We start from the raw sequence: 60,948 nt of genomic DNA, 5'->3' as shown, positions 1-60,948 counted from the left end.
ATGGGTTGCCCTCAGCACACCAGCAGGGACAGAAAGAAAGTTGTGCTGTCCTTGCCCATTCGTGTCCTGGACAAAATGCAGGTCTGGATGTGGCTTGTAGACTCTTACTAGATGTTGAGCAGAAACGGATGGTAGAGACATGCTGGCAGCAAGGAGAGAATGAAGAGAAACCAGAAAGAGTTCAAAAGGTGTGTTCCACGGCAAAGTGAGGTTTTGTGATTGGAGTAGCGAGGGTTAGAACCTAGCTAGGTCTTGGAAGCCCTGGCTAGCCTCTCCTACTGGGCCCCAATAAGCTATTCCAATGATTACGAGTGGACAGCAGAGTAATATCTATTGGGTATAGCCACATCGGGAAGATGACTAAATAAAGAGGTGCATGACACCTCCACCCTAAGTCCATCATCCTGTCACGGGTTTAAGTTCAGGTATGGCAAGATGTCTTGGTCAAGGTGTGGTACCCCAGTCATTCAGCCATCGTTACCCAGGTTTCTTCCCCATGGCGAGCTGACAAAAACTTACTGTGATTGCCACGCAGTTGCAACCCTTAACTTCTCGAAGTGGGGGAATTCCAATTCCTTGGGGCCTCATTGTTGCAATAATCCATTAACCAAAGAGAGAGTGTAAGCGTTTCTTTAAAATGTCTTCTTCCTGCCAGATCTCTGGCTCAGGGTGCTTAACTCAGCTAAAATGCCGCGGGAACGCTGTGCTCTCTTCAGTAGCCCAGTATAGGGCTCTCAGGGAAATCCCACACAGAGCCACTGGCCTCTCTCAGTTCTGGGTTTCCTGACCTGCTGCTTCTGCCAAGTTCTGGTGCCAAGCTTAGCTCCTGCTACAGACCCCATGGGCGGTGCCAGCCGCTCGGGGCGGTGCTGGCGACCGGGAAGTTCATGCTCTAGGTTGGGGACATCCCCTTCCCTCACTTCCAGGTCCTCGCCTACCGGGCCCAGACAGGCAGAGGGCGCAGACGAGGAGGCTGGTGGTCTTCCAGGTAGGTCGGTCGCTTCGCTACCGGGTGTCTGCACCCCTTCGCGGGCAGGCAGGACCAGAGGCGACGGGTACCCCGCGGCGCGGGCACCGGGTTCTCACAGTGGATGCACCTGCGCCCCCAGCTAGGCGGTTCAGCTTTGGAGACAGATGAATCTAGCTGTGGTACCTGCGGGAAGAGGGACACCTAGAGAGGGGAGGAGCGCGATAGAGGTGCTGAGACTGCCAAGCCTGGAGTCCCTGGCAGTGTGAAGGCGTCCTGTCAGTCTCGCTGACTACTGGCCCCGGAGTCGCCGAACTCTGGGACTCTCATGGTGACCGTGGCGCTGTTTCCAGCATCGCTCCAGTCCAGCCCTCTCTTGACCGCTGGCTCCGAACCTGGTGCAGAGTCGGTAAAGACATCATTTGTAGGGGTGTGTGTCTGCAATCACTGTTTCTGACTAGCAAGCAGTGAAGGTTGTACTGCAAACTGCGACTAGAAGTGGAAGATATGTCGCGCAAGGTGGCGCAGACTATTCCTTCCTAACTGGGATTTTTGCTTCTGCGTGTGGGTGCTTCCCTTCTCTGTGTTTCTTTATCTCCAGAACATCGGAGTTGCGTCTCTGGTCAGAAAACAACTAACTGAAACCGCACACAAACAGAGTGTGTGGAGTTCTTTCTGAGGGTCTGCTTATGGCTTCTTTAATTCCAAAAACGAGAGTCTTGTGTTTACATCTTAGACTCCAGGAAAAGGCTATTCTGTTTTCAAAAAAGCAGAAATTGCTTCGGGTGTAAAAAACATCAGCTTGCTGGGATGATTCTGATTGACAAAATGTCTTGCCTAAACGAAGAACAAACGGTGGGTGGAGCGGCTTGGCTTAGATATAGAGACCCTCTTCCTCCCACAAAGGGAAATAGCGAACATCGTGACTGTAGGAGATGTCTTATTTCACCATATTCCAAGTTTCTTGCTGTTCCAAGAACAGAATAGAATACTTACGACTTAAACTTACAATTTTTACCAAAATTGCCAGATGTTGGCAGTATGCTTTGGAAGTTTCTAAGCTCTATCAGTTCATCTTTTTTCACTTCTACATTTATAAGCAAGTTAACATTTAACTGGATAAATGCCCAATGAGATCACATAAAAATGGGGAAAAATACAAAAACTGCATAATGCAACAATCAGAAACCTCAAAATATTAATTATACTGAATAACAGAGACTTTATTTAAATGATCAGGTTAATGGTGTCAGAAAAGACTTAACATCTACAACCTAGAAATTACCTGCCGGTTTATTTTTTTTGAGATGGTCTGATGCATTATGGGTTGGCCTTGAACTCACCCTGTGACAGTGGATGACTTGAACTGCTGCTGCTCCCTCCTGCCTCCACCTCAGGAATGCCGGAATCCCTGTATTCATTACTGTGCTCCACTTACTCAGTGCTAGGAATCAAGCAAAGGCGTCTATGTATACTAGCAAAGTGCTCTACTGATGGGCCTGTCACTTGCTGATTCCAAAAGATAGTTTTTTGGTTTTTCCCTTTTTTCTTCAGACAAGGTTTTTCTAGCTTTGGAGCCTGTCCTAGAACGCACTCTGAAGACCAGGTTGGCCTCGAACTCACAGAGATCTGCCTGGCTCTGACTCCCCACTGCTGGGATTAAAGGTATCACACCGCTCTGTGAGATTCATTTCTCTCTTTCTTTTCTGAGACAGGAAGCTGTCCTGGAACTAGCTCTTGTAGACCAGGCTGGTCTTAAACTCACAAAGATACTCCTGCTTCTGCCTCCCGAGTGCTGGGATTGAAGGTGTGTGCCACTACTGCCTGGCTGAGATACATTTCTTAAGGGCACTAAAAAAATCGAAAGGGAAAATGCAAAGGGGCGGGAGTGATGGATTGTCGGTAAGGTGCACTTGCTGCACTTCCAGATGACCTGGGTTCAGTTCCCAGCATCCACATGGTTGTAGGGAATCTGATCCTTCTTTTGGCTTCCTAGGTGCACATGTATACATTCAGGAAAAACACTCATACATATACAATAAAGAGGCGCTTGCTTCTTGCCACCAGACCTGAGGACCTGAGTTCAATCTCCAGAATCCACATGGTAGAAACAAAGAACAGCTTCCCTCATATTGTTCTCTGTTGTGGCACATGTACCTCCCCCTGCCTCCAAATAAATAAGTGCAGAAAGTATTTTGGAAAGTTGTAGTGTTGCTTAACTGAGCAAATATGACAATAGCACATGGATGCCATGGTATAGAGCCCAGAAAGTGAATTGGGAGAAAAGTGTTGGATTCTCCCATGAAAGCATAGTGGTGGAGTGAAACAAATTACCATATTTCATTCACATTCATCTAAGTAACCCATGTGGGTTTGGACACAGCTTCCTGGACTTTACTCTGCAGAAAGAGAAGGTTTTGAGGGTCTGATTACCTCTCATCTCAGCAAGCCATTCATTCCCTCCGCCCAGGGCTCCAAGCCATCTCCCCGTCTGCTGGTAGTAGGAGCAAGGCATGAAATTATTCTTTTGGTCAGAGAATGGGCTGTTTCCCTCATTTGGTTTATATGCTCAGTGAGAGAGGTGGTTTAGTCCAGTGGGATCATGAGCCATGGGAGCAACGAATCAAGGAAGAGATAAGAAACCAAGAACCCATATGGCCATGTCCAGTTCATTTCTTTACCTATTTGCTTATTCGTTCCTCCATGTATTCATTTGTTTATTGTTCAATCCATGTTTACTGAGTACTGTTTTTTTCCCCCTCAGATGATTGTGTTTTTAAGTTTCTTCACTGGCAGAAAAATATTTGCCAGTGCTATTGTATATATCAGGAAATTAATTTTTAATACTCATTCATGGATTGTATTTATTTACCTCTAACTTATTGCTTATGCATATGCATTTGCAAGGGGGGATGCACATAAGAGTGAGAATCATGACATGCTGGCAGGCATACCCAGTCACATGAGCTTCATTCATTTTTAAGGTCAAATCGTGGAGGATGTTACATGCTCTGTGGACCTTCTGGATCTTGGTGGCCATGACAGTTCTCTCCAGGGAGGGCTGTTCTACTCAGGCATCTCTGTCATGTGATGCTGCTGGTGTGTGTGATGGCCGCTCCAGGTCTTTCACCTCCATTCCCTCAGGACTCACAGCATCCATGAAGAGCCTTGACCTGTCTAACAACAGGATCACCTCCATTGGCCATGGTGACCTGCAAGGGTGTGTGAACCTCCGAGCCCTGATATTGCAGTCCAATGGGATCAATACCATAGAAGACGGCGCCTTTTCTTCCCTGAGCAACCTTGAACATTTAGATTTATCTGATAATCACTTATTCAACTTATCCTCCTCCTGGTTTAGGCCTCTTTCCTCTTTGAAATACCTAAACTTGCTGGGAAATCCTTATAGGATACTGGGGGAAACACCACTGTTTCTCAACCTCACAAATTTACAAACCCTTAGGGTAGGAAATGTTGCCACCCTCAGTGAGATCCGGAGAACAGATTTCGCTAGCCTGACTTCTCTTGATGAACTTGAAATCAAAGCACTAAGTCTCCAGAATTATGAGCCCCAAAGTCTGCAGTCTATTCAAAACATCCATCACCTGACCTTTCACCTGAGCCAGTCTGCTTTCCTGCTGGGGATTTTTGAAGATATTCTGAGTTCTGTGGGATATTTAGAACTGAGAGATGCTAACTTGGACAGGTTCCGCTTTTCAGATCTGTCCACGGATGAAATGAATTCACCGATGAAAAAGCTGGCATTCCGAAATGCAGATCTCACTGACGAAAGTTTTAATGAACTTCTGAAGCTGCTGCGTTATACTCCAGAACTGTCGGAGGTGGAATTTGATGACTGCACCCTCAATGGAGTGGGCGATTTTTACCCATCTGAGTCAGACGTAGTGAGAGATCTAGGCAAAGTAGAAACGCTAATAATACGGAGGTTGCACATCCCCAAATTCTACTCATTTTATGATCTGAGTACCGTATATCTCCTCCTGGAGAAAGTTAAGAGAATCACAGTAGTGAACAGTAAGGTCTTTCTGGTCCCTTGTCTGTTTTCACAGCATTTAAAATCGTTAGAATTCTTGGACCTCAGCGAAAATTTGATGGTTGAAGAATATTTGAAAAATTCAGCCTGTGAGGACGGCTGGCCTTCCCTACAAACTTTAATTTTGAGGCAGAATCATTTGAAATCAATAGAAAGAACTGGAAAGATTTTACTGACTCTGAAAAACCTGACTGCCCTTGACATCAGCAGAAACAGCTTTCAATCTATGCCTGACACTTGCCAGTGGCCAGAAAAGATGCGTTTCCTGAACTTGTCCAGTACAGGGATACAGGCAGTAAAAACATGCATCCCTCGGACGCTGGAGGTGTTGGATGTTAGTAACAACAACCTCAATTCGTTTTCCTTGTTTTTGCCTCGTCTCCAAGAGCTCTATATTTCCAGGAACAAGCTCCACACTCTCCCGGATGCCTCCTTGTTTCCCGTGTTACTGGTCATGAAGATCAGAGAGAATGCCATAAATACTTTCTCTAAAGACCAACTTGGTTCTTTCCCCAAACTGGCGAGTCTGGAAGCAGGTGGCAACCACTTTATCTGCTCATGTGAACTCTTGTCCTTCACACTGGAGCAGCCAGCACTGGTCCAGGTCCTGGATGACTGGCCAGACAACTACCTGTGTGACTCTCCACCCCGCCTGCGCGGCCAGAGGGTTCAGGACGCCAGGCCCTCAGTCTTGGAGTGCCACCAGGCTCTGCTAGTGTCTGGTGTCTGCTGTGCCCTAGTCCTGGTGCTCCTGCTCATAGGCGGCCTGTGCCACCATTTCCACGGGCTATGGTACCTGAGAATGATGTGGGCGTGGCTCCAGACCAAGAGGAAGCCCAAGAAAGCTCCGTGCAGGGACATTTGCTATGATGCCTTTGTCTCCTACAGCGAGCAGGATTCCTACTGGGTGGAGAACCTCATGGTCCAACAGCTGGAGAATTCGGACCCGCCCTTCAAGCTATGTCTCCACAAGCGGGACTTTGTTCCTGGCAAGTGGATCATTGACAACATCATCGACTCTATTGAGAAGAGCCACAAAACCGTATTTGTGCTTTCTGAGAACTTTGTGCGGAGCGAGTGGTGCAAGTATGAACTGGACTTCTCCCACTTCAGGCTCTTTGATGAGAACAATGATGCCAGCATCCTGGTTTTACTGGAGCCCATTGAGAAGAAAGCCATCCCCCAGCGCTTCTGCAAGCTTCGCAAGATAATGAACACCAAGACCTACCTGGAGTGGCCCTTGGATGAAGCCCAGCAGGAAGTGTTTTGGGTAAATCTGAGAACTGCAATAAAGTCCTAGTTTCTCCACCCAGTTCCAGTCATGTGCTAACCATGGGTCTTTATGACACGAACTGTAACAAAGTTTATTCTGACTTAATTATTTAAGTACCATAGAATTGTACCCTTGAAGATTTAAGTGTAAATAGTAATTGTGAGCTTTATCTTGAATGCTGTTATATAAATATTTTGTATTAGAAGAATGGTTTTTCTGTTTTTCTTTATTGTATAGATAGCCAAGGTCTCTCTCCAGTATTGATATTTGAATAACCTGACCACTTAGCACATCCGGAAATGGCACATGTATACTGGAGACTTAATACTTGTATAGAGTCAGTGTGCTTGCTGCACAGAAGCAAATGGGTTGGCTATAGAGTATCTACTCACCTGTCATCCCTCTGTGTAACATCTCAAGGGCAAGGAATCATAATATCTGGGGCATCTAGGCAAATTTGTTGCTATTACTAGAGAGAGGGTTGTGTCCCCCTTATCAGATCTCTAGTATAAATGGCACAGGCTGCATTTTCATGTAAACTGAATTTGTTTTGCTGAAATTTGATAGGCTTACTCTAGACATAATTCTTTGAAATAATGTATGTAACACAAGATACAGTAAGTCTTGTTTTGCCATGAGAACAGAACTAGTGGGTATAAATAAAATATTGATTTGGAAGGATCCAAAGAAAGTTTGTTTTGGTGCAGAACTCCATCAGATTTCAGCTGCTCATCCCTAGTGTCTGTGTACTCTCAGACAATCTGTTGCTTTTTCTTCTGTGAAAAATCTAGTTCCTAATTCTATAAAGCTTTCCTTTTTCTGTCTAAAAAAAAACATGTGAACATAATATTTTAAAAATAATTATATACAAAGAGGTTTCTTATGACTCAAAATAACTCCACATGCAGTAATCTGAAGACAGAGACCCCTGCCTCCAACCTTTATAAGTAAGATTTGATAGTTCATCAAAGTTCAGTGGAATATTCTTTGCTATGTGTTCTTCATCTGATTCTCAGCAACTTTTGTCTTGTGCTGGTAACCATGTGCAAAAAGGAGTGAACTTCCTTTGACCCATGTTAAATTCTTGGCCAGAGCTAAGAGTATGTAATTAATTGAGTTTTGGACTCGGAGACACTTGGATGATTACAAATATGCAATCTTGGGCAAGTCACTTGACCTAACCCAAAATATTTTTCTGTCCTTAAAATGGGCAGTATGATCTGTACATGCTGGATTATTGAGGGTTTAAGATACAGCAATATTAGAAAACCATATTCCCTGGTTGCTGTCACTGCTGGAAGGATTATGGGGACAAAGGTATCTGCTCTGCTTAATGGGACCTATGCATACCTGTGCAGCTAGAGGGATGTCTGCTGTGGATATTTGCTACTGATTCTAGTATTTTATAGGAAATCGTTCACTTCTGTATATTACTACTCATAGGTAGATATGTTCCTATCATGTACATTAGCAGAAAGATTAGTGACTTTGTTGTTCATAGAAAAATGTCCTCAAGGAAAAAGTTCATTCGTATATAATGAACTTTATTGTGGGAACTCATACAATGTTTGCTTTCACAAACTCCCAGGAAAGTCCTGGAAAGAAAGTCTAGGCCAGCCTGTGAACTAAATGAACAACTCAGAAGAAGGAGCCTCTGAAGAGGAGATGCCACAAAAATCCAACACAGTAATGAACTTGCTTTTTACTTTCCCAATTCCTACAGTGATCACCTTGTTACTGGGAGAACCAGAAAGACCAAACATAGACTTAATCTATGTTTTTAGTCAGAACTATTGTGGACTTGATCCTTCACAGATTTTTTTTTTCCAAGAATTTAAACAGCAATAGAAATAATTTCACAGTTTGATAGATTTAAACTTACCTTTCATCTTTATTACTCATATAGCTGAAATTTACTTTCAGTAAAGTAGCAGGAAGCAAAATTCACACACACACACACACACACACTCAGGTGGCCTTCCATAAACCAGTGGCAGACATTGAGAAAGAAATCAGGGATATAATCCCATTGTCAGTAGTTTAAAGAAAATGCCTTGGGGTAAAATTAACTAATGAACTGAAAGACCTCTACAATAAAAACTTTAAAACACTGAAGAAAGAAATTGAAGACACTAAAAGAAGGAAAGATATGCTATGTTTACAGATCCAAAGAATTTCTATTGTGTAAATGGCCTATCAAAAGTGGTCCACAGATTCAGTGTGATGCCAATGAAAGTTAATATACCATTCTTCACAAAAAAAAAAAAAAAATAGAAAAAAAATCTTAAAATTCATATAGAACCACAAAAGACCCCAGATGACCAAAGCAATCCTAAGTAAAAGGAATACTGATAGAAGTATCACCACACCTGAACCACAGTAATAAAAGAGTAAGATACTAGCATCAAAATAGACATATGAATTAATTGACTCAAGTAGAGGTCCCAGGTGTAATATAGACTGAAGATAAAACTAAACCTTCAGCAAATGATGCTAGGAAAACTGGGTTATCTACACATAGAAGAATACAGCTGCACTCTATGATATCTGCAAAGATATCAGCTACAAATGGATCAAGGACCCTAATATAAGAAACTCTGAACCCGATAGAGGATAAGGTACCAGGAAGTAGGTTCTTTGTAAAGGTAGTTCTACTATGCAGTTTGTAGGTCTTTGAAACTGGTTTGTGGGAGGAACACTGAAGAATTTGGAACTGTAGGTGTGACAAGTCCTTGACCGTTATACTCAGAGATTACTGACCATTCCATTAGGAGTCTGGAAGACCAGAATGGCAACGGAAATGCAGACAGTAAAGAGCAGCTTGTGAAGTTTCATGAGAAAAAGGAGGTGCCACCCAATGTTACAATCTAGCAAAGTCTATAGTCTGCCTCTGTCATAGAAGTTTGAATGGCTGACTTCAGAAGTAATGGTTTAATTTATTTGGTGGAGGAAATATCAAGACGGTATAACCTGTAGTCTGGGAAATGGTTAGCAAGAAAGAGAAAGAAAGAGCAGACCAGATCTGAAAACTGTAATGTGGCAAGGAAAATAATGGGAACATGTTTCAAGGTTCGAACAAGGCAAGTGTATAGGAAAAAATGATATCTGTTAAAGAGAAGAGGAAAACATACACTTTCAATCGGTTGAATAAGAAATGTAACTTAAGGGCAAGATCCCATCTATTGAAGGCTCCATGATGTAAAAAAGAAGGACTTGCACAGAGAAGAGTTTCATATGGAGAACTACTGAGAAACAGCTGCCCAAGGAGGGTCAGCTATGAAGGCTGCTCTAGTCATAGTCCAAGGGAGCTTGGATACTTGCTAAGCTGGCAGTAGAACTTGTATGCTTGGCTTATAGGCAGGAAGAATACAAGAATCATTGGTGATAAATCTTTCACCAAGTTTCTAGAAACAAAAACAAACAAAAAAAAAAAAAAAAAAAAAAAAGCAAAACAAAACACAAAAACAGAGGAGGTGTAGATGGGTTGGATTCCCTGCAAGGAAGTCCTGAGAGGCCTTTGTGTGACGCACTGAGGGTGATGTGTAAATTGCAGTAAAACCTAAGATTTATGACAGTCAACAAGTGGAGCTAGCCCCAGAAGCTGCAAGGGCCAGGGGTATAGGGGCAGTGCTGGGAGGCCCTGCTGGTCAGATGTTGCAGTCTACCATGGCCTGGCGACTCTCTCTGAGCTCAGCAACATGGAGTGCTCCCTCCCCACCCACCACCCCATCCCTCCCAGGCAGAAGGTTCCCTGTTCTCTGCCTGATCTTATTTGGAGACTGTCTCCAGTACAACTCTTGATGAAGTTCCCTGCAGACACTTTCCCCCTGCTGCCCATATGGTATTTAGACATTGTGCTAGGAGCTTTGTGATAGGACTGTGCTTACACAGATGATAACTAAGACTTGTACTAGGAGGCTTTTGTTTAATGAAAATTGGGTGATTCCCCAGCTACCATCCCCAATCTTATATATTCCGAAAGCCGAGGTGTCTCACTGAAGCAGGCTCCTGGAAGGCTATTCCTGTTGTGTTTATGGGCTGTCCAAGGCTCTCTGTTGTCCCTTCTGCCCCTTTGTCCTCATGGACTGGTGGCCAGTGGACTGAGAGGGAAAAGGGGACAGCACTGGGTAGGGCTGCCAAGCTTGTAAGTGCTCAGATGATGCTACAATGTGCCTCAGACGCCACAAAGGTACATGGTTTGTTGCTGGCCCTGATAGGATTTGATTGTGTTACTATTCCCATGCTTCCTATTTGGGAATGGGAATGTGTATGCTATTGCATATTAGAAATATGTAACCTGTGTTTACACTTTCAGAAGCTCATAATCATAAGTTTGCCTTGAATCTATGGAGAGACTTTTGTGAGGTGGTAGAACCCTTAGGAAATGGGTAGGACCTAGTGGAAGGAAGCTAATTCATATCGGGTATGCCTCTTTCTTTTTGCTTACTGGCCACCATGGAGCAAGCCACTTCCTTCCTATGCACTGCCTGCCATGGTTGACAACTTTCCAACAGACTTCACAACAACAGGGTCAACTGACCAGGAACTAAAACCTTTAAAACTGTGAACCAAAAGAATGTGGTTATCTCAATTGCTCATTACACTAACAGAAAGCTAATATACTGATTATATGACATATCTTAAATGTGTGGGTCACTTTGGATTCCATTCAAATAAACATTTCTTTATCTACTCAGAGTTCCATTCCAGAGCATTAGTGAAGCTGCTTTTTATGTAACTGTCCACAAAAGCCAAGTGACATATTCATATCAGAGATCAATGAGATAAAACTGACTTTCAGTGCTTGTCCAAAATGTGAAAGAGATACAGGCCTAAGAACCTTGTTTTACAACACAGGCCATTGCCTTTGTTCTTGGTTGCCCCCCATAACTTTACAGTAAAATCCTGTGGCTTGAAGACACTATATTCTTGAGTCATAGGACACAGAGAAGTCAAGCTAGTACTGACCTTGAAGCTTGCTTTTCACTGGATAGTTTTCACAGTACCAGAAGGTGCTGTGTATGTTATTGTATGAGAAAAGTTATCAACAGTCTTGCACAGCTAGGAACCTTATGATCTCAGTAACAACCTGACTGACAAGATGCACCAATTGGTGACTGAGTGGCATTAATCTTTTTGGAATGCCTGTCTGATTGTATTTAAGGCCTGTTCCACATGAGTAACCACCCCTTAGTGTTATCTAGGCCAAGATCCTGCGGCTGGGTAGAGAAGAACCAATGACTAACTATTATTGAACTAACTGGACATGGTATTAAACTGCACCCTATACTTAACTTTATGCCTATAGATTACTGCAACTCTCAATCTTTGTCAGAGAATCTTCTTTTTGTAGTAGATAGTGGTTAATACAAAGACAACTGGCCAAAGTACCAGGAAGTGCTCATATGTCAACTGGAACATCTGTATTACACCCCTTCTCCTCAAGGCTCAGGGGTCATCATGAAAGAGGGAGCAGGCATATTGGAAGAGCCAGAGGTGATAAGAGGACTGATACAAAAAAGAGTTCTTTTTGGTCATGCCAGTATGGTGGATACATGAGCTCATAATGGCTATGGCTACAAACACAAGACCTGTACATGATCGAGCCAGCTGAAATTCTAGCATGGATGGAGAATGCACCACTGAGTCTCACCCTTAGGTCCATTTGCTTTGGATTCAGTCCCTGATAGGTTGCCCATTTCTATGAGAAGGCTCCACACCCATGCACATACTGACAGCACCAAGTGGACTCAGCAGGTTAGAAGGAAAAAAGAGTACATGAACTTGGAAGGGAAAGGTGGTGAGAGGAATAGGAGGGGAGAGAGTGGGGAGAAGATTTGATTGAAACACATGTGTGCAAAAAAAAAAAAAAAAGGAAGAAAGAAAGAAAGAAAGAAAGAAAAGAAACACATGTGTGCTCTCCCAGCTGAAGCTTAGTTGAGGGGTTTGTCCTCTGTAGAGTCAGGCAGAAGAGGTACCCATCAATATCACTTGTAAATATAATAAACAGTGTCCCAAAGGGGCACTTCCTCTTGTAAATTCTATGTGCCCTATTTAAAGAGTTTTGCATAGAGGGTTCCATGAGGTGTGTGGTCCCAGCTGCAAGAAAAGACTGAGGCAAGGAGGAACACTTGAGCCTGGGAGTTTGGAGCTAGTCTGGGTAACATATTGAGAGCCTGCTTCTTGAATAATAAAAAAGAATTATCTAAATAAAGCATTTCCAAACACTTGCAGCATTATGGCTATTACTGTTTATATTACACTCATTTTCTGAAAACAAACTGAAATCACTCATGGTTAAGTCCAAACAGTGATAAAGGCAAGGCTACACACTGAACAAAGGACAGGAGATAGCCATCTATGGAGTCAAAGAACACAGGAGGTGCTTGATGTGAGCAAAACCTGAGCTCTGGACGCCCTTGCAGTGGACACACCATAGAGTATTCAGTACAGCACGAAGAGTGGCATTGGTGTATTCCATAGGACATCTTTTGTTTTTTCTAGTGTCACTAATAAATTTGTGCCAAGAGAGTTTAATTGATGGCCAGTGTCACTGAAAGCAATATTACAAAGGCCAGCATTTTCACACAAGCTTTTCCTTATATAAATCTCAATAAGAGTATATGTTGCAACCAGTGGTTTTTGTTCTTTCTGTACAACATAAGGACAGAGATCCCTCTTGTTATTTAAAGTATTATTTAACTTGGTAACTTGTTTTCTAACAGATGGACTTAACCACAGTTTTGTAAGTTTTTAACTGAAAGTTGTTGAACAAGTCATCTCACATTAGAAGGGGACTTCAGGAACAGTAGATAAGGAAGGAGAGGGTACATCATGCATACAGCACACTTCCAGACTTAGCTGGGCCAAGCCTGTTGGCTGAGCTGGTGTTCTCACCCACAGCCTGGCCCTGAGATCCAAAGACCCACTCTTCTGATGTCCTAGTTGGAAGACTCCTTGTCTGTAGGAGACAGAGATGAGAAAATTGTTAATAGCCACCACAAAGCCACATGCTTTGGGCTGGAGAGAAAGGAAGCTGCTTCCTTAGTACTGTGAAGTTATTGACTGGCCACAAGCACAGAAGGACAGCCCCCAGGAGAAGGTGTACAACGGGCTGCTGCTACCTTCTCAGTGTCCTGCTTAAGAGGCAATATGCCCAAGTCCCTTTAATCCTTAGAAGAAACATGGTCTTGGGACAGAGACCCAAGGACTAAGTCTTTCTAGTTATTTCTGGTTGAGGGCTGTTACCCTCTTGAGATCTTAATGGGACTCGTGCTTATTCTGTTGGGCATCCTGGTGTCTATAAAAGTCTTAGTTGCTGGGCCTGGAGAGATGGCTCAGTGGTAAAGAACTCTGGGTCTTTCCAAGGGTCCCACTTTGTTTCCCAGCACCTACATGACTATTATAACCATGTGTAACTCCAATTCCAAGGTATTCAATGCCCCTTTCTGGCCCATAGACAAACATGAACAAAAAAAAATGCTAAAGCACATATTTTTTTTGAAAGTCCTACTTGCTGCCATGAACTTTCTGGGCCTGTGGATCTTTGGTTCATTTCAATATCATTATGCTTGGAATTTAGTCTAAAAGGAGATAAGGCATAATAAGAAATTTTAAAAAGCTAAGGTGAAAGACAAGAAGAAATCTAGTCATTTCTGGGAAAAGTAAAAATTTGTTCTGCCTCCAAACTGCTAGTTCACAGTCTGAACTTTTACAGTTCCATAATTTTAAAATTTACATACGATTTTAATTTATCTATGATTTACTCACAAACCCATATACCTCAACTACTTATCCACCCATCCATTCATCATCTCCAGTATTCTTCCTCATATTGTGCCCACTTTTTGAACTACACAACACATTCCCAGTAAATCTCTTTTTTTTATGCATATAGAGTATTTTTTATTTAATTTTATATAACAAAGTCCAATTAAATGAAAACAAACATTTATACACAATATTTGGGAATTTGGGCGTCGTTCTTTCCAAACTACTTCCTGCTGGTAAGGGGCGCTGTCTTGGGGGATTCGAAGAAGATTCAGATATCCTAGCTGTAGTCTGTAGGGCTGTTTTGTCCAGCTGTTTGGAATGTAGGATCAGCTTGTACTCTGTTTCAGGCGGTCTGGTGTGATCAAACCACATTAGTCTGGAAGGAATCCACATCTTTTCATTTTCTGTGGAAACAAAAATAGAAATACTTTTCCCCAGTAACTTGTTCTTCAACTTAAATTTTGGAGTCAAAGCGTTTTTTTTTGTTTTTTTTTTTTTTTTTTTTATTATTTTACATGTCGATCCCAGTTCCCTCTCCCTCCCTCCCTCCCTCCCCCCCAAGCCCTCCCTCCCTCTTTCCCTCCCTTTTGCCCTCTCTACCCTCTCCCATGCACTCTAAACACCCTCCCCTCCCAACCCCCCACCACAATACAATATGTAGGGGAATGCCATCCAGTTGGGGTCATGTAGATCTGACAGGTCCTGTGAAGTAGGGACTAGGGCTTCTCTCCTATCTCTAGAATAAGGCAGTTATCCCTCCATGGGGGATATGTTTGCAAAGTCCTTTTGTGCACCAGGGATACATCCTGGCTCCACTGTCTGAGGTCTCTTAGACTGCTCAGACCTTCTGGCTGAGACCCATATTCAGGGGGTCCTAGTCAGACCCCTGTTGGCTTCCCAGCTATCAGTCTAGTGGCCCTTAGCTCCTCCTTGTTCAGGTAAGCTGTCTCTATGTACTTCTACCGCATGGTCTTGTCCTCTCCATCTGCTTCTGGGTTCTAGTTTGACTCAGTGTTTATGTATGGGTGTTTGCTCCTGTTTTCAATAGGCATTAGTTGAGGACTCCATGGAGAAGTTAGTTGTTGATCTCACTCTCCGGGAAGGGCATTTATGATAGCCTTTCCACGGAAGCTGAGATTGTTAGTTGGGAGCAGTCTTGTAGTTCCCTCGACCTTTCTTTGTGTTCAACTTTATCTTCAAACCAATATTGGCTCCCTCTTTTATGTTCTCTCTCTCTGTCTCTGTCTCTCTCTCTCTCTTCCTATTTTCCATTCCTAACCAGGCTCAATCCTCCTGGTCGCACATGCCTTTCTCTCCTCCCTCTCATTTTCTCCTACTTCTCTCTCCATTAGCTGTCCTCCCCCACTATACCTGAGGTCTGGGGGACTTGTCCCTTCCCAGTTCTGTGAGGGACTTTATATGAATCTCTTAGAATACAACTTGTATCCTAGTTCCTCTGGTGATGTGAATTATAGGCTGGTGATCATTTGATCTAGGTCTAAAATCCATATATGAGTGAGTACATACTGTGTTCCTCTTTTTGGGACTGGGTTACCTCATTCAGGATGGTTTCTTCAAGTGCCATCCACTTGCCTGCGAATTTCAAGATACCATTATTTTTTTCTGCAGAGTAGTATTCCATTGTGTAGATGTGCCACATCTTCATTAACCATTCTTCAATTGAAGGGCATCTAGGTTGCTTCCAGGTTCTTGCTATTACAAATAGTGCTGCTATGAACATAGTTGAACAGATGTCTTTGTTGCATTGATGTGAATCCTTTGGGTATATGCCTAAGAGGGGGATTGCCGGGTCCTGTGGTAAACTAATTCCCATTTTCCTGAGGAACCGCCATACTGATCTCCAAAGTGGCTGTATGAGTTTGCACTCCCACCAGCAGTGGAGGAGTGTTCCACTTTCTCCACATCCTCTCCAACATAAGTCATCACTGGTGTTTCTAATTTTAGCCATTCTGGCAGGGGTAAGATGGTATCTCAAAGTTGTTTTGATTTGCATTTCCCTGATAGCTAAGGATGTGGAGCATTTTCTTAAGTGTCTTTCAGCATTTTTGATTTCCTCCATTGAGAATTCTTTCTTCAGTTCTGTACCCCATTTTTTAATAGGGTTATTTGGTGTTTTGTTGACTAGTTTCTTGAGTTCTTTGTATATTTTGGAGATCAGCCCTTTGTCGGATATAGGATTAGTGAAAATCTTTTCCCAGTCAGTGGGCTGCCGTTTGGTCTTGTCAACTGTGTCCTTTGCCTTACAGAAGCTTCTAAGTTTGAAGAGGTCCCATTTATTAATTGTTTCTTTCAGTGTCTGTGCCCCTGGAGTTATGTTCAAGAAGCGGTCTCCTATACCAATTTGTTCAAGGGTACCTCCTACTTTCTCTTCTAAGAGGTTCAATGTGGCTGGATTGATGTTGAGGTCTTTGATCCATTTGGACTTGAGTTTTGTGCATGGCGACAGACATGGGTCTATCTGCAGTCTTCTACACACCCTCATCAAATTGTGCCAGCACCATTTGTTGAAGATGCTGTCTTTGCCCCATTGTATAATTTTAGCTGTTTTGTCGAAAATCAGGTGTTCATAGGTGCGTGGATTAATATCAGGATTTTCAATTCGATTCCATTGGTCTACCTGTCTATTTTTATGCCAATACCAGGCTGTTTTCAGAACTATAGCTCTGTAGTAGAGCTTAAAGTCAGGAATGGTGATGCCTCCTGATGTTCTTTTATTGTATAGGGTTGTTTTGGCTATCCTGGGTCTTTTGTTTTTCCATATAAAGTTGATTATTATCCTTTCAAGGTCGGTGAAGAATTGTGGTGGGATTTTAATGGGGATTGCATTGAATCTGTAGATTGCTTTTGGTAAGATTGCCATTTTTACTATGTTTATCCTACCTATCCAAGAGCATGGGAGGTCTTTCCATTTTCTGGTATCTTCTTTAATTTCTTTCTTTAGAGTCACAAAGTTCTTATTATATAGATCTTTTACTTGTTTGGTAAGCGTTACACCAAGATACTTTATGTTGCTTGTGGCTATTGTAAAGGGTGATGTTTCTCTGATTTCTTTCTCTGCCTCTTTGTCGTCTGAAAAAAATAGGGCTACTGATTTTTTTGAGTTTATCTTGTATCCTGCTAGTTTGCTGAAGGTGTTTATCAGCTGTAGGAGTTCCCTGGTAGAGTTTATTGGGTCGCTTATGTAAACTATCATATCATCTGCAAATAGAGACAGTTTGACTTCTTCCTTTCCAATTTGGATGCCCTTGATCTCCTTTTGTTGTCTTATAGCATTAGCTAGAACTTCTAGTACGATATTGAAGAGATATGGAGAGAGAGGACAGCCTTGTCTTGTTCCTGATTTTAGAGGAATTGGCTTAAGTTTCTCTCCATTCAGTTTGATGTTGGCAGTTGGTTTGCTGTATATTGCTCTTATTATGTTTAGGTATGTTCCTGTTATCCCTGACCTCTCTAATACCTTTATCATGAAAGGGTGTTGAATTTTATCGAAGGCTTTTTCTGCATCTAGGGAGATAATCATATGGTTTTTCTTTTTCAGTTTGTTTATATGGTGGATCACGTTGATAGATTTTCGTATGTTAAACCATCCCTGCAATCCAGGTATGAAGCCTACTTGATCATGGTGGATGATTTCTCTGATGTATTTTTGAATTTGGTTTGCCATTATTTTATTGAGTATTTTTGCATCGATGTTCATCAGGGATATTGGTCTGTAGTTTTCTTTTTTAGTGTGTCTTTGTGAGGTTTGGGTACCAAAGTTATTGTGGCCTCATAAAAAGAGATTGGCAATAAACCTTCTGTTTCTATCTTGTGGAACAGTTTGAGGAGTAGTGGTATTAGTTCTTCCTTGAATGTCTGGTAGAATTCTGCACTGAATCCATCTGGCCCTGGACTTTTTTTCGTTGGAAGGCTTTCGATGACTGCTTCTATTTCATTTCGGGTTATAGGTCTATTTAAGTTGTTTGTCTGTTCTTGATTTAATTTTGGTAAGTGATAGTTATCCAGAAACTTGTCCATTTCCTTTGAATTTTCAATTTTTGTGGAATACAGATTTTCGAAGTATGACCTGAAAATTGTCTGGATTTCCTCTGTGTCTGTTCTTATGTTCCCCATTTCGTTTCTGATTTTGTTAATTTGCATGTTCTGTCTCTGCTTTTTCGTTAATTTGGACAAAGGTTTATCAATCTTGTTGATTTTCTCAAAAAACCAACTCTTTGTTGCATTGATTTTTTGTATTGTTTTCCTGGTTTCTATTTTGTTGATTTCAGCCCTCAAGTTGATTATTTCCTGGCGTCTGCTCCTGCGGGGTGAATTCGCTTCTCTCTGTTCTAAGGTTTTCAGTTGCGCTGTTAATTCATTTATGTGACTATCCTCTGTTTTCTTCATATGGGCACTTAGTGCAATGAACTTCCCTCGTAGCACTGCTTTCAAGGTGTCCCATAAGTTCGGGTATGTTGTATCCTCATTCTCGTTGAATATTAGAAAGTCTTTAATTTCTTTCTTTATTTCTTCTTTGATCCAGGAGTGGTGCAATTGCACATTGTTAAGTTTCCATGAGTTTGCAGGTTTTCTGCTATTTGTATTGTTGTTGAATTCCAATTTTAAAGCATGGTGGTCCGATAAGATACAGGGGACTATTTCTATTCTCTTGTATCTGTTGAGGTTTGTTATGTCTCCTAGTATGTGGTCGATTTTAGAGAAGGTTCCATGTGGAGCAGAGAAGAAGGTATATTCTTTTGTCTTTGGATGGAATGTTCTATAGATGTCTGTTAGCCCCAGTTGAGACATAACTTCTGTTAATTCTTTTGTTTCTTTGTTGAGTTTCTGATTTGTGGTTCTGTCTAGTGTTGAGAGTGGTGTATTGAAGTCTCCCACTATAAGTGTGTGAGGTTTTATATGAGCTTTGATTTTTAGTAGTGTTTCTTTTACGAATGTGGGTGGCTTTGTATTAGGGGCATAGATGTTCAGAATTGAGACTTTGTGTTGATGGATTTCTCCTGAGATGAATATGAAATGACCGTCTTCATCTCTTTTGACTAGTTTTGGTTTGAAGTCTAGCTTGTTAGATATTAGGATAGCTACGCCTGCTTGCTTCTTATTTCCATTTGATTGGAAAATCTTTTCCCAACCCTTTACCCTGAGGTAATGTCTATCTTTGGAGCTAAGATGTGTTTCTTGTATGCAGCAGAAGGATGGATTCTGTCTTCGTATCCATTCTGTTAATCTGTGTCTTTTTATAGGTGAGTTAAGACCATTAATGTTGAGGGTGAGTAAGGACCATTGATTGTTGATGGTTGTTTGATTTAGGTTTGTTGTTGGCAGTGGTATTGTGAATATATTTGTTCTGCTTCACCCTAGGTTTCTGGTGTAGTTGGATTATCTGTTGCCTACATTTTTGTGGGCGTAGTTACCTTCCTTGGGTTGGAATTTTCCTTCCAATGCTTTCTGTAGGGCTGGATTTGTAGATACATATTGGGAAAATCTGGTTTTGTCATTGAATATCTTGTTCTCTCCATCTATATTGACTGAGAGTTTTGCTGGATATAGTAGCCTAGGCTGGCATCCGTGTTCTCTTAATACTTTTAGAACATCTATCCAGGACCTTCTGGCCTTGAGGGTTTCCATGGAGAAGTCAGGTGTAATTTTGATAGGTCTGCCTTTATATGTTACCTGTCCTTTTTCCTTCGCTGCTCTTAATATTTTTTCTTTATTCTGTATGCTAGGTGTTTTGATTATTATATGTCGAGGGGTCTTTTTTCTTTGGTCCAGCCTATTTGGGGTTCGGTATGCTTCTTGTACTTTCATGGGCATGTCCTTCTTCAGATTTGGAAAGTTTTCCTCGATGATTTTGTTGAATATGTTTTCAGCACCTTTGAGCTGGGCTTCCTCACCTTCCTCTATGCCTATTATTCTTAGGTTTGGCCTTTTCATGGTGTCCCACATTTCCTGGATATTGTGTGTTAAGGATTTGTTGGATTTATGGTTTTCTTTGGTCGATGAATCTATTTCTTCTAGTTTATCTTCTGCGCCTGAGATTCTCTCTTCCATCTCTTGAATTCTATTGGTTATGCTTGTGTCCATGGTTTCCGATTTTTTGCCCAGCTTTTCAATTTCCAGCTTTCCTTCCATTTGTGTTGCCTTTATTTTCTCAATTTCGGTTTTCAAATCTTGAACCGTTTCCTTCACCTGGTTAATTGTTTTTTCTTGGCTTTCTGTACTTTCCTTAAGGAATTTGTTCATTTCTTCCATTTTTTTGTTTGTTTTTTTCATCCATTTCTTTAAGGGATTTTCTCATATCTTCTTTGAGGGCCTCTATCATTTTTATGATGGTGATTTTTAAGTCGTACCCTTCTGCTTCCTCTGCTTTGTTGTTGTGTTCCATTCTAGTTGGTGTAGATTCCCTAGATTCTGGTGGTGTCATGTTTGTCTTTCTGTTGTTAGGTGTTCTCTTGTATTGCCTTCTTCCCATAGTTTCTTCCTGTAGGTGTTGGTGGTGTCTCTTCCCTCTCTCTATGGTCCTTCCCAGATGGGCTTATGTGGATCAAAGATTCAATGTCTGTATCTCTGTGTGGTCCAAGCTCTCTAGGAGGCTTCTCTCTGGCCAATAGCCGGCAGAAGAGGACGAGGGCTGGACTGGAACTTGAGAAGGTTTTGCAGGGTAGTGGGATCTCACTGGAAACTGGCGCTCTCCAGCTGAGACCGGCAGGGGCCCGGATTTGTGGGTCAAGGATCTTGCCTGCAGGAACTCCAAGTGGACCTGCAGAGATAGGCGGATCTCTGGGAGGGGCCTGGGACTCCAGCAGAGGCCCAGTAAATCTCTTAACACGGAAAGTGTGGGCCATAAAGGGTGGAATGGCCTTGGGTATTCAATTTCCCAGGCAGAATAGGAATATAACTACAGGAAATCAAAAAAGTCATGTTGCTAGAGACAACAAATATTTTCTTCCATAGCTAATGAATACAGTGGTGGTTCAGGCTGCACAGCACATGCCTGGACATATTTAAGCTTGTATTTTGCACATTTCTAGAAGGATAGGGTTGCCAATCATCCTCTTCAGGTCAACCTTCTCTTTGCAGTAAGGACATGTCTGTTTTTTTTTTTTTTTTTTTTTTTTTTTTCCCGATAGCACGCCAGCCTCGGGTGCAGAATTCCTGAAAGCTGAAGCAAGCACCTTGTCAGGCAAGGTCAGTAGAGAGCAATGCCCTGATGGTGGTGACCTGGAAATGATCTTTCTGCCTAGGAAGAGAGAGCTGAGAACAGCAGTCTGCCGGTCGCCATCACTCACTCTAAGTATGCACATCCTCACTTTAGGGAGAGCCAACAACAGTTAAGATGGAATGGGGAAATGTGCGCATGCGTGCCTGTAGGCGCACGCGCGATGTGTGTGTGTGTGTGTGTGTGTTTGTGCATGTGTGTGAGCATGTGCTACATCAGCTTCATGACCCTCCTGAATTTACTTAACAATTTGGCCTTGTTTTTTTTCTTGCTGTACTTGACATAATAAGAATTAGATGAAGAACACTAGGACCTTTTTTGTGAGCCAATCATGTGGTTGTGGGAAATTGAACTCAGATTTGTGAAAGACCAGCTAGTGTTCTTAACCACTGGGCCATCTCTCCAGCCCCCAGGACTCTTTTGTATAATAGTTTCTTATGCAAATGCATCTTTGCACTTTCCTGTCTCTTACATTGTGCATTTCCCATGTATATACTCTGGCATTCCCAATCCTAGGTTCTATGCATTGTTTGTTATCTTGTATTAGTCCTACTAGCAGGCACTAGGTTTGTGTGTGTTCTTAATCTTATAGATCCTTCCTCCCCACCACTGTCCCCCTCCTGATTGGACCCAGGACCTCATGCATGCTAACACATTACCACTAAATTACAAATATTTCTAATAACTTCTCTAATGTTTTCCTCAATTTATAAAAATTACTGATAAAGGACCGATTATTTTAATATAATATAAACACAGTAAATGTCTCATCTTCTAGCATGTACAAATCCATTTATATACACCATCTCTAGGAAGTCTGCCCACTGTCCTCCATTGGGCATGAATCCTGTTTCTCTGACAGGATCAGGGATGGATTCCAAGACACCAGACCCTGCTGTGAAAACTCACAGCCTCTTAAGTTACAGGTGTCCACATGACCTCTCATCTTTTTCCCTGGTTGCCTTAAGCAGGAGTCTAGGAAATGTTTATCACATGAATATTTGAATGGCTCTTTCAAAACTAATTATTTTTGGAAATTAGTATTTCCATACTCTCCAGTATTTCAGATTTGAGAAAAAGATTAGCTGTAACTACTGATTGATTTACAGTCCTTGATCTCAATGTGGCTTGGGGGCCAAGAGCATATGGTTTTCTAGCCAGCCGGCTACCCATCCGTGTTGACAGCAATGATATAGAACTTCCCTCCCTAAGAAACTGAGGGCTGTGGAGGAGGGACCTTGTCAAGGCCATCGATCTAATTCCTCCTGACTAGCTCTCTATGCAGCTAAGAGTTTCCACTATTTTATGTTCTTGAAATCTGGGACATTTTTGCAATGTGCTTGGATTAACATAAATTGGTATATTATAAGAAGGATCATGAGCTCAAAACCCATACAGCCAGTCTTTTGTTTAAAAAGGCTGGCATAGAGCCACACCTTCCAGACAGGTACAGAGTTCTGGGGTCATGGAGCTAGTGCCAACCATTCCCATCTTCTATATTGTACTCTTTCATCTTCGAAGTTTCTATGCTGAAAGCTTGCAAACTTGCATAACTGCCTCAGTGAAACTCAGTCTCTCCTGGCTAATATGACTCATGTTTGCTCACTCCTCACTAATATGACTCATGCTAAACTGGGCCATTAATAATACTCCCTGCACAGCATATTTAAAGGTGACTACATTTTAGATTACATATGCACACATGTATAGCAATCCCTAAGGACTTTTAAAGATGGAGAGAGAAAATAGTTTTCATTTGAAAATGGTAGAGGGGGCTCTGTTCCAACATTTGAAAAGTAAATCATACTTAAAACTAGGGCCAGACTTGGAAAATTTCTACTAAGAATGATAGTTTCTTGGGAGGGGGTGTATCACACTAAGAAAAGAAAAGAAAAGACAACCCAACATTGTAGAATTCCATATGGGATATCTTTGTGTTTCTTTCCTTAAATTTTTAAGGCTTAAATGTTGAAGAAAGGCTCGTATTACATTTGAGATGCATCTGGACCCGTTTTTGACTCTTATAACTGAATCAGTGGAAAGTATCCAGATTAAACAGGACTGGATCATTGGCCATGCACATCGAAGGCATTAGGTATTATTGACTTGATTAGGTGGGCTGCGGTGGCAAAGGATAACTGGTTCAAGCATCTCACCACACCAGAGCTTAGGTCTGACCAGGCATAAGGAGACAGTCCTACAAAACCAGTGCTGTCATGTAAAGATGAGTGATGCTTTGCTATATACTTAGGAACAAATGAAAAAACAGACCAAACACAACTTTGGTATCTACTATCTCAGTCTTGGACAGCGGGGGCTGATTTGTTCTCGAGTCCTAAGCCAGAATTTTCTTGTTGGGGCCTATTCTCACAGGAACCTAGCTTATAGGTCCAGGCTCATCCAGTGTGGTTTGAATGCAAAACATCTCTTATGGGTTCATGTGTTTGGACACTTGTTCTCGAGGAGGTGGCACCAAACTGGAAGGGGTAAGTGAGGCCCACATGGCGAAAGCATGTTACTGGGGGTGGACCACTGAACGGTATAGTAAGCCATGATATGAACAACACCCACCACATGCTTCTGCCACCATGCCTACCTTGCCATAATGATCTGAAACCGTGAGCCAGCTTGGTGAAGGTAACCAATACAGACTCCTACCATTTCAGTTCCTTCAGCCAGCAGAGAGATGTTGGTGTAGGACCTCGCAGGTAGAAGTGCAGGGTAGCCAAAAACAAGATGCCAAATGCCAGTCCCTCCTTTCGTGGCCCTAAAACGTTGGGCTGCCTATGGTGTCACCATTTTTAAAGACCCCATCCTAGAAACATTACAAGAGGTTTGGTTTTCTCCTCCCCTACTCTGTTGCTACAAGTGGCTTCCTGAAACTATTTCCAGTGAAAAGTGGACTTTGTTTGTGTTGTTCTTCCAAGATTTAGACACCAGGCTCTATATCAGAGGTTCTCAACCTGTGGTTCTTGACTGCTTGGGGTTGAATGACCCCTTCACAAGGGTCACCTAAGACCATCAGAAAACACAGGTATTTACATTATGATCCACAGCAGTATAAAAACGAGTTAGGAATTAGCAACAAAGATAATTTTATGGTTGGAGTCACCACAACATGAGGAACTGTATTAAAGGGTGGCATCATTAGGAAGGTGGAGAACACTGCACTGTATGAGCAGTCTTGCATTCTCCCCTGTCCCTGATATACTCCACAGGGTTTTATGGTACTGGGATGAATCTAAGGCTTCCTGCACACTAAATGCCTACTCTGGCACCATGTGACACGCCAGTACTATACTTGGCTCTTTTTCTCACTCTCACCCCCGTTTTTTCTCTGCTCCTTACGGCTTCTACCAACTTCTCCAGGCTGCACCCTGCTCAAATGCAGCAACCTTTCTGCCCATGTGAGATGAAAAATCTTCTAAAAGGAAATTACTATAATGGAGGAGGCTTATTTTAATCAGCCATCGTTATTCAGCAAGGATCATAAGAAAGTCTCAAGAAAAGACAGGGCCAGAGGACGAAGGTCTGAGGCTTGACGGTGGGAGTTAAGCAAGGTAGAGGAGATGGGGTGAGAAGGGGAAGATGGGAAGCCAAAAGCTTCAGGAAAGCCAATATCAGGTTTTGTGGAAAGGATACATGTGACTACATGACAACTGGTAGGTGTTGACAAACAGGTGTTTACAATGAGCCCTTCTTTGTCAAGTGCCACAAAGATCTGCCCACAGACTGCACACACAGATATCGCTGGATAGACTCCTGGTGGGCATCCGGCTGACACTGTAGAACTACCAGGGGAAGGAAAGGATGCCATTGGAGAGAGTGCCTGCCATTGAGTGCCAGTGTAGATACTGTACCAGACAGTTCTTGGGACCTGGATTCTTCATTGCTTATGAGTAGAACTAGTATCTGAGATTCCTTTTCCTGTAGGGACAATGTTCAGAGATGCTAAACATCCCCAGTAGAGCCCATTAGTACAAACATACCCAGAGTGCATTGTGGTTATAGCCATCCATCAAACCTCTGCACGTAGTCTGCCTCTGACTGGCGGTTACTGTCCGTGATGGTGATTCTGCCACAGGGTAGCTGTTGAACTCATCCAGTCCCTGGACCCTTCCTCCCAGTGTTCTCTTGGAGACCACTGGATCAGAGACCTGGATCAAATCCAAGCGTTTATTTCCTTTTCAAGACCCCCATGTTATTATCTGTGCACTCAGCCTCATCAGACCCTGAAAGCAACACATTTAGAATTGAACTTGGGAAACTTTCATTTTCCAGAGCCACAGATGAGGCTTTGATCAATAGTGGTAATGCATCAGAATCCTCACAAAGTGAACATTTCCCTTTTGAACATAGCATTTATCTTATGATAGTTTTAGGTTAAAAGAAAATATTCAGAGATAGGGCAGAGAGTGCCTCACATGGCTTTGTCTGCTGTCATTAGATCTATTTGAAGGACCTTGACGACCCATAAATCTGTGGGGCTAAGCCAGAAACCTGCAGGGCAGACTGGCTAAGACTGGGGCAAGGGTGGAGGCCCCATCTGGAGGCAGGCTTCCTTCTCTGGCTGCTTCGGGTTTCCCTCTTCAGGCCTTTGCTGGAAGGTCAACTCACACTATGGAGGCACTTTTCACTTAGTCCCCCTCTGTCACACTAATGCATGTTCACCAGCAGACGACCTTCATGCTGTCTTACTCAGAATGGCACAGCTCTTTTTCTCTTTCATTCTTTTTCCCACTCTTCTCTGGACAGCTGCCAAGACTTACAACTTGCCTGCCTTGGGGGTTTCCTGTTAGACACTAATAAAATTGTCCTCAAGCTTAAAAAACAAAAACAATAAAGAAGACCTTCACAGCTACATTTAGACTAGTGTTTCAACAGGCAGCTGGGCTCCACAGCCCACAGAAAATCCAACTATTGCAACCTCCATGAGAGTGTGTGTCTATTACCAGTCTATTATTCCATGAGAATCTGTCTACTGTCATGAATTTGTTGATTTTATTCATTTTTATATCAATGCGAACTCTGAGCTATTTATTTTGTACTGCAGGTAATAACCTAATGTTGCTTTTGCGACTAGCAGTGTACGTTGCAGGCTATCTCCTTTGACCTTCCTGTCACTGTGGGTTTGGTTTTATTTTCAGTGCCTTCTTACCTTTGGGTGCTAGTAGGCACCAAGCTCATCCCGGGTATTTCTTATGCAGATCTATATTCAGCAATCTCTCTAAGAAGCCCTGAGTCCTTTTATTGTAGGATGACATGAGAAACCAGGATCTGGGCATTGGGGGTACCTTGCTTCCAGGCTCTCTTAGCTAAGAGAACAAGGAAATGTATCTGAACAAACTAACTTGTGCATATACACATGCCTATAAATATTGTTTATGTGTTTTTCTGCATCTTTACTAAACAATGGGAGTTTGTACTGATAGCTCCTATTCTAGCCCTTTGCTAATGTGGAGTATTCTCACCATTTTTTTTTTTTGGTTATCTGTAATCTTTCATTCTGGCAAAGAAAAATTCAGATTTTACTCTCAGCTATCTATTTTTTTTAATGGTTCCCATATAGAATGTGCACATAAAAAGGTCAGATTCATTAGTCCACAGCTCTGGGGATGATGACCAAATATCAGTGAGAGTACACTGCTATGGAATCTCTTTCTACTTTCAGGTCTAGAATCTCCACTCAGTTTAAAGTCAGCATAAGACCCCCACCCAACACACAGGCACACACTGCAGACACACACACACACACACACACACACACACACACACACACCATCCTCAGTAAAGTGATTTTACACATTTGCAATACAATTAGATTCCTTCTGTCACACTAATTTTTTATCCCGGGATTCTCTGACCTCCTAAATAGTTTCTTGAATTTTTCATGCATGAAGATATATTCCTTCTGTTACATGTTTCTGTGAATTTTTGAAAATGCAAGGTCATGTATCCATCAGTCTAGTATCAAACAACAATTCCATGATGATAAAGTCCCCCCATGCTCCATCCTGCCAACCCTCTCAGTTCCTAACCCCTTGGCAAGCACTGATCTGCTTAGCATCTCTATCGTGATGCCCTTTCCAAAACGCCAAATGAGTGGAATCAGATCATGTGTAGGCTTTTTGGACCAGCTCCTCTCACTCAGAAATATGCATTTAAGGCCCATCCATTTGTGGATGGTTTAAGAGCTTACTCCTTTTTCTTAGGAGGTTTTTATAAAACAAAGCAGATGCATTGGCTTCTCTCCCAGTGATTCTGACTTAATTGATCTGGTGTGGGGCTCAGATACTGGCATAGGAATAGAGGTTTGCTCCTCCCTCACCTCTACCTCAGTCACAAACATATGTACAAGTGTGAGCCTTTGTGTGTACACAAAAGCACTCATATGCATACACCAACTTGCTGGTGACTATAAAAATGTTTTTTAAAATAGATTTTGGAGCTGGAATGAAGATAATAGAGGACAATAACATATAGAACTGTGGGATGGGATCAGTTGACGAATCTAGAGAGTTGGTGCTTCGTGACTGGGCTGTCCCTTCGTTGAAGCTGTTCTTTCTGGCTCATGGTGGGGGACAGAATACACATAAGAGGCATCAATGATCATCTTAGAGACAGGATGTCTGGTATTTGTTGGAACTAGGAGTGAGAATGTGGCTTCCCCTATATACCTGGCTTATTATAAGAAGTGTGGTTTCCTGCAATTCTTCCATCTTACTCCTATAGTACATGCCATGTAGTCTGAGCAGATCTCAGCAAAGTATCGCCCCATTATCCTATACTAAAGGCCGTAGAACAAGGATCCAAGGCCAAACCCGCAGAATCTCTAGATTTGATTCTATGAAAAATATAAACACAAGTAAGAGTGTAGTGTTTGGGTCAGATGGGAAGGACTGGAGCTTGGGAACACTAATATTGCCATAATATTTAACAGAACTCTGTGGCTATACATTTTTTCAATAACTTTTTTGTTTTACATTTTTAAAAATTAAAGATTGTACATTTCTCTTTTTCAGATTGTAACACTCAGTGCCAACGGACAAAGGAATCCTTGATGCCCTTTGTCATTGGGTGACATGCCCCAAACCCACCATGGATGCATGGACTATTGGATAGTGCTGAGCCCGATGTATGATGTGTTTTTTTCTCATGCATCCATACACATGTATCTATTATGTAGTTTAATTTACAAATTAAGCACAGTATGAAGTTAAAATGACATTGACAGTGAAACAACACAGCGTAGTATGCATCTGTGCTTTGAGAATGAAGTTTATGAAAATTTGGGTTACTTAAAAACAAGTATTGTGAGTCAGTGATAGCTGATCTACTAGCTGAGTTGGCTACTAAGTATACATGGGTGGACAAATACTGGACAGAGAGTGATTCATGTTTCAGGGAAGATGGAGCAGACTGGTGAAGGATTTCATTAGGCTGCCGAGCTGAGAATGGCATGAAAGTCAGTGTTACTATTTACTGACAGACTTCTCCACTTAATGAATGAATCTTTGTAGATTATGAGTGACTGAAGCCACAGAAAGTGAAACTACAGATGAAGAGGGACAGCTCCAGTCATGAAAAGCTTCTTTGTAATGCAGTGCTTGGACAAGCCTGTTCTAACCAGTCAAGGTTTGGCTGCACATAGAAAAGCCTGGACAGCTTACAGAAACCATCTCCAGATGACACTGTATCCCAGTTACATCATAAGCCTGGGATGGGATCACAGGTCTTGGGACAAGAGCTATGTAGCAAAAAATTTTTGAAGGTCCGTTGACCCGGAGGGATTCTAAGGGCAGCTGACATTAGTAGCCACTAGGGGAATAGTTCCTAGACCTAAACGTAGATTAGAACCACCTGGGGGAGATTTCTGATTTTTTTGATGCCTTCCTTGAATGCTCCTGAGTCCATGTGTGCTGGAGTTGGGAAGGAAGCCCCATTGGGGCAGCTGTCAGGTCCATCAAAGGCTGAAGATCTCTGTCATAGACTTTGGGTTCTGTAGAATGTTTGCAAATATTCCAAGTTGCCTGAAAAGGTGTCTGGAACAGCTATCATCCCTTCTTTGAATGTGAAAGTGTGGAGACTAGGCAGACAACAGCTAATAGTCAAAATGAAGCTCAGTTCTTCAAGCCCTTTCCTTCAATGGTGTAGCTGTTCTTCAAGCCCTTTCCTTCAATGGTGTAGCTGCCACACAGCAACAAAAGCTTGTTTCTGCAGGGCGAGTTACATTTCAAATGTACTAGGGTTCTCTGTGACAGTTAAAGCAAACATCTTAAACAAACAAGCCATACAGTAAGCCCAAATCTTGATTCATCAATCTTAACCCTTGCATATTTGGCATGTTTTAATTGTAAAACATTCTCTGATGCCAGCAGTGACCTGCCAGCCTTCACTGATTCCGGGAAGGGAGTGAGGTGGAGATAATTGCTGTGTTATCGTTTTAATGTGCATTTATTTATTTGAGACAGTGGCTCATTCTGATGCCCAAGCTGACCTAGAACTCTTTTTTTTTCTTTTTTCCACTTTGTCTGGCTTAAAATCTGTTTTTGAGAATTTCAGACATGAACACTTTTTAAAAAATATAATTTCCACTCCACACTCTTTTTCTCTGTTTATTTTTCTTGTCTCCCCCACTCCCTTTCAAATTCATGATCTTTTCTACTTTAATTATTATTGTTACACACACACACACACACACACACACACACACACACACACACACACACACACAGAGTTCCAAGTCCTTTTAGTGTTGCTCATACCAATTTATGGTTGACTGACCACTTGGGTTTGGAAAACCTATCAGGGGTTGGTTCCTGGAGAGGACTGACCTGTCAGTAGCCTTGTGAGACTTCCATCCACACTGGCCTGCCAACTGGTATCATCATGCAGGTTATGTTTAGGGACATTGTTGAGATGTCATGGGTGCAGCTCCCTGTCATATATAGAAGACACCATCCCACAGCAGATCTCTGCTTCTTAGTCTCTGCTCCCTCTTCTAAGGTCTTCCTGAGCTTCAGTGTAGATGTTGTGTTGTAGATACCTGAATTGGGTTGGGCACCCTATACTCAGGTGTTCTCTGAATTTTGACCAGTTATAGGTTTCTGTGATAGTTTCCATCTGCTACAAAAAATACTGATGAGCAGGGAGAGCTACACTTACCAGGCAAGACTAGTATATGAGCTGAGTGACCAGAGTTAGGCCTGGCTTAGAACTCTCAATCTTCCTGCCTCAGGCTCCCAAGTACTGGGATTACAGGTGCTCATTACCATGCCCAGCTTTTCTGACCAACTTTATGGTCATTAATTTAAAGAGGGTCTAGTAAAGACTTTTCATGTCTAGAAAAAAAAAAGGTGTGTGTGTGTGTGTGTGTGTGTGTGATATGAACTAGAAATTCCAAAAAGATGGTCATTCATTATTTCAGAATTAATCCATGTATCAATAAAGATTAGGACAATGGGGGAAATAAACTATCTTCCTTTTACATGAAGAGCAGTATGTGTATATCATTTTACTGATTAAAAGTACAGCAATGAACCCATTGCTTCATATAGGAGCATCTTAGTAATATGTTCACTACCATTAGTAGTGAAAAGTTAGTCCCCTCTGAACTGAAGGGCTAAGGTCTTGGTAGTCCTTTTTATAGAAAATTTCATGGGTAAATGTCTGAAAATCCTAAGCAGAAACAGTTTTGGAACAACTATAGTCCCTAATGTTTCATGAAAACCTTTTCAAATATCTCTACACTCACAAAAAATGAAACATTATAGATGTGTGATTAAAAAGGAGAAGAAGAAGAAAAAAAAGAAGGAGAAGAAGAAGCAGTCCATTTCTATGTCTAAACTACCAGTATTGGGTTGGCTCAGCTGGCTCAGCTACTTTCTATTAGGAACTCTCTCTCTCTGCAAGTCCCATGAAATGGCTATAAACCTGGATTGCTTCACTGCCAAAGGAAGTGCCTATGGCAACATAGGGCTGATTGTTCATCCACTTATCTTCTTTGTTATATGATTCAACGGTTGCTCGTCTATGCTTTTTAATTTTTGTTATGGTCCCAGAAACTTGGGGTGACTTCACTATGAGGGATATTCTGAGGAGTTTTTATTTGAGCTACTTTCCATATCTGTGTGATTCTTTCTAAATCTCCATCCCACAGCACAGGCATGGTCTAAGGTCTTGTTAATTCTCAAGCTACCTTCTTACTGGAGAAGAAGTTCTGATCACAGAACATGATTACCTACCCCAGAGTAGTCTACTCTTCCGGTATCCTTTTATTTTTGTTTCAGTTTCTAAGTACCCACTCTCCTCCATGAACACACAGTCAGAGACTCTATACTGACATTTCTGTCAGTGATGAGCCTCATATAATGATGGTCCCATAATAGTTTATTATAGTGCAATCTTGTGAGAGCTGCACAATGATGGAACTCTCTAACACAATTCTCAGAACACATTGTTCTCATTAAGCAATTCAAGCCTGCAATTTAAAAATTTCTAGCAGCTACACCCTCTCTGGGGAGGAGAAAGAGGTTGAGATAGGGGGTCTGTGGTGGGCATGGGAGGAGGAGAGGGAAAGGGGACTGGGATTGACACATAAAACAAGACTGTTTGTAATATAAATAAAAAAATGTAAAAAAGAGTGGTCTACTAGGAAAGGGTAAAGGGATGAAGAAAGATGGATGAGAGAGGGTAGCAGGGACCCTAGATGTAATGAAGCATAGTGTCTGTATGTATGGGAACGCCACAGTGATTCTATTAATGTGTGTAATTAATTGGCAATTATAATTATAAAAAACCCCCAAAACCCCAAATGTAAACAGAAAAAGATGACATTTATACTACCAATATATTTAAAACACTTGCCTTTCAACACTTAATCAACACAAATCTTTGTTCTCTTCATCCTGCCTTTGAAATCCATTGTGCATTTTACATGTGTGGTGTGTCTTATTTCATATTTTAAGTGCTTAGTAGTCATATAAGCTAGTGAATTTGGCAGTGGCCAGTTCAGTTCTAAGGATTTTAAGAAACAAGATACTCAAAAGAGCTCCCTGACACTAAGCCTTCATGGCAATGGACAGGGAAGTTTAATCAGTTACTCTACACCACTGGAAACTCACTTTCTTTTTTATATATATTTATTATTTTTTTTCTTATTTTACATATCAATCCCAGTTCACTTTCCCTCTCTCCTTCCCATGCCCCCGACCATCCTCCCATCCCATCCCGCCCCCATTCCACAGGGAGGGTGATGCCTTTCAGGAGTGATCATCAAAATCTGTCAAGTTATTTGGAGTAGGGACTAGGCCCTCCCTCCTGCCTCTAGGCTAAGGGAGTATCCCTCCATGGGGAATGTGCTCCCAAAGTCCTTTTGTGCACCAGGGATACATCCTGGTTCCATATAGCAGCCCTTCTTAATGCTGGATTACCTTGTCCAGCCTTGATGCAGTGGGAGAAGCTCAGTCCCCCTTCAACTTGATGTGTTATGCTTTGTTCAAGCCCATGCAAGGCCTGCCCCTTTCTGGATGGATATGGAGAAGAGAGTAGATGGGAATGGGGGGGGGGGAGGAATGGGAGGAGAAACTGTGGTTGGAACGTAAAATAAATGAAAAATGTTAACAAAATAAAATTAAATTAAAAATAAAATAAATCTCTGTTTGACCTTGAAAACCTAGCTAAGGTGACAATATATTTGGTTGCTAAGATGACTAACTACTAACCTGTCTTTCTTTATTATCCTAAATATCTTTCAAGGACTAAAACTTTATATTGCATTTTTAAATGAGCTGTATAGGTATAATACCTTAAACAAGGGTAAACACACACACACACACACACACACACACACACACACACATACGTCTGTGTGTGTATACAAAATAACAAAAATAACCTTACCTTTGTATCAAAAGCCCATACTAATATATAATATTTGAATCTAGTAGTTGTTTAAAAGTAGATTCAACAATTCACCCTTTTATTTCATAATTTCTATACTATATCCCCCCATTTTTCCCTTCAGAAAGAGATCTCTGAATCTAATCTCCTTTGTTCATCCTTTTTTCCTGACTATGACAAGTAACAAATTATAACAATACCCCTAAACAGTGACAAACATCCATAGCCCACCAAATGACTAAAAACCAACCATCCTATTTCTTGGGAATGTGGGCATAATGCTCTCTTGACTGCTTCCTGTTGTTTGGTTGTCACAGCATATTTAGGGGACCCTAAATTGGGATAATGGTCAAGTCCTGGGAGAGCTAGCTGTATCATTTTTTGTTTAGTTTCCGTGTGATAGGAAACTATAGAGCTTATCTGAAGTCTTGGCTGGATAATTTGTGGGGCTGAACCATCTCAGCTAGTGGCTTTGAAGTTGTTCTGGATGCAGAATTTTGAGGAAACTGTAACAGAGGCATTCTGAGAGGCTGTATCATCTGTGCATTAACACAAGAATGGGATGTGTGCAGTGTGCACAAGTTAGTTAAAGATCTTTTTTTTTTATGTTTGAGCAGGTAAAAGGTATCTGTCAACTTTATAAGTCTGTTTGGATTATATAAACAAACCTCTATCCATGACATATTAAAAGATGGCGTGTAATAAGTCATGAGGATTCTGTAGCCAACAAATTTTATCATGTTCCATCCAGTCTCAGCTGTTCCCTCAATAGAGGTATCAGCATGTATGTCACCTGTCCTGTAGTCTTTCTTGGTTTCTTTTTTTCATGTCTGTAGTCAAGTGCTCAGCTGTACAGCAGGGCCTCTTAAAAGAGGCAGAGGTGTGGCTTTTAAAAATGTCTTTACTTCAGAATGGAAGTAAAAAAGTATATTACTTTGGGGGGGAGGCTATGCCTTTGTTTCCCAGGAAACAAAAAGTTATGGATCTCTTCAAAATTAATGAAGATCAGAATTCACTGGGGGAGATCTCCTGAAAATCTTAGCTTATTTTTGTTCCTAACTAGGTCTTTCTTCCTCCCTCCCTCCCTCCCTCCCTCCCTCCCTCCCTCCCTCCCTCCCTTCCTTCCTCCCTTCCTTCTGTCCTTCCTTTCTTTCTTTTTTTAAATTTCCATTGCATTTATTTGTTTTTTTTTTTTTTAAAAAAGATTTATTTATTTATTATATATACACCGTTTCTCCTGCATGCATCCCTGCAGGCCAGAAGAGGACACCCGATCTCATTACAGATGATTGTGAACCACCATGGGGTCCTGAGAATTAAACTCAGGACCTCTGGAAGAGCAGCCAGTGCTTTTAACCTCAGAGCCATCTGTCTGGTCGCACCCCGTCCCCCCCCCCCCCCGACAACTAGTTCTTACAACTTAAATTAACCCATTTCTATTAATCTATGTTCTGTCATATATTGCCCATCCTGCTTCTTCATGTCTCCTGGCATCTTTCTTGCACACCTATATTTCTCATCCTACTTCCTCTCTCAGCCCAGAAGCCCACAAGTCCTGCCTATACCTCCTGCCCAGTTAATAGCTGTTCTGCTTTTTATTATATCAATCAGAGCAAAACACCTTTACATAGTGTAGAAATATCCTACAGCAATGACCTCTGGAGTCTTTAATCTTTAAAATTGTTTATTTTATAGGATGCTCCTTTCTTGCTTTTCTCTTGGGTCTGCCAATGATAAAGCTATATGCAGGTACCTAGTATGAAAATCGTGTACATGGACCATGTCAGGGCCAAGTGTTTCCTAGTAACAGGACATGACCAGGTGAATGACCCAAGCAGACACTTAGAAATATCACTGTCTTAATTAAAGGTACTTTAATATGAGATTAAATCCATACATTATAAACATGATAGCCAAATAATCCACTACACCAAATGCATAGCTGATCTTACAGATTAGGAGAAACCATTTGTAGACCAATCTGTGGGAATAGAAATTAGAGGTAACACAAAGAATAAAATAAAGCACTCGTCTTTTCAAAAACCCTTTAAATAAAATCTTTTTATATTGATTTCTGGGTTGAGGATCTTTAAATGTCTTTATTCTTTTAAGATAGGGTCTTGGTGTGCAGCCGGGCTTGTTTCAAACTTGAGATCTTTCTGCATCAGCTTCTAGAGTGTGGGAATCTGTATGCTTGCCCCTCAACATTCTTTACCTCATTCCAAGACCCAGTTCTCCTCTGTGATTTCAAATAATCTGTTTATTGCAACTCTACCGCCTTCCCCAGTTTTTTACTGTTGGAAGCAATATATCACATACATAACTAAAATCCCTGCTATTAATAAATCAATCTTTCATTACTATTTTAAATGATGCTTTCTTTTTCATTTTGGAAAGAAAGTGCTGGTCAAGCATTGCCATGGCCATACCTTATTACTTTATTTTCACTGAGTTCTAATTAGTAAGGACTTTTTGAAACCTTGTGGTTTGAGCACTTGTGGTCCAGTCTAAGAATTGAGTTATTGTTTACATAATTTTATGATGGAAGTCTTTTCACATTAAAGAAACAGACACTTGAGAGCCACATGTCCTGGCACCTCCTACCCAGGTGCACTTATGCCCATGGAAGGGCAGGCAACTGTAGGGTCTATGGAACAGACAGTTGCAAGGATGCACAGACTGGCTGGCATTGTCATGAGACTATGGTGTAACTAAAGAAGGTCAGAGAAGGTGGCAGGCTCTTTCTGCTGAGAGATACTCGAGTAATCAGTTCTTCTGATCTGTCTGTACTGAGCAGTTCTCATTATTGCAAGAACAGCCAATCCAAAGTGGAGGTTTATGTTATAAAAGGGTCAATGCTGGGGACATGAACAAGGGCTAAGAGAATCCTTCTGACCCAGCCCCACATAGAACCAGAGAGTAGGTTCTTTGGACACCACACACATTCAAGGTCTCTCTTAGGCATGGGCCTACATAGGAGATGCTCCCAGGTAAGAGCATTTTGAACTGCTAAGTGGCTTGCAGATTCAAGGAAGCCACAGAATGGTGTTAGAGGCAGAGCCTTGCATACTCTTATCTTTGGATTGACTGTCGCTTGACACTGTGGACCTTGGTCAACTTCTTTGGCAGTTCTTCTTATGACTGCCTCATTTGTGAAGTGATGATGATGGAGCTGGCTCCTAACACTGGTCTGGAAAGTATATGATATAATGAATTCTGGTTTAAAAGAATGGACACATTAGGTCCCCAACACGTTGCATCAGTGTCACAGATGTATTAGATTATCCCTAGACTCATCTCCCTGGAACAGTGGAACCCAGAGCTTCCTGGCTGCTTGAACCTACTCCAAAAAAGGAACTGTGCTATTGCCCCAGGGCAGCATCCATGAAAATACTATCCTACTGTCATTCCTCAGCATGAAAATGTCCACTTAATAATTTTGAATTGTGCCATGTTAGAAAAACACATCCATCTCAGCATGGACATTTGTGTTCATCTTTAGTAAAGAGTAAAATTGTAGGTGCAGCGAATGATTGTTTTAAAATAAACTTTATAATTTATCAACAGTAAAAGTTTGATTCCCACACATATTTCATAAACCTGTATACCTGGGGGATATATAAGTGCTGGGCAAAAATGTTTAAGAAACTCTGCTTTAGAACAATGGAAACCTTGGCTCTTGGGCTGCACTTGGGATGTGTGGAGCCGTGTACAGGCAGAAGCTGAAAAGGATTGCTGTGGGTGTGAGATATAGATGATATGATGATGCCCTGGTCATCTGAGATATATGGGCCATGAAGAGTAGCAAAGAATATTTGGGTAATTTCTGTAGTGAAGGGTCTCTGCTATAGTGAGATGATTTGCTTAGGAGTTTATATTAAACAAGGTGACTTCATTCTGTAAGCTAAAAGGAAAATTTCCTCTTTTATCTTTTCCAGTATTTAACAGGAGAAAACCAAACACACAAATGGAGAAATGATCACGAAAATGTTTCCCTCGGCTCCATGATTATTTTCTTCAACAAGGTAAAAGTTTGCCATTTTCTCATGACTGCTGCACACTACATCTTGGTGAGGTACCTTGGTGAGGATTTGCACTCTATTCACAGATTGAGGGAGCAAGAGTGAGCTCCTGTGAAAGATCTGTGAGGACCCCATGGAACTGTGTATATCTCAAGAGGATGATAGCCAGCCTGCGGTACTTCAACCCCATTTGCTCTACCCCATAGCCTGATGTGTTCGATGTGGTCAGGCCTGACCATAAACTGTCAGTCCTTGCCCTGTTTTAATGAGTATGTGATACAACCATTGGGATAATAAAGCAAAATGCTGAGCTGAAAATGAACATGCAAACAGTGCTCTAGAGATTTAAAATAAAAGCAGTCTCACTTCCTTTATCCTCTGCCTCTGCCAATTGAAGTCTGCAGTTATGAACTATACAGAAGGCAGGTCTGAGCCACCATCACAGGGTATGTGAATTAACAGTGTGAAGGCAGGTCTCTAGATGGTTTTGCTGCAAAGGTAAAATAAAAGGACTAAAGAACAAGTGGAAACCGGTAGATACTTCAAGACATAAGGAAATTAAATATACTTTTTAATGTTTACAAGAAAGAGATGAAGCCAGGCATGGTTGTGTAAGTCTATGAAATATTCTCAAGATCATTTCCCCACTTAAACATTTAGTTTTATCACCTAAAAAATACTAGGAAAGATAAAATATTAATTCCAGCGTTGGGAGAGGCTAAGGCAGAAAGATTGTGAGTTCTAGGCATGTATCTAGCATATAGTGTGAATTCTTGTCTCAGAAGAATACAGGAACAACAAACAAAAGCCAAGAGCAACCAAATAAAAACTCCAACCCAAATTAAAAATGAATTAAGAGGGACCCTGAAGGAAGAGATTAGAATGCACCCGGAGGTGCTTGCCCTGAGAGTGGTTTACTTGTAGCTCTGAAGAGCCTGTAGCTAGAAGCAATGTAGAATATTGTCCATATAGACAGAAACCGCCACCAGCAGAGCTTCATGTGACATACAAAGAGACAACTCACCTCTGCAGCAAGGTCAGCAGCTATTAGAGAAACGTACAGAAAGTCTTCTTCAATGACAGGAACTCCAAATGGCACCTCGGTTTGCTGTGTGATGCTGACTATCGCTGAACGAGGCCTCAGCCCTGGGACTTCCATTCATCGTGAAATGATCCGGATTCTTTCTAGTTGAAAACACCCTTGTGGTCATGTCTATTTAGTAACACTGGCTCACCTATCAGCTGTGAGTTAATTCTACAGACAAGTCATGGAGAATTGGAACTTTTGAGATGGGTCCACGAGAGAATGCTGCAGAATACCCATGCCTTGTGCTTCCTTTCGCCTGACTACTTCAGACATTAGGCAAGCATCAACATAGTTGTAAAACTGGGACTAGTGATGTCTATGTAGCCTCTCTGTCCTGCAGGGTGACATAGAGTTCCAACACAACCTGGAGAAGAAGGCACTCTGGAAACCACACTGTTCCATGGAGCCCGGGGAATACTGTTAGCAGAATGTGTCCAGGGGAAAGGGCATAGTGCTGTCAAAGAAAGGAGCTGTGGTCAGTGACTCAGAGCAGCTTCCGTGACTTCTGCCTGGAGCCCTTGCGCTTTTGCAGCCCAGCTCTCACCTCTATAGGTTCTCTCGTTTTTCTTCTCTCTCTTCAGCTACTGGTGCCCTTTCCAGAAAGTATAACGTATGGACCTCACTCATTTATAGTCCTCTGTGTCTGTACCACTGACCAGAGTCCAAGTGGCCTCTAGAGGGTAAATTTAATCTGGCTGGACCCAACCCTACATGACAGAGAACAAGACAGATTACATTGACTGGTTGTAGGTCTCTGGTTGCTAGGGTTATTTTTAGCAACAGCTGTACTTTCAGAGCAACCCCGTCAGCTAACCACTTCTCTTATAAAAGGCAGACTTGGAAAAAGTAAGTTCTTCGGTCTTTTGCATTTACCTCATTAGCACCTCTTAGCTGCTCAGATTGTTACAAAGGATGGCCAATGAGGTTTCATCTCCAAGTGGGAACAACTACATTTTTGGATTGCCTTGTAAATCCCTGTTGAAGATTCTGGTTCTGGACCCTGACTTAACAGTGAAGACCCCTCAGCCTGTTCATTACACTTCTAGCTAGGTGGGAAGGCTAGTAGAATACATTACATATATATTATCCCGAGAACAAAAGAAGACCTGGTGGAAAATGACTGTCTGCATCTGTGGCTCCTTTAAATAAGATCTCATCGCGATGGTCTGAGGTTGATAAACAAAAAAGAAAAAAAAAAAAAAAAAAAAAAAAAAGGGCAGGACAAGACATCAAAGATGTGAGAGAAAAAGCAAATGATGAGGAATCTCTCTGGCTTTTGAGTCTCCTCCCCTCGCCCCCTCCACTCTAGTTTCAGAAACAGAATTGCTCCAAATCACTTTTCAGAAAATGCTAAGGATGTATTCCTTCATATGCACTAGGGGTAAAAAGTGCCTAGAGGACAAAAAATGTCTGGAGAGTTTTGTGAAAATATTCGGCTATCTATGATTCTCAGAGAATACTTCAGGAAAGAGAAATTATCCTTTATTCTTGCCCAATTAGTCAGATAACTGCACTTTCTACTTTATTTGTGGGTATGGTCATCGTGTGTGTGTGCACGTGTGTGTGTGCGTGCGTGCGTGTGTGTGTGCGCGCGTGCATGTATGTGCATATGTGTATGTGTGCATATGTAGGAGTGTGTGTGAGTGTGCATATGTGTGTGTATGTGTGTGGAGGAGGAGGAAACAAACCTTACTTTAGGAAATAGAACTGTTTTCATATGGGCCTGAGATCACTTGCTAGATAATCAAGATTCAACATAGACAGATATTAGCACTCACCTTTGGTGAGTAGAATTCTGACATTAACAATAAAAAATGATCAGCTTCTAGAAAAATTCATCTATATTTTTGGTCATTTTTTATGTATCATGAATTACATGTTTTCTGGCTTTTAAGGTTTATTACTTCTGATATTAAAGGAGATCAATATTATTCAAAATCTTATCATCTGTTCTTTTCAAAATATTTTTCATTCTTCTGAGAACATATTTGACTTTTACATTTGTCCTATAAAAACAAAATCCATAAAATAAAAACCTGAGTCTGTTCATTTAAAAAATTTAAACATTTATTAATTTACCCGCATGAGTATTTTGCCTGTATACATGTTTATACACCATGTAGATGCCTCGGAGGTCAGAAGTAGGCATTAGCTCTCCCAGACTGGAGTTACCGATGGTCGTGAGTCACCATGTGAGCACTGGGCACCTAACCTGGCTCCTCTGTGAGGTTGTTAAGTGGGTCCTATGGACTCATGTACTCACATGCACATACCCTCTTCCATTACACATAGTTAAAAGTCATAAAAATGAATTAAAAAAAAAATAAGGAACCACTTCCAGAAGACCCCAATTTTCTGTTTCCTTAATGCCTGGATTTAATCAGCAACAAACATCAACATTCCACGTACGGACACAATTCTTAAGAAGAGGCTTCAGAGATAAGAAATGAAAACAGAGCAAAGGTGTCATCATAATGTGCAAGTACGAAAATAGAGGTGTTTTACACCCAGCACCGTATCTTCTCAAGAGGAAGGCAAAAACTCACATTATGAATTGGATAATTGTATGAGGAGGTGTTTCAAAATGAGGATCATATTCCATAGCAATTTGAAAGATTCTTTATCAGTTTCCAGAGCAGTTAAAACTCTTCATTTTTAATAGTTACTGCCACATATGAAATGTTGGAATGCTGTGTCTCATAAATAAACACATGCACTAAGTGAGATCAAGGCATGCACATGCAAAGAAGGAACCCTGGCATGTGGGATGTATTAACAATGCCAGAGGGGTCACCATCTGGGCGTGTCAGGAGAGTGCACATCTGCATTCCTGGCTCCAGCATCTGGATCGCATCACCGTGCTCTCCCCACCCACACACATCACAGCATGAGGGATTTCCTGACCAATCAGATGTTGCCCAAAGGTACCATGTCTTTTTTTTTCTTTCTTTCTTTGTTGTTGTCATGCACATAAACGGATGGCAAAAGAATCACAGATTAAATCAAATCAAATTTGTATTTCATTTGTCTAACTGGACAAAATGATGAATGGGCCAAGAGTATTAAAGGAAAGGAGTTGTGTGATGCTTGTTTTCCTCGCATTGCAAGTCTCCATCTAGTTACAGCTATTTGTATGTGCGGGCAGCATAGATGCAAGGCAGGAGGATATGCAGATGAAAGGAGAGAAACGTTATGGAAATGAATGGCTGCAGGAAACACTGATGCTGTCAGTACCGAGGCACTTACAGAAAGTGTGGACATAAATCTAAGCAAGAAGAGTGTGTGGAACCCTGGCATATGATGGCCCTGAGAATGGCAGCTGCCCACAGTTCTGTTTCCCAGTCAATCCAGGTAGTTGATTTTGCCATTTAACTCTTGAAGGAGATCCTGAGATGGTACCCACATAACCATGTCTGTGTTTGCATCTTGTTTCATTTTCAAAAGATTTGAGCAAACACATGCATTATTAGCACGATAATCATTTCTAGTGCTTCATGCTTGTCGCTAGGCAGAAAGTTTGATTGAAATAGAACAAAATTGGTCTGCCGTGAATTAGTTACCTTTGTATTAAGGTAAGTTAATAGTGTCTCTGAACCCTGAATTCTGTATAGGTAGTTTTCAGGCCTATTCATTTGTGGAGTTATTGAAGGATTCTTTTTCAGGGGAGACATCTCCCTATTTTATGAACATATGAAAATAGCTTCACATTAAAACAGGTAGTGATAATAGCACTGAAATGTTTTATGTTTTAATTAAGAGCTGTTAAGAGCACTTGGAAGTGATTTAACCTTGAAGTTCTGCCAATGTCTAATCTATATCAAGATTATTACCTTGAGAAAAAAAGATGGACTGGAAAGAAAATTCCAACTTTCAAATGGTCCGTCTATGCCATGCTGTAAATGGGGATAGAACCCTCTACATATGGTAGTATGGCAAGCAAAGCAGGAGATTCCCACCCATCTCCACTTCTGATACCACATAGGTCCATTAATTATATTTTTAGATCCTATTTGACAAGCAGATCGTTTTCTTTGCCTTCCATATTTATAATAACTTGATCTGAATTCTATAAACCACAGAGCATAATCTGTTTGGACAAATTAAATGACAATTTCATAACTCTCTCTTTCTGTGTATGTGTGAGAGACAGGGGGAGAGAGAGGTGAACACACACAGAGAGAGAGAGAGAGAGAGAGAGAGATGTGTGTAAGGCAGGGCAGCTCAGGATATAGTCTCAGACTTGCTATATAGCAGACTCTGACCTTGAACTCCTAGACTTTTGGCCTCTAGTTCTGCAGTATTGGGATTAAAGGCATGAATCATTACACCTGGCTCAGAAAGTGTTCTGAGATTTGTGAATTCTCTGTCCACTTAAGTACATACCCTGAGTTATGCTTGAAGAAAAGAATTGTGAAAATAATGATACTACCAGAGTATAAACAGCACATATAAAGAGTAGTCTCTTCTGCATATGAAGTCATTCACCTACATTAGCTTGTACTTCAGTTATTTCCCCAGCCATTTCTTTCTCTCACATAGTATCTGTAAGCTTGATATAAGCCTCAAGAAACCCAGCTCCCACTAGAAACCTGTTTCCCTAACTGCACACTCCTACAGTACAGCACAGACTGCTAATCACTACCCATATGGGAAGTTAGAGTGCTGAGTTCACTTGCAGTCTCCAGTGCCCTCATCTTCAGACTCCACTAATTCCTGACATGACTTGCAAGTACACTTTTCTACCAACCTCCTTCAGTGTTGTTTCCCACATCTGCAATTTACTCAGATCCTTTCGTTAGGCTGCATTTTTCTCGGGATCCCCAATCTTATTTGACCTTGAAAAATTTCTATCTTGTAAGGTTCACTTTCTGCACCATCCAGTTTTATGGAATTTGACAAATGAGTGTTTTGTATTCATGAATACAGTATAACAGATAAATTTTACTGATCTTAAAAAGAAAAAAAAAACCCAACTCATTCCATCTGTTTATTTCTCCTCTTCTCTCTGAAGTACTGGCGACCACTCAGTGTTTTACTGAATAGGTTCATGTTTCTGCATATTCCATATAATTAGAACCATACAACATGCAGCCTTCACCAGGGGTTCTCCATGTCTTTCTATGGCTTGGACACTCCCATTTTGTTGAATAGTAAATCATTGCAGGGATATATAAGTTAGATAATTTATTCAGAGGTTAAAGAGCACCTGGGTTGCTTCCAGTTGGAATGATTATGAATAAAGCTGATATCTATCCATGTATCTAACCATGCATGCATGTATGTATGTATGATCTCTCTCTTACCCCCTCTCCCTCTCCCCCTCCTCTCTCTCTCTCTCTCTCCTCCCACCTCTCTCTCTTTCCCCCTCAACTTTAAAACTCAACTAAGTAAATACCTAGTAGAATGATCATCGATCATATGACAAACCATGACCAGCCTTTGTGGGAGACTACCAAATAGCTCCAAACATGGCTTTCAAATTTTGCCTTCTTAGCAATGAGAGCTCCTGCTCCTTCGGCCTTCTCAGCTGCATTTAACACTGCCAGTTTCTTGTACTTCAGCCTTTTAAACAGCCTGCACTTATATTTTATTACCGGACAATTTGCAGTTCCCTATGACATGTGACAATGAGGATGACGAGTGTCTTTGCATCTGCTCTCTTGCCATCTTCACATCTGATTGGGTGTCCTTTCAGATATCTTGTTACTTTTTAAATTAGTTGCTTTTCAAAAAAATTTTAAAAATTGTGTGCACCAGTGCATATGGGCCTGCATGAGTTTATGTGCATGATGTGCTTGCAGGAGCCCAGAGAGGTCAGAAGAGGGCGCCAGATTCCATGAACTTGGAGTTGCAGGCCATCATGAATCACCTGACTTGGGTAGTAGGAATCAGATTTAGGTCCTCTGTAGGAGCAATAAATGTTCTTACCTGCTGAGCCACCTCTCTAGCCCAAAATTAGTTACTTTTTATAGTTGGATTTTAAGTATATTTTGGATTCATGTTCATTTCCAAGTATGCACTACTGTAAATATTTTCTCTCAGTCTGAGGCCTGTTTGTTATTTGGTTTTTCATTTTCTTTATAGTACCTTTGACAGGATAGTTCTTAATCTCCGTAAATTAAAATGCACTGATATTTTCACTCATGGGTCAGACTTTTTGGCATCAGGCCTAACAATTTGCCACCAAACCCAAGTGTGCTGAAATATTTTTTTCTATGTTATCTTATAAAAGTCTTGTATTTTATTATTTAAGTCTAAAGTATGTTGACTTTTTGTGTGGAGATTATAGGTTTTACACCCAGATTAACTTTTGTTTTGCATATGAAAGTTGAAGGGATCCATCACTTGCATTGGAAGTCTAGACCTTCTCCTTTGAATTGTCTGCCTCTCATTGGGATGCCTATACTTGTGTGGTTGTGCTGGGGACCGTCCATTCTGGCCAGTAATTGTGTGTTTATTCCCTTTTCTAACATCACACTGTTGATGACTGAAGCTGGTTAGCAAGTCTTGAAGTTGGATGGTACCAATCCTTTCACCTCATTCTCCTTCACTGTTGGACTTGCTATTCTGGTTCTTTGGCCTTTTTATATTAACTGGAATCATTTTTGTACAATACACAAAACAGCTCACTGGAATTTTGATTTGTTTTTTATTGATCCTATAGGTCAAAATGGAAACAATTAGCATCTTAACAATATGTAATATGAGCGTGAGGTATCTTTCTTCTTATTTTTAGAGCTTTTCTGTTGTCTGCATTGAGATCCTGCATATTTTCTTTTCTTTTTTTAAAGTAAAACTAATAACTTTTATTATTTGTTTGTGTTTTCAAGCAGCCACTTTATTAACACTTAAGGTTGAAGTATTATGGGTAACTATACTCACCTTAGTGGACTGATGAATGGCTATATCCATTAATGCATTAGCTACCACTATAAACATCAAAACATTTCACCTCAAGAGACTTCCAGATCCAGACCATCTATTCTCATTCCTGGCCTCAGGAAACTACTGGTCTGACAACTGTCACTCTAGACTAAGTCTGTCTTCTTTGTGGCATGACTAGACATGCTGCTTCTTTTTTCTTGCGGGTTACGGATGGATTGTCCCTGCACATGTTTTCTTAGGTATATGCTCAAGTTTTTCTGCTGATGGTAGATCTCACCTGGGATTATCCCTATTCACCTACCTCTGTGATTTTAAGGTGGTGGGTTCCTGTGTCTCCAATTCTCTGACAGGTTCAGTAGCTTTTGATGCTGTTTGCTCAAGTGGTTTTTGGCTTTTTTTTTTTTTTTTCCTGTTGTTATAAGATTGGGAGCAATGACTTCTACAGTTTTTATGTGCTGGAGTAGAAACTGGCTCCCTTTCTTATTTCTCTACAGTCTGTTATCTTAAATATCAGGAAAATGAGGTTCACTGTGATTCCATGAGTGGCTAGAACCTTTCAGCTCCTTAGCAAGCCAGCGGTGTTCCTCTTCATCACCCTCCCTCCAGTTCCAATGAGTACATCTCATAAAATTAGCCCAGGAAAATGTTATGTAAACAAGCATGCTGGAGTAGAAGGGTGTGGCAAGGGGGGGGCACATGTACACATGTATTTATTAAAAAAAACACATCAAAATGCTCTAATGTAAACTGCAGATCAATGACCAATGAGTCACTTTAGCTTTACAAAAACATCTAGAGAATTCTTCCATTAGCAGACTGCTTTAGTAGTACATGTTTATGTATGTATATAAATGTTAGACAAATTATCTGTTGTGCATGTTCAAAGTCAACTAATGGCTCTGAACCATTTAGTCCCCATGCTAGAAATTCTGGTAGAAATGTTTCTAAGCCATACCACTGTGAGGCGGGTCCTTAGTGTGTCTGTTGTATAGAGAAGAGAACCATGACTTAGGGATATTTAAGGAGCTTGCTCTTGATGTGGGAATAAATGACTAGTGAGGGACGCTGGATCCTAGTTTTCTTTCCAATTATTTATAATGAATTAATTATACTGCTTTGGCCAATATGTTTAAATTCTATGAACTACATTGTACAAAGTGGAATTAAAGATTAAGTACCACCCACATATAACTGGACTAATGTTCAAAAGGCTCATATCATAGCTATAATAGTAATTCAGGAAGTTTATATCATTATTAAAGTGATTATAATAATTATTATAGTGTGATATAGCAATTATAATCATATATGCTGTATATTGATGTACTACTAACATATTGGTGGCGGTTAAGCAGCAAATTATGGCAATAGACTTTACAATATGGCCCTTTATTATATTACATTGTAGAGTATATGGCCTTTTGTTATATTATACTGTAGGTGATGTGACCCTTGCAATGTTGTGGAAGAGCTAGAAACCTCACAAATCTTATAAATGAGTTCAAGGCTCTCAGTAGCTGATGGGAGATGTTATTCTGTATATGTTTTTCTTATTGGTTGATGCATAAAACACTGTTGGCCAAAATAGGCGGGTCTAAGAGATGAGGAGAATTCTGAGAAACATAGTCAGAGTCAGACTCCATGTGAGACCGTAAAGGATTAAGAGGTCCGGTCTTTCTCTGATAAGATAAGACCACGTGGAAATACTTAGATTAACAGAAATGGGTTAATAATTAAGATAGAGATAGCCAATAAGAAGCCCAAGCCACCAGCTAACAGTTTCATAATTAATATAGTGTCTGTGTGTTCATTTGGGGTTGATGCTTCTGTGGGACCAGGCTGGTGGGAAATTTTGTAACAAGTAGCCCTGGCAGATACCACATGATCTCAGGTGTCCATAGAAAATACGCAGAAACTAGGCTCTCTCTGGGTAGCTATTTAGGATACCAAACTGTAGGCTTAAGATATTAACTCAAATAATATATTCAGTCCTGGTTTCCCCAATATAGTTCATTTAATGCATAATTTAAAAAGCAGAGTCTCAACAAGATATGGGTGCTTCATGAAGTACTTCCAGTTCTGGTGGTGACACATGCCACCAGAGTCATGCTGCCTTATGCTCTGGAAATGAATTTCCAAGATGAGACTTAAAGCACAGAGCAATCAGGGCTACATGTGGAAAAGCCAGGCCTCACCACTCAATGTTCCCATGAGTGACAGCATCATTGGAGACATGCAGGGGAAACAGCCACTTGATTTGCTCCTTTGGGACAATGCCATTAAGGGACCAATGGCCTACTTAGCTTCTAAGCTAACCCAACAGAGCATGGCCATAAAGAGACCTGGCTCTGCACATGATAACAGTCAGGGCCCCTTCAATCAAGGCCCCCAGCTCTGTGAAGAGTAAGACAGGACTGCCCCAAGAGAGGACATGGTCTCAGCCACTTGGTCATCTCCATGGTGAGCCTTAGAACTTCAGAGCCCCTTCGGGTTGACATAAAGTAAGAGAGCTGTGTGAAAGAAATCAGAAATCCTCAACCTTAGGGAGCAAAAGTGGGGTGTCTGAGGGGTTCTAAGTTCATCCCAGAGCACAGGCATCTCAAGTGTCCAAATCAGCAACATGAATGAGAGAAGATAGTTCAGAGAGCCCACCTCGACCCAGAGAAGACCAGAAATGCCAGTAGACACAAGTCCCCCAAGAGATGCTGACTGTTAGGTAGCCATACTTGGGTCATGACATCAGTAAGAGCTTCATACTTGCTGCTGTACTGACATACATCCTCAGAGATGGCAGAGTCCTGGGCATTTGCCACCACAAAACTCAATGGATAAAACCATCAAAGGAAACAGGGTAACAGACAATTGGCTCATATGACCTGTTTCCTCTCAAGGGCAGGGAACTAACACCCCACTGGTGCAGAAACAAAATTACTCTGTGTAGCTAATTTCAGAGATAGTTGTCAAGTATAGAGAAAGGACAGAGAGAGGGCTCAGTGGTTTGGAGCACTTGATTTTGCAGAGGACCCAGGTTTGATTTCCAGCATTCACAAGGCATCTCACAATCATCGATAACTCCAGTACCAGAGAATATGATGCCCTCTTCTGGCTTATTCTGGCACTGCACTCATGTGATGTGCAGGAAAACACGCAGGACACATAAAATAAGTAAAAAAAAAAATTAACAAAACAAAGATGGAATGGAGCACTGAGTGATTTTTTTTTTTTTAGGTCTTCAGGCTCCTTTTTGCATGAGAATTCAGAAGTGCCATCTTAGGTTTTTCCATTTTACCTGGGGTGAGAGGCAAGATAGAGTTCTTTGTGATGCAGACCGTGGATAACTAGTGATATTTGATTGTAGTTTCATCTATTTAAAACTTATTCAAGTGCAGTTCAAGGGGTGGTTTTTGTTATTATGTTTTCATTTACTCTTGAGAAGTTCACAGAGGTGTACAATGCTATCTCCACTTCCCTCTAACTCCTCTGAATCTCCTCCCATACCCCTATTTCATGTCCTTTATTAGACAGAAAAGACAAAAACCCAAACCAACTGGGTCCATTTATAACTGCCCATATCCTCACCATGGAAAGCAGGTCACAGGAACATGGCTAATCTACCAGAGGCCAAGGAGGTGAGCTTTTTTAAATTAACAAGGTAATGATGCCAAACTATTCTGATGGGTTTGTTTACATAACAAAATAAAGCAAGAATTTCTTCTCTTATCAACATATTAAAATTGCTGAAATTTAAATAGTATATCATACTGAAAATTCCTCTAGACCCTGACTTCACAGGAAGTAATGTTTATGGTGGGAAAATAAATAAAACACTGGTCTAAGACAGCCCTGTATCTTTCACAGGCAAGTCTTTTATAAAAGGCAGTGCAAGGCTCATTCCCATAGAAAGCATCCACAGAGGATCTGCCCCCTCACCCTGATTCTGCATTCAGGACACATCTGAATGTAAACCAGGGGTTTTCTAAGTGTGGTCTCAGGAAAACCAGCACCAGAAATACCTGTGAACTTGGTTCCAGTTGAATCAGAGACTGACAGTGGGGCCTCGGGAACTGACCAACAAAGCCATCCAGAGAATTCTGACGTACCTTAGGCCACAGGGATGTTGAGGTTCGGTGGGCATGCTCCAGTGGGACTGGGCTGCAGGAAGGATATCCTGGTCTGGGTTACACACATCCATGGAAATGCAAACCATTTGTGGCAAGATGACTGCCAGCAATGTCTGTTGCTATTACTTACCTTTGGCAAAATAACACGAAGCAGCTTCAACTATTGATTTCTGCTCTCCTAAGCCTCATTTTCTAAGCTTTTGGCAGATGTTGTTCATGCATGAAGGGAAAAATGGTGGTTAAGTTAGGGATTCTCACCTTGGCCTTAGAGACATTTAATTTGGTAATTTTTGTTGTAGGAGTTGGCCCGCGTGGTGGAAGTTTACCAGCATCCCCTGCTTCTTCCCACTGGACACAGGGAGCACTCCCTCTCTTTCCACACCGTCCCCCTAGTCAGGTCTGGACAAACAGAAGCCTTTCTAGACACTGCCAGGGGCCTCTGCAGAGCAAAAGTGTACTTGGCTGGGAGACACTGACCGAAGCCATTGCAGTTCTAGTCCACATAGGAGGAACGTGGCAGCCAGAGGACAGTGGAGCTGGCAGCCTGGGGGGGGGGGGGACTCACGCTGTATGAGCGGCTGTGCCTCTGTCTCCCCTGCACCAGCATCGCCTGCACGGTGATCAGGGCAGAGAAGATCAAGATCGTCTCCACTCTGGAGGCCCCGTGGTCCTGGTGCATCTGAAGCATCTTCTCCTACTTCAGGCTGCATCTGACACACAGGCCACGGAAAAGGCCCTAACTAGCCTTTGTGTCTGGCAAAACATCAACACTACCCTGGCCCATAAGAGAATGAGGATTTCAAATGTAGGTGGTGGTAAGCTTCGATGAGAGTTTTTCTTGGCTTCTTCCTTTCCTTTGGGATTGGGGGAAGGAGCAACAAAACCAACCCCCACCCCAGTCCTTTGCTTTCATGTGTGACTTTGACCAAGTAGGCAGAGAAGACTTTGGCTCCAGTTGGTTCCAGATCAACCACTTCATTGTCTCATAACACTGAGAAGATCATCTGTCATCAGACATAAGGCTACAAAAAGACTCGTAAGTTGACTTTAGTTTCTACTGTTTTTAAGCAAAAAAGTTGCCCAGCACATAGATGGTGCCTGTGCCACTGGCAGTAATGTGACCCGCAACTGAGAGACTGATTGCATAAACTATTATATTAATACAAACATTATAGGGAGAAAAACAGGTTTAAGTATTTTCTTGGACAGGCACAGTCAGATGATAAATGGGTTTCAGTTTTAGCTGGACACTCTGTTTGCACCATGATAAATGACATCACTAAACTAGCATGCCATCTGATGTGTGACCTTGAAGAGATTCTAGAGCAAGTGTTCTTAACCTTGACTGGAAGTTGGATTATTAGAGAGCTATGGAAAGTTCTGGTGCCCAAGCTGCATCCCAGATGGCTTAAGTGACAAATAAGGGGCATTGAGAGCTGAATCACACATAGAAAGCCCAATCCCTAGTTCTTCAGCCTGCTAGAATTCAAGCATTAGAGATACAACCCATGCCACCTCCACTTGTCAGCCCAGCCTTAACAACACTTTGATCTTGGCCCTTTAGCCTTTAGAAATACCAGGAAATCAGTGTTTGTTGCTTAAATCCTCTCATCTTTATGGTAGCCCTAGCAAAGTAATGTAGATTTCCAGGATAGAAATTTATCTTTTAAAAATGTAATCAGCATAAGTTTCTTTTTAATGGTTATATAAAACTAACTGTATTTTAATGGGGTATGTTGTGATCTTTACATACATGCATAGACTGCATAATGTTCAAAGTATCAGTAATTTTAAAAAGTTTCCACATGATTTTTTTTAACGTGATTTTAAGGGTGGTCAAGACTGGGATGGGAACCACTGGTCCAAAGGGGCGAGGGACAGACAGAGAGACAATGTGGTGTTGGGTGAGACATAGAGTCAGGGAGTGGAGAGGGAGGTAGGAGGAGGGGAAGAAAGGGGAGGGGCAAGCAGGCAGGCAGACAGGCAGACAGACGGACGGACGAGTGTCAGTCAGACCTAAAGTCAAATCAATCAGACAAGAGGAAAATGTAAATACAGGATAGCACAATGTCAATGACAGTGGGACATGCTCAGTCAGGGTACCTTTCTGCTCTGGCTGATTACCATGTGCAGTTGGCTAGCAGTGCATTCAGAATCCTGTAACCTGTGAAAGGTTCTTGTTGGGTCTGCCAACCATTTGGGGTCTCTCCTTTTCCAGCATTTCAACAGAACCTGGACGTATCCAGCACTTCAGAAAAGGGCCCCATCTAAACCCCAGGGGTGCCCCCTGCTGGAGAAGACATAGAAATGACCTTTCTGAGATAGAGTGGAGCTTGGAGATGGGCTTAGGATATCAGTATTGCAAGGGACACATATGGACTAGAACCTTCCATTTGTCAAGTGAAGAAGATGGAGTCAAATCGGGGAAATAATATGAACAAGGTTACATAGATCTGATGGAAGCCGACCACAGAAGACAAGAACGATTTCTAAAAGCTTATGAGATACATTCGCTCCTCAGAAGAAATGGGAGCAAGAAGAGGAATGACAAGAGTCTAAGAACTTAGGCCTTTTACAAACCTAAATATAAAATGAGCATTAAATATCCTGTGAAATGAACGGCCTTTCCACATAGGCCAAGAGGGGAGGACATAGGACATGTAGATTCATCTTCAATCTAAGATGGGGCTTCCATAGTTAGAAAATAAAATCTGCCTTATATATTAGTAATCTAGTGTGTGTGTGTGTGTGTGTGTGTGTGTGTATGTGTGTGTACACCTACATGCATACCCACCACATACCCCCATATTTATGTAATGAAAATGCATCTTAAGTGGGTAAACCTATACAGAAGTACTATGAAGAGCATACATTAGTATACACATGTTAGAAGTATTTCCTATTCTGAATAGGAATACATTCATAATTGATTACTATAATGCAAAAAAGGGAGGGGCTTTTTATTTTTATTTCTTTCATGTGGTACTCTCAATACCCAATGGCCCCACTATAGGTCCCAGAACACAGAGGAAACAGCGTGTAAAGAAAACCAGATGTGTCATTTGCCTAAAATAAATGAGAACTTCATAGTGCCACATTTTTAAGAACACAGAAATCTAACTTGGTGGTACTGCATGGGTCACATGGGAGAAGACACATAGAATCCACACTCTCTGGGTCTAAAATATCTTTGCTACATACACACGCTATCTTACTCCAACTCTATGTTAGGACAACTACAAATACAACCATGACTTCATCCAATTTCTCAAGCTTATTGTTAATAAAAACATACATAAAAATACTAATAACTTACTTTCATGCATCATCTGTGGAAAGCTTGGAGAGCTGGAAAACATAAAAGGACACTTATTAAAATTTCTTTATTTTCTCAACATGTAGTTTAAAACATTACATGAGAAATCCAAACTAGAAAAAAAAAAAAAAACCAAAGCCCAAAACCAGTAACATCTCCAGCACTGCAATCATTTAGGATGAAAGCAATTATAAAATAATTTGCTTACAGAATGAAAACAAAACAAACAAATGGAGAGCACAACAAAACATCAGCAATCAGGTCACTATTAATAAATATTTGATTCTTTTCCTAGGTCAGAAAACCAGATGTGTCTCTAATTCCTGTCCTTTTGTTTTGGCAAATCAATCAAGATTGTAGAGAGGGACCTCTCCAGGCAGTGCCCCTTAAGCTTCAGGGACATGGCTTGTAAATCCAGCACTCCTAAAACCCATCTGCTTGATGGTGTCTGGAATGTCGCCAGTGAGTAAACAGGATCTCCAAGTTCAAGGCTTTAGAATCAGAGCTAACTAGAAGTTGGATTTGTTTGGAGTATCTTGGTGCCTTCTAGGTAAGGAGGCATTACTGTGTAGAGTCTACATCCTTGCAGTTGAACTGGCAAGCACAGACGTTCCCAGAGCAGGATCCACCAAACACTGCTCCCAGTTACTTAAAAACTTCAAAGCAACCAGTAGAAAAACAACCTTACAGCAGCCAACTTTCTAGGCCAACAGTGTTAGAAGATACTGTTCTAAAAGCTGAAATTCCTGAAGATGGCAGAGAAGTAATTAGAATATTTGTTATACCATACTACCCACATGTTCATTTTCCTCTACATTTTCTTCAAATGGTGTAGCCAATTCTGACATGGTTCAATCTGGGATTTCCAACTCAAATGGACTCTGTATGAATGTATGCTTCTGTGCGAGGCACCAGCCATTCCCCCAGAGGAGACAGTGAGAGCTAGATGACTCTGTTCCATTTCTTAGATAGGTTTATGCAACATTTTGCTGGATGGTGTCAGGAGACAAGAGGTGGTTGGTGCAATGCTTGATTGACATCTATCTCATGGCTTCCAAGGGTGGGACCTAGATGGAGGTCACAGCAGCAGGGCTCAGGTGCCAGCTTCTAGTAATGTAGAAACTCTCAAGTAATAGCAGTGCCTACGTGTGGTGGCTTGAATAAGAATGACCCCTGAATGAGCTGGAGAGATGGTTCAGCGGTTAAGAGCACTGGCTGCTCTTCCAGAGGACCTGAATTCAATTCCCAGCACTCACATGGCAGCTCATAACTGTTATGTGATACCAATTCCAGGGGACTGGACAATCATGGCAAAACACCAGTGCACATAAAATATAAAAGATGCCCCCTGTGGGCTCATGTTACAATGTTTGGTTCCCAATTGGCAGACTATTTGGGAAGCATTAGGAGCTGTGACCTTGTGGAGTAGGTGTTTCAAAAGCCCACACCAGGCCCCACCTATCATTCTCTGCCTGCAACAAGCAGCTCTCAGCTACTGCTCCTGTGCCTGTTTGCCTGCCGCCACCATGCTTCCTGCCACGATGGCCATGGACTCACACTCTGAAACTGTAAGCACGTCCCCAGTTGAATGCTTTCTTTTATAAGCTCCCTTGGTCATTGTGTTTCTTCATAGCAACAATACTGCTCACAGAAACTAAAGTACCTTTGATAAATCCCCCTCTGCAGGTTCCTGTTTTGGAGGAGAAAACATTGAGTGGGTTGAATGGGTTTGGAGCCCAGAGCCCTGTGTCTATCCAGCACTGACTACTGTCAAACAACGAGTTCCTAGTTCTCCGGATAATGATCTCACATGAACCACTAATCTGGTGTCTGTCTCATTTCCTCCACACTAGATGATGGAATGATATAACAATTGCATGTGTCCACTTCATTAGAATAGAGTGAGCCTCAGTGAGATATTCTATGAGAGGTTTATGGGAAGGAGCTTAATCCAAAAACCAATTAGCTCAGCAAAAGTAGTATCTAAAGGACTCTCCTCCTTTTGCTGCTAGAGATCTTTTGGGTTAATGGTGCTTGATGCTAAAATTAAACTCAAATAGGGAACTGAGTATTCAATGGGGGGAACAATCTATCTGCCAATTACTAGTAATAGAGCCATGGGCATGAATGTCTGCAACCACCCACTGGACTCTGTCACTTTTAAATGGAGGGTGATAGATTGTTCTTCTGAAGTCTAGGCAAGTTGAGGATATAGAATTATATTTCAGAAATGTTTCTGTTAACTACCAGTGATGATTCCCTTAGGTAATATGATACTGAAACTATCATTTCTTAACAAAAGGTAATGGTGATGGTATAACAGTAATATTCTTAGAGACACTTTTGAAAAGTTGTTTGCTACAGTTCTCAATAGTACAACTTCCCCCCACCCCACCAGGTTGGTGCCTACTTTGGAGGCCTTGTTTTCTGAGATACTATTTGGTAAGCCTATTCGAGGTCCTAAGAGGCTGGAAATTATCTAGACACTGGAATTTGTCTAGAAGGATGAGCATACCAAGAATTAAGACTGATGCTGGCTCACCAGACTCTGAAATCCAAAACACAGAGGGTGGGCCACCAGACTCTGAAATCCATGGTACAGCCTCAATGGACATCTGAAAACTACTGGCTGAGGGACAGGAAGACAGATGAGGGACTGGAGCAGTCCAGGAGTATACCCAACTGCCTATGATAAATGAGCCACTTTGAATCAGTTTGGAAAAAGAAGGGATTGTTCAATAAATAGTTCTGTGCCAACTGTAAAGGTTTTGGTTTCTGTATTTCAAAATAAATCATATATGGATCAAGTATTTACATATAAGGATGAAACTCTTCAAAGCATTAGATGAAAATGTGGGTAAATATTTTATACATTGTGTGGTGGATCAGACATTTAGAAGTGTGATATGGAGCCCCACAATGATAAATAAAGCAAAAGAGCTGGGGTTTTCTGAGCACATAAGAATCAGATATATTACAGTTGTTTTTACTGAAAGACAAACTTGGAAAAACAGCAGTCTGAGAGGCATAAAGCTAGAAACCTAAATGTAAAAAGAGCTTTGTAGTAGATATGTATTAAAAGGACACAAAACTCCAAAGGATGGAATATGTGAGTAAGAGATTCACAAAAGAAATATAAAGGTCCAATATATTTGTGGAAAGATGTCCAAACTCACTAATAATAACCACGATTTAAAAAACAAAAGAGAATCAAGTAAAAATAAGGTCTTCCAGTGAAACATGAGAAGTCAAATGTATGCACTTGCCTCCTCTCCTTCACACGTGGCTGGGGTGGCATTGGAAGGGTTTCCAAATAAAAGGAGAAGAGAAGGGAATGTAAGCAACAATTACAGGGTTGAAAGCAGATCAATTCTGGGAAAGGTAACATGGAGTCAGGACACTGAGGGAAGCCAGCACGGGAAGGGAACTCCCTCAAGGGAAGGGGCCGCTGGAGGAGTTCCAGGACTTCTGGGGCAGGAGTGCACCTGGGACTGATAACCACAGGTTTAGCTTAGAGTTAGCCAAGGGCACGCATGGCTGGCAAAACAGAAAGAACACAACCCCTCCAGATTCCAAGCCTAGCAGGCTGTGCAGATCTGGGGTGAGTAGGTAGATTTCTAATAATTAGGAGTTTAGCATGTGGGCCTCTGTTGTGTTCTTGGCCTTGGTTTTGGGAACACAGACCTGCCTACTTGACTCAGTATTGGTGACAAGACACACTTTTCACATAGAAGATGAGAAGATTGTATTCTGTGGAAACAATCTAACCCAAGAGAAAGGACCTATAGCTGTGTACAGTTCTTATTCACCCTGAGAAAATGTTTAGCAAGTCAGCCACCATCTCTGTCTATCAACAGAGGTCTCTGTTGCAAGAGAGCATCCAAAGTCTTGTCATGTGTGTAGTGAACAGCAAAAGGCATACTGTTTGAGACAGAAGGTTCTGCACCCATAATGACAAGAATCACATAGAGATACAAACAAAATAAGATAAAGTAACAGAAATAAAACTAAATGGAAGGACTGAATACACATGAAGAAACTCAAAGAATTTAAGAAATCTTAAGAGAACAAATGTAGGGCAGAAAATAATATTAGAGAACTTGCCCAGTTTCTAGCAGAGGCAGAAAAACTTAACTTACACAAGAGAGTTGCCAGAGCCTGAAAAGTCCTCTTTTGAAAAATAAAATACTTACCAAGTGGATGAAAATATCCATACATTTGTCTTTCTTTGAAAAGAAGTCTGTAGGATCTTTAGAATGATAACATAGGTTGCTGTTTCATGGCATGTTTAGGAAAGCATACATCAAAAATAGCTGTGCCTAATATGAACCCATTTATGTATATACATGTTCATATAAAAAGACATCCAGATGACCAAGACACTCAGGATGGTTACAATAAAGACCAAGAACATCCCATAGGGATGTAGCTTGAGACAGCTGCTCTCCTTTTATATGTGTCTTCATTAACTGTGTGTCTTCATTAACATGTGTCTACATGAATAATGCTGCCTAGAAAGTCGTTTCCATTCCTCTATCTTTGTTCCCCCTGTCTGATCAGTTACCAGGACCTCTTCTTCCTGTCTCTGTACCATTGTTTGAATCTACCTCTTGCCTTCTTTGTAGTCTGGCAAATCTCACATTTGTGCTTCAGAGTCTTCTAACTGCTTCATACACACCTCTATTCATCTGTCACTCCTACTGTGAACTAATCTGACTCCAGAGGACATTACCTGCCTCCCCACCCTATCCCCACCCCAGCACAGTCACCTATTGCAGTGTCTCCAATTTCGTGCCATAGACTCATGTCCAACCTATCTAACTGCTGAAAGCGGAAACCCAGAGCCCCATTCTGGATCCTATCCTCTTGTTGACCCTATCTCAAGTATGACCTCATACATGCGTCCACTCCTTTCCATCCCTTATGGCTGTTAACCATCTTCTCATTTATTGGGTTATCCATTCAGCAGCTAAGTCTTGGTTGTGCTAGGCGCTAGGCTAAGAGATGACATACAGTGGTGAAGGAAGATAGATAAAAGTTTCCTATGTTACAGAGGAAATAATGAAGTATAGATAAGGTAGCAGTTCTCAACCCATGAGCCACCACCCCTTTAGAGGAGAATGACCCTTTCCCAGAGGTCATCTAAGACCATCAGAAAATACAGATGTTTACATTATGACTCATAACAGTAGCAAAATTACAGTTATGAAGTAGCAACAAAATAATTTTATGGTTGGCGGTCACCACAACATGAGGAACAAAGGGTCACTGAAATAAGCTGTCAAAACTGGCACCCGATGAGGTAAGCACTATGAAGAAAACAAACAGAATTTGCCGTAGATAATAAGCAACAGGAGGGAGGTACTGTCACATTTGAGCTAGGATGGCTCGGAAACATCCTGAGGACAAGATAGAGAAGGACAGTTCCAAGCTTGTCCCCACTCCCTGGAATCTCTTCTGCATCGAAGTTTAAGTGTGATCATATGAAAAGTAAACAGACAATGGCAACAGAAAGAGTTCCATGGCACTTTAGGAGAAAAGCATGCTTCAAAACCATTCTATACAGTACCTATGAGTGGTATACCACACGCTCAATCAACACACTTGAAAAGATGCTACTGTCTTCAAAAAGAAACTTAAAAGTCAAAGGGTAATGTTAGCTACAGTTCCAAGGACAGTCGGTCATGGTGAGAAGTGAAGGCACCCAGGGCTTGAAGCAGCTGGTCACATCACATCTGACAGTAAAGTGTACCTTGTATTCTCTGTTTTATACAGTCCAGGATCCCCTGCGTGGGGGAATTGTTTCTCTCATAATTAAGATGGGCCTTCCCATAGCAATTGGGATAACCCCTAGCAGGTCCATATGCCAGGTGATTTTAGATTCTATCAAATTGACAATGAACTCTAGCTATCTTTCCAAGTGACAGAGCCAGAGCAATGAACTCAGAAATTACTGAAGTCTCCTGACTACATTAGAGTCCATGGTGAGTCCCTGGTAAGAAATGTATGCTATAGGGCATTAAAAAAGTCAGACAGATAAGAGAAGATTGGGTTGCTCTAAAATGCCAGACAGAACAGGAGGCAATGCTTCAGTCATGCCTGCCTCCAAGTGTACGTTGGAGGCCATGCAAGTTGCCATCTCCTGTAGGTCCATGTGGAGAGCTACAGTTTTCATTAGACATTTCAGAGCTGGAGACAGTGACCAGGACCATCTTACCTCCAGACCGCCTCTTCCCAAGAATTTCTCTTCCTTCTTACTATTTCTGCCTTCATTTCTGGGGATGCTTTATATAGTTTTTGATTTATGTTTTCCTATTTTCGTTTTCATGGAACCCATTTGCCAGACTCAGTTCTGGATATTGGAAAGCCAGCAACTAGCAAAGGTGACCAGGAGCCGGATCTCTTGAAACTTGAATGAAATGCACAAGTAGACATGCTAACTAAAGGACGCAGGAAAAGAAAATGGGGTAAGGTTTAGAGGGGTGGGGGTTGTCACGTACAGTCTTGTCCATAGCTGCTCCAGTCTTCCTTCATGTCGCCAGCTCTTGTGAAGTTTAACTGAAGCCAACACTTAGTTTTCTAAGACCTGCTTAAATGCACACCCTCTAGTCACGCTCCCAGCCTCTTCTACCTTCTTCCCACATAAGGAGTGTCTAGTCTTCCACTCTCAGAGGGTTATTTTTGTTCTTATCTTAAGGATGCAGGCTCCAGAAGAAAAGCCCGCCTCTGATGGTATGCCTGCATCCAACCTAGTATGCATAGCGCCAGTGCCAGCCAGAGCAGAACTGTCTCATGAACAAACATAAAAAAAAAAAAGACTGGATTTTTAATACTCACCACTGGGAGGTAAAAACTAGTACAGCAGAACTCCAAACCTGAGCATCAGCAACTTCCTGGGGGTAGACAAACTAATTAATAACTAGGTTCCAACACACAGGTTTGAATCAGAACCTTGAGGCAGAGCCCAACAAGGTGCCCTTTAAAGAGTCATCAAGTAATCCAGATGCACACTCTAGATAAGATGTTCAGGGCCACCCTGGGCCACTGGGAGCTGCAGCAAGCAGGGAGGACGAAGAGGCAGCCTCCCTGGTGGATGGGGATAGATCAGGGACAGCCTGGGAGAAAGGACCAAGAGTAGGAAGAAGGCCTAGAGAAAAAGTAAGAAAGGGAGCATCTTCCAGAAGGACCCGTGACCCAGCCTCCATTCTGGGCAGGCTCACATCCCCATGGGCGGAGTCTTGGAGACCAGACCGCGCCTGGCGCTAACTAGGCAACATCCTCAGGACCCTAGAAGGTCCCTGGCCTACGCCCTACCTGTACCAGCTCCCTGCTCGAGCAGCTGGGGCACCTCCAGCTCGGCTGCCGCCCTGAGGGCCGCCATGATCGTCGCAGCGGGCGCTGGATCCCCGCAGAGAGCATAAGGCAGAGACTGCAAGGGCCGTGCCCTCGGGTCATTCGTGGGAGCCAAGCCGGTGGTGGTGGGAAGGGCGACCTGGCAGTGGCAGCTCAAGGCAGTGCCTCCTCCGGAGCGCAGGACCACCATGCACCTCTTCAGAGCAGTGCGTGTCCCCTCGCCCTCAGTACCTACGCTCCTGAGTCCTCCCAGCGTCCTTCGCCCCGCCTCGTGCTCCTCTCTGGAATCAGAGGTCACTGGGCTGGAAGAGGGTCCCGAACAGGTAGGAAGAGACGGGGGAGGGGGGGGAGTTCAGGACAAATGGATCAGAGCCGGTAGGGGGAGGAGGACGGAGTCATGAGGAGAGTAAAGGAGGAGGAAGTAGGAAGGGGGAGAAGGATGTGGCAAGGGGAAGGTTGGGGAAGAGGAGGGAGAGAGGGAAGAGGGGAGGAGAGGGGGTGAGAAAGGAAGAAGGAAGGGGTGGAGGAAGGAAAAGGAAGGAGGGAAGAGGGAAAGAGGACAAGGAGAAGAAGATAGAAGAATGAGGAGAGGAAGGCGAAAGGAACAGAGGAGAAATGAAGGCAGAAAAGGGAGGGAGAGAGGGAAAGAGGGGAGAGCAGAAGATGAGAGAGGGGGAAGAATGAGGAGGGGGAAGAGGAAGAGGAGAAAAGAGGAGGAAGGAAGAGAGAAGGCCAGAAGACTGGAAGAAGCTGAGGGGAGGGGAGGGGGAGGCAGAGAGAGGCTTCGTCCTTAGCTGTTTCCCGGAGCAGTCTATTAGAACAGTCTGAGTGGCTGCCCACATACTGAGCTTGAACTCCCATCTTGGACCTTGTTTCCTGGGCCCACTGTTCCTCCATCTTTGGTACTTCCAAAGATGACAAAGTGGAGAAATTACACAATGAAGAGTATGCAGAAATGT

At 41.8% G+C, this 60,948-nt stretch overlaps 2 protein-coding genes across 2 annotated transcripts; one reads left to right on the top strand and one right to left on the bottom strand.

Annotated features, from left to right (window-relative positions):
- The first annotated feature begins 944 nt into the window (after positions 1–944).
- Tlr2 (toll like receptor 2) lies at positions 945–6,991 on the top strand. The gene is made up of 2 exons (XM_051199017.1): positions 945–988; positions 3,952–6,991. The coding sequence occupies exon 2, from the start codon at positions 3,967–3,969 to the stop codon at positions 6,319–6,321; it is 2,355 nt and encodes a 784-aa protein (XP_051054974.1). The 5' UTR covers positions 945–988; positions 3,952–3,966; the 3' UTR covers positions 6,322–6,991.
- A 14,098-nt stretch (positions 6,992–21,089) lies between these two features.
- On the bottom strand, positions 21,090–60,179 carry Rnf175 (ring finger protein 175). The gene is given in 12 exon segments (XM_051199239.1): positions 21,090–21,206; positions 21,208–21,247; positions 22,229–22,250; positions 24,983–25,046; positions 25,048–25,095; positions 28,029–28,129; positions 28,132–28,148; positions 35,079–35,189; positions 38,121–38,226; positions 38,229–38,271; positions 49,886–50,030; positions 59,944–60,179. Coding segments are annotated over 12 exon segments (1,050 nt in total).
- Between the last annotated feature and the right edge of the window lie 769 nt (positions 60,180–60,948).

This window comes from Phodopus roborovskii, unplaced genomic scaffold (assembly GCF_943737965.1).
Source record: "Phodopus roborovskii unplaced genomic scaffold, PHOROB, whole genome shotgun sequence".
NCBI lineage: Eukaryota > Metazoa > Chordata > Mammalia > Rodentia > Cricetidae > Phodopus > Phodopus roborovskii.
The sequence above is the reverse complement of the archived record's forward strand: the minus strand, read 5'-3'. Positions and strand labels throughout refer to the sequence as shown.

Excerpts from the sequence above, each read along its gene's own strand:
- Tlr2 (XM_051199017.1), top strand. The coding sequence starts at position 3,967 with ATGTTACATGCTCTGTGGACCTTCTGGATCTTGGTGGCCATGACAGTT.